This window comes from Sorex araneus, chromosome 6 (assembly GCF_027595985.1).
Source record: "Sorex araneus isolate mSorAra2 chromosome 6, mSorAra2.pri, whole genome shotgun sequence".
Taxonomy (NCBI): Eukaryota; Metazoa; Chordata; class Mammalia; order Eulipotyphla; family Soricidae; genus Sorex; species Sorex araneus.
In genome coordinates, this window is record NC_073307.1 from 19,408,590 (window position 1) to 19,478,556 (window position 69,967).

The 69,967-nt window shown below is 52.4% G+C and overlaps 2 protein-coding genes, 1 long non-coding RNA gene and 1 pseudogene across 3 annotated transcripts in view; 1 reads left to right on the forward strand and 3 right to left on the reverse strand.

The window, feature by feature from the left end:
- The first annotated feature begins 1,495 nt into the window (after nt 1-1,495).
- On the forward strand, nt 1,496-15,668 carry PCDH12 (protocadherin 12). Its single transcript, XM_004611231.2, has 4 exons — nt 1,496-4,375; nt 8,846-8,940; nt 11,200-11,351; nt 14,908-15,668. The coding sequence occupies exons 1-4, from the start codon at nt 1,496-1,498 to the stop codon at nt 15,390-15,392; spliced, it is 3,612 nt and encodes a 1,203-aa protein (XP_004611288.2). The 3' UTR covers nt 15,393-15,668.
- A 5,728-nt stretch (nt 15,669-21,396) lies between these two features.
- On the reverse strand, nt 21,397-37,174 carry DELE1 (DAP3 binding cell death enhancer 1). The gene is made up of 13 exons (XM_055143478.1): nt 37,005-37,174; nt 35,736-35,850; nt 35,317-35,428; nt 32,796-32,943; nt 31,607-31,768; nt 31,109-31,212; nt 30,927-31,023; nt 27,787-27,929; nt 26,223-26,378; nt 26,039-26,131; nt 23,624-23,783; nt 22,823-23,062; nt 21,397-21,841 (listed from the first exon to the last, which is right to left on the reverse strand). The coding sequence occupies exons 1-12, from the start codon at nt 37,033-37,035 to the stop codon at nt 22,824-22,826; spliced, it is 1,560 nt and encodes a 519-aa protein (XP_054999453.1). The 5' UTR covers nt 37,036-37,174; the 3' UTR covers nt 21,397-21,841; nt 22,823.
- Nucleotides 37,175-53,496: 16,322 nt separating this feature from the next.
- On the reverse strand, nt 53,497-56,974 carry LOC101545856 (60S ribosomal protein L5-like; annotated as a pseudogene).
- A 12,099-nt stretch (nt 56,975-69,073) lies between these two features.
- The window catches only part of LOC129405495 (uncharacterized), a 16,382-nt gene continuing 15,488 nt past the window's right edge, over nt 69,074-69,967 (reverse strand). The window contains exon 3 of the long non-coding RNA XR_008630613.1: nt 69,074-69,235. This is a non-coding gene — a long non-coding RNA (uncharacterized LOC129405495). The remainder of the gene's footprint in view (nt 69,236-69,967) is intronic.

Below are 69,967 nucleotides of genomic sequence, written 5' to 3' on the forward strand. Positions count from 1 at the left end.
AGAACTTCAGCCCCAAAGGTGTGTGTGTGTGTGTGTGTGTGTGTGTGTGTGTGTGTGTGTGTGTGTGTGTGTGTGTGTGTGTGTTCTGGCACATGTGTGTGACTGTGTATGCATGTGTGTGTGCATGTGTATACGTATATGTGAGTATGTGTGTGTGTACGTGTGTGCACATGTGAGTGTATATGTGTGTGAGCATTGGCGTGTGTGAATGTGTGTGTGCATGTGTGAGTAAGTGGGTCTGTGTGTGTGTGAGTAAGTGGGTGGGTGTGTGCGTGTTATTGTGTGCAACTCTTTGTGTGTGTATGAGTGTGTGAGCATCTGTCTGTCTGTCTGTCTGTGTGTGAGGGCAGCGAGGACGTTATTGTTCCCGGGACTCCATCATGCAGGGCCGTGGGGAGAGAAGAATTGGAGGAAGGGAAGCAGAGGGGAGGAGAGTATAAGGGGAGGAAAGGGTAAAAGCCTCAGGGATGGAGTGGGAGGCCTGGGGATTCCCCCAGCCGCTGAGACTGGCCCAGATGTGGAGAACAATGGGCCTGGGGGGCTGGGGGCATGGGGGCGCAGGAAGGGGGGAGGGGAGGCCCTGGTGGCTGACAGGGAGGTTCCTGGCCCTCTGGGGCTGAGGCTGAGGCATGGGCTGGCGGGAGCCGGCACTGACCCAGGCCCCGGTCCCGCTCTCACCCCTCCAGCCGCTCACGGCTGTCTGGCCCATCTGCATCATCTCAGCGCATCCTCACAGTTTCCTGCCGCTATCCTCATCCCTGCGGTGATGGAGTCGCTGAGAGGCCGAGACCCGGCCCACTCGGCCAGCTCCGGGATGGGCCACTCGGCTCGGGGGCCACTCTCTGAGTCACCGCTGCTCCCTGTGGGGCACAGCCAGGGGACAGGGCAGCAGCAAGACCACCCGCACAGGGAGAAGGAAGATGGGCAGGGCAAAGGGGAGCACAGCCGGGCGGGGAGCAGGGCTGGCCCCAGGATCCCTGCGCGCCGGCTCCGGCTCCCCTCGCTGGCGGTGGACAGCACCTCCGCATCCGGCCGCATCCTCTTCAGCCAGGGACCCCTTCACGGGAAACGCTCTTTCTCTAATTGGCATTGAAACTCCCAGCCCTCCCTTTTCCTGTAGGTGGGGTTTCCATAGGAAAAAGCTGCTTCTCTGTTTCCCCAGCCCAGCGGCTGTGTGGAAGCCAGACCCTCACATCCTGCTCCTCCGGGCTCGCGGCCTCCACTGGCTCCCTCCATCCTTCGCTCCAGTGGACCTCCAGGCTCCCGGCTGGGCTCTCCTGTGCCTCCCCCGGGACTTGGCCCTCGGAGACCTCTCAGATGAGGATGGCCAGGAAGCCCGGTCCCTCCATCACCCGCTAGCTCCGGGACGGGGCTGCACCAGCAGGTCTGGGGCCAGGCCGATGGGGCAAATGCGGCATCCTCGGAAGACCCGGGAGGCCTTGCCTGGCCTCTGAGGACCCGGCGGCTGGTGCCTTGCGCCCGTCTGCGGGTAAGCATGGTGCGGCTTCTGTCACTTTTGCTGGGGCTCTGGGCACCCTCCAGCTACCTGTTCCTGCCCGGAGACGGCCAGGAGGTGGCCGCTGTCACGGTGACGTACCAGGTATCCGAGGAGGTGCCGTCCGGGACGGTGATTGGGACACTCTCTCGGGAGCGGGGCCGGGCCGGGAGCAGCGGGCCCGCGGGGGGCCCCTTCCAGCTCCTCCGGCTGCCCCGGGAGCTCCCCGTCCAGGTGGACCCCACGGCCGGGCTGCTGAGCACCGCCAGGCGGCTGGACCGGGAGCAGCTGTGCCGGCAGCGTGAGCCCTGCCTGCTGGCTTTCGACGTGCTGGCCACGGGCGACCAGGCTCTACTCCACGTGGAGATCCAGGTGCTGGACATCAATGACCACGAGCCTCGGTTTCCCAAAGGCGAGCAGGAGCTGGAGATCTCCGAGAGCGCCTCAGTGCACACCCGGATCCCCCTGGACAGGGCCCTGGACCCCGACACGGGCGCCAACACCCTCCACTCCTACACGCTGTCTCCCAGCGAGCACTTTGCCCTGGACGTCATTGTGGGCCCCGACGAGACCAAACACGCGGAGCTGGTGGTGGTGAAGGAGCTGGACCGGGAAATCCACTCCTCCTTTCATCTGGTCTTGACCGCCTACGACAACGGGGACCCCCCCAAGTCCGGCACCAGCCTGGTCAAGGTCAACGTCTTGGACTCCAACGACAACAGCCCCGTGTTTGCGGAGAGCTCCCTGGCGCTGGAGATCCAGGAAGACGCTGCCCCCGGGACTCTGCTCCTGAACCTGACCGCCACGGACCCTGACCAGGGCCCCAACGGGGAGGTGGAGTTCTTCCTGAGCAGACACGTGCCCCCCGAGGTCACCGACACCTTCAGCATCGATGCCAAGACGGGGCAGGTGATCCTGCGGCGGCCCCTGGACTATGAGAGGACGCCCGCCTACGAGGTGGACGTCCAGGCCAGGGACCTGGGTCCCAACCCCATCCCGGCCCACTGCAAGATTCTCATCAAGGTGCTGGATGTCAACGACAATGCCCCGAGCATCCACGTCACGTGGGCATCCCAGCCGGCGCTGGTGTCCGAAGCGCTGCCCAAGGACAGCTTCGTGGCTCTCGTGACGGCGAATGACCCCGACTCAGGAAATAACAGGCTGGTGCACTGCTGGCTGAGCCAGACGCGGGGCCACTTCCGGCTGAGGAGGACCAATGGCAACACGTACATGCTGCTCACCAACGCCACGCTGGACAGGGAGCGCTGGCCCTCATACACCCTCGCCGTGCTGGCCCAGGACCAGGGAGCCCAGCCCTTGGGGGCCGAGACGCAGCTGCGCATCCAGATCGCAGACGCCAACGACAACGCGCCTGTGTTCGAGCAGAGCCGCTACGAGGTCTCCACGCGGGAGAACAACCCCCCGTCGCTGCACCTGCTCACCGTCAGGGCGCACGACGCAGACCTGGGGGCCAACGGCCAAGTCTCCTACCGCCTCGAGGAGTCCCCGGTCTCTCGCTGGGTGGCTATCGACTCGGTCACAGGCGAGGTGACGGCTCAGAAGTCCTTGGACTATGAGCAGGTGACGGGCTTTGAGTTCCAGGTGACGGCGGAGGACAGGGGACAGCCGCCGCTGGCGTCCAGCGTCTCCGTGTGGGTCAGCCTGCTGGATGCCAACGATAATGCCCCGGAGGTGATCCAGCCCCCGCTCAGCAACGGGAGAGCCAGCCTGTCCGTGCTGGTCAACGCCTCCACCGGCCACCTCCTGGTGCCCATCGAGACCCCCAGTGGCCGGGGCCCTGGGGGTGCAGAGACACCAGCCCTGGCCACCGCCAGCTCCCGGCCTTTCCTGCTGGTGACAATCATAGCCCGGGATGCGGACTCGGGGCCAAACGCTGAGCTGGTCTACAGTATCCGCGGCGGGAACGAAGGTCAGCTCTTTGCCCTCAGCCCCCACCTGGGCCAGCTGTCCGTCAACATCACCAACGCCAGCGGCCTCCTGGGGAGCGAGTGGGAGCTGGACATCGTGGTGGAAGACCGGGGCACCCCCTCCCTGCAGAGCCGAGCCCTGCTGGGGGTCTCGTTCGTTAGCAGCGTGGACCACCTGAGGGACTCAGCCCAGGACGCGGGGGCCCTGAGTCCCTCGGTGCTGACGGCCATCTGCCTGCTGGTGCTGCTGGCCATCTTCGGGCTGACCTTGGCGCTCATCGTGTCCAGGCGCCGGAGTGAGAAGAAGGACAATCGGGCCTACAACTGCCGGGAAGCCGAGTCCACCTACCGCCAGCAGCCCAAGAGGCCCCAGAAACACATCCAGAAGACGGACATCCACCTGGTGCCCGTGCTTCGGGGTCAGGCGGAGGAGCCCGGGGACAGTGGGCTGCCCCCTAAGGATGCGGGCAAGGACACGATGGTGGAAGCAGGCTGGGACTCCACCTTGCCGGCCCCCTACCACCTCACCCCCACCCTGTACCGCACCCTGCGTAACCAAGGCAACCAGGGAGCACTGGCTGAGAGCCAGCAGCAGCTGCCAGACACCGTCAACCTCTTCTTCAACCACCCCCGGCAGAGAAACGCCTCCCGGGAGAACCTGACGCTGCCTGAGCCCCCGCCGGCCACCGGTCAGCAGGGCTCCAAGTCCCCGAGGGTGGCAGGTAGCGCCCTCCGGAGGCCGCCCGGAGCCCCGAGCAGCCCCGAGGCTCTGCCAAACTCGTCTCCCTCCTCGGCTACCCTGAGGCGGCAGAGGAATCTCCACGGCAGAGCGGCCCCCGAGAAGGAGTCGGGGCCTCGGCAGATCCTGCGGAGCCTCGTCCGGCTGTCCGTGGCCGCTTTTGCGGAGAAGAACCCCATGGATGAGCTGACCGTGGAGTCCCCTCCTGTCCAGGTACCTTGGGCCCAGGGGGAGAGGGGGAGCTGTCTCTCTGGTCACCCTGGGCCATTGCCAGTAGCCTCAGACGCCCCCATTATGCTCATGGCGTGAGTTCACTGTCGTGGTGTTGGGACACAGCTCGGGCTCCGCACAGTTCACTGTGTGATCCTGGGGAGATCACTTGCGCTCTCTGAGTCCCAGCAGCGCCCTCTGTGAAACAGGGCTGCTGCTGGCCAGAGCATCTACTTGGCAGCAATGTTCTGGGGATCTGACCGGTTCAATCCTATTTTGCACTTACTGGGGCAGCCTGGCTCAAGGAGACATATTAAAGTAATTAAGAGCAAGCTTTGGATCCAGGCTGGCTGGGTTCAAATCCCAGCCCCACCCCTTCCTCGCTGGGAGCCACAGGGTGGTTATTCAGTGCTCTGCTGAAGAGGTCTGTGGGAACCAGACCCATTTCCTACGCTTGCTGGAAGAGACAGTAAGTACACTTAGAGCTTCTAGAATAGTCTGGCACTTAGCACTCACCAGCCGATTACTGGCACTTCTGCCAAGCACTTCTCCAGCCCCACCCCCTCCCCCCATCCCGGGCACCACCGAGAAGCAAAGTAACATGAGCATCATTGTCCCAGACCAGGGGGTGCGTGTGACTTGACTGATACCCAGGGCTTGACAGTTGGGGCCTTCCCAGGCTGGAGAAATAAAAACAGCATATCTTATTGGGAGTCTGGTAGATCTGGGTTCAAATTCCAGTACAGCCACCTAGAAGCAGGGCAAATCCTTTGAACCTCTGTGCCTTCTTCTTCCTCATCTAGAAAAGATGGCTCTGAGGGGCTGGAGCGAGACTACAGTGCGTAGGGCATTTGCCTTGCACGTGGCTGACCCATGTGAGGGGTTCCAGTCCCCGGCATCCCATATAGTTCCCTGAGCACTGCCAAAAGTAATTTCCGAGTGCAGAGCCAGGAGTAACCTCTGAGCATCACCCCGTATGACCCAAAAAGAAAAAAAAAGACAGATTTGATGCCAAACGTACCCCATGTCCGTCTGCCTCCCAGGGGACTTGGGGTCAAATGGGGTCAAACAGGATGAAGAATGACAAAGTGACAGTGACACAGGATTTTCTAAACACCAATAGGAATCCTTTTTAGGGACGAGGGCCAGTCCCACACCCATCTGTGTCTCTGAAACCCTGACCATTTTCTCTGGGCCCGACTGCCTGCCCCAGGCCCACCTCTGTTTGGTCAGGCTGTCAGCTGAGGTTTCCTGTAGAGCCAGGACACACTTCCTTCCCCAGCCCTCCAGGAAGCCACCTGGAGAGGGTTCAGCTGTTCTCTTAGAAATTTTACCCTAAGCTCGATGTATTCTGGGCCCCAGAAGTTACCCGGCTCCATCCATCCACCCACCCACCCTTCCATCTGTCATCCTTTCATCCATTCATTCACCTACTCATCAAGTCCTTGTTGAATGAGTTCTCTGTACCAAGCGCTATGCTAGTTACTGATGAACAGCGATTGTGCGAGCAGGCAGTGTGGCACCCACGGGAGTGCTGGAAAGAGGGTGTCCCTTTGGGATCAACTTGCTCACAGCAGTGAGACTCAGGCTGAGCAGTTCCAGCTCTGCTTCTTTCTTTCTTTCTTTCTTTCTTTCTTTCTTTCTTTCTTTCTTTCTTTCTTTCTTTCTTTCTTTCTTTCTTTCTTTCTTTCTTTCTTTCTTTCTTTCTTCCTTTCTTTCTTTCTTTCTTTCTTTCCTTCTTTCTTTCTTTCTCTCTTTTTCTTTCTTTCTTTTCTTTCTATTTTTTCTTTTCCTCTTTCTATTTTTTCTTTCCTCTTTCTTTCTATTTTATCTTTCCCCTTTCTCTTTCTTTCTTTCTATTTTTTCTTTTACTTTCTTTCTTTCTTTCTCTCTTTCTTTCTAGTTTATCTTTCCCCTTCTTTCTCTTTCTTACTCTTTCCTTCTCTTTCTCTCTTTCTCTTTCTTTCTTTCCTTCTTTCTTTCTTTCTCTCTCTCTTTCTTTCTTTCTTTCTTTCTCTTTCTCTCTTTCTTTCTTTCCTTCTTTCTCTCTTTCTTTCTTTCTTTCTTTCTTTCTTTCTCTCTCTCTCTTTCTTTCTTTCTTTCTTTCTTTCTTTCTTTCTTTCTTTCTTTCTCTCTCTCTCTCTCTTTCTTTCTTTCTTTCTTTCTTTCTTTCTTTCTTTCTTTCTTTCTTTCTTTCTTTCTTTTTCTTTCTTTCTCTCCTTCCTTGCAGGAGTCAGAGGCATATGTGGCATTGTTTAGGGCTTACTCCTGGCTCTGTGTTCAGGGATCACCCCTGGCGAGGCAAGGGGGACTATATGGGTGCTGGCATCAGTCATGTGCAAGGTGTACTATGACTCCCTTCTTTTAAATTTTGTTTTGAGCACCATGATTTACAACATGGATCATGACAGGGTTTCATGCACAGAACATTCCAGCACCACACTGTACAGCAGAGGGTCAGCTTCCCTCCTCCCCTACCCCCTGCGCCAGGGTCCCACCCCCACCCATCAGTTCCCTACTGTGATCTACTTCTTACTAAAGACCAGGTCTCAATCTCTACTTGAGCATTCGTTGTTCCCTTGCTATGTTTCTCTGTAGACTGTGTAGGAGAGATCACTGTAACTTCTGACTAACTTCACGCAGCATGATACTCTCCAGATCCATCCATGTCGCTGCTAATTGCATGATTTCATCTTTTCTTGTGGCTGAGTGGTCTTCCGGTGTGTATATGTACCACAGTTTCTTCATTCACTCCTCTGTTCTTGGGCACTTGCGTTGTTTCCCGATTTTGCCTACTATGACTAGTGCTGCAATGAACATAGGAGTGCAAATAAATGTCTTTTCTGGAGAGAGTTTGGGGCCCTGGAGCTGACGCCAAGAAGTAGAATCGCTGGACCATATGGGAGATTGACTCCTAATTTTTTGAGAATTGCCTAGAGCAGTTAGCATTTTCCCCCCACCCCCGCCCCCAGTGGAGAGTACCAGAAAAGCTCCTAATGCCAGGCTGGCCGTGATCCTTGAGCCAGAGGGGGCACATGAGCGTCAACAGCACGTGACAGCAGGTGCTTATCACTAGGTCTATAAGCCCGTGATTTATATGCTTTTGCATTATCACTCTTTTTCTTTTGTCATACCCAGCTATGCACAGGGGTTACTCCTGGCTCATGCACTCAGGAATTGCTCCTGGTGTTGCTCAGGGGACCATATGGGATATTGGGAATTCGAACCTGGGTCAGCTGCGTGCAAGGCAAACACTCTACCCACTGTGCTATCGCTCCAGCCCCACATTATGTCTTCTTGACTACTGAAAAACTGAAGCTAGGATACCAGAAGTAATCCTCCAGGGGGCTGGAGTGAGAGTATAGTGGGGAGGGAGCTGGTCTTGCATGTGACTGACCCAGGTTTGATTCCTGGCATCCCATGTGGTCCCCCAAGCCCTGCCTGGAGTGGTCCTTCAGCACAGAGCCTGGAGTAAGCCCAGAGCACACCAGAGGTGACCCCCAAACAACAAAAACAAACAAACAAAAATCCTGCTCACTTGTCTATGAGATAAAAGAGAAAAGATCTTGAACTACAACTTGATCCCCACACTTGGTCTTGTCCAGCACAAGGCCCTGACCTCCCCCCCCACCCCTGCCCCATTCTTCTGCATTCCGGAAGCCCCACCGTCTCTTCTCTAGCCTATGGTGTCTGAAGTCCTTCACCCCTTGCCCAAACCCTCACCTTCTCTCTACTTACTAAACTTCTGCGGAAATTTTAGGTGTCAGCAGAGGGTCCCTGACATGTTATAGGAACTCAAGAACCGGGGCTTTTGTTTTGCTTTCTTACAGCTCCCAGCTGTGTGAAATGTATCCCCAGCTCCATGCTCGGGTCACTCTTAGCAGGGCTCGGGACTCATGCCTGCAGACTCAGACCAGGAGGCTCTCCCCCCAAGCCCCAGAAGCAGGCTCTGAGATTGTGCCACCTCCACTTCCTCCTGCGGTGTTCTCCTTCCTGTTGAATGAATGAACGGATGGTTAGAGACACCATTTTTGCCCTCTCCTACAACTTCGTTTACATCTGACCCACTGAAAAATTGGCTCAGTAAATACTGTGGCCGGGGAGGAAATAACCCTTAAAACAATCCTTATCCAAGTAAGAATTAAATTATGGCCAGGAAATGCCCTTTCACCTCCAGCCACAGACGCTCCCCAAAGCGGGTCACCTGGAAGAAACGAGAAGGAGGACATGGCTTCAGAGGGTCGTGGGGGTTGCAAGTCATGGTGGGTGTGTGGAAGGGAGTGTGAGGCGGGGGGAACCTGCCCGCATAGGTCCGGACCTCTGTCCCCATCCCCTCCCCCGCTGGTCACACAAACATCTGAAGGCGGAGGAAAGGCTATAAAAAGCAAGCGATGGCGCTGAGGGAAACATCCGGGCGAGGAAGTGTGCGGGGTCGGAATTGTGTGGAGTCAACAGATTTTTCCTGTCTTGTAGCAAATCTCCCAGCTGCTGTCCTTGCTGCACCAGGGACAATTCCAGCCCAAGCCCAACCACCGGGGAAATAAGTACTCAGCCAAGCCGGGCTGCAGGTAAGCACGCGGAGCTCCGGCCAGCCTCTGCTCACGTGAGGACCGGGCTGCACGCGTTCCCCCCTGGGGAGCAGGCCCCCGGCCAGCACCCGTATTCTCCCTCCGGGAAGCTTGATCCTGGAGCGAGAACTATAAATACTGCGTTTATAGTATTTACAGGGCCTGGAGTCACCGAGGAAATGACTTCATCCCCGGGGCCCCTTCTGTCCGCCGATGACAGAGGTGCTGAGCTACGGACTTTAAATCTGGAATCTTGGGCTTCTTTCCCGGCTCTTGGCCCCTAGCACGGGATGGAGGCTGGGGGACGAGGGGGTGTGGGCGAGCAGGTGGCGTGTTCCTGTGGTCTGTCTCGAATCTAAGCGTTGTCAAGAGGACAGCTGCTCTAACTCCTGCCCCAACTTAGGCTCTAAAGTTGATTTTTGGCTTTTTTTTTTTTTTTTTGCCCCGGGATGGGGGAAGTGGCCCATGGTCGTCAGGGTCCTGTGGTACTCAGGAAACCAGGCGGATCAAACCCAAGCCCGCTGACTGCGGAGAACACACACAGACCTTTCGGCCTTCTCACTGGCCCGCCCCGGCTCTGTCCAAGAGAAGGCGTCAGATCACCCCTCCTGGTTAGGGTTCCTAACTGAGGAAACAAAGGTTTTACTCTCCAGTGGCGACAGGATGAGGATTCAAGCCCATAACCCAAAGCCTGGCGCTTCCTTCCCCACCAACGCTAAGTTCCTTCCCATCAGTGACTTTGATCAGGGTGGCACAGCCAGTAGATGGCAAAGTAGGGACCACGTTCTCAGGGCCCCTGATTCCCGATTCAGTGCTCTTATAAGACCAGCTTATAGCTTCTTTTTTTTTTTTTTTTTTTTTGCAAAGCTGATGGGAAGGAATCTAGAGCTGCCACGGGGACACGGTCTCCTGAGTCCAGTGAGCCTGGCTTTGAATTCACTTAATCCACAGGGACCCAGAAGAGCTGGGTATTCCTACAAGTCTTGGTTTTTCTCACCTATGCTGGAGAGGTGGAATGACCCTGGACAGATGTGACAGATTTGGCGGGAGGAGGTGTATGCTCCTATAGAGCGTGAGGCCTGGTTCAGAGCAATTGTTCAATAACATCCGTTGCTGCCATTTGCAAACTTGCCCCTTCCCAGCAGGTCCCATCAGTGGAAAAGATAGAAAACAGCAGAAAGGAGCCCCGGCCTCAAAGTGACCCAGGCAGTGTTTTCAGCTTCTGAGATGAGGGGGCTGAACCCCAGAAACGCACTCATCAGGGGCCAGGGAGGCTAGAGCCAGTGAGAGACGAGTAGGAGGTTCTGAGTAGCTGGATCCTCTGTAGACTGTAGACACCCTTCTGGAGGGGTTTGACCTCAACCAGGGGAGAAGGGAATATTCCTCCTTCCACTAAGCTTTTACTAAGTACTTCTGCTGTGACAAGCCCTGTTTCTGAGCTCTGATGGAGAGCATAAAGGTCTCTGCCTTTTCAAGAGCTCAAATTTGGATGGGTGGTTGGCGGATAAATGGAATGTGTGGTTGGGGAGTGAATGAGTGGATGTGATAGATGGGTGGGTGGGTCTATGGGTGAGTGGGTGGATGGGTGAGTGAGTGGATAGATGGGTGATGGTTGATGGATGAATGAATGAATGGAGGGAGGTGGATGGATGGGTGGATGGATGGGTGTGTGGGTCTATGAGTGGGTGGATGGGTGAGTGAGTAGATGGATGGATGGATGGATGGATGGTGAATGAATGAATGAATGAATGGGGAGCGGATGGGTGGTGGTGGATGTGCAAATGGATGAGTGGATGGGTGGGGAATAGGTGGGTGTACAAATGGAGAGAAGGGGCAAAGAGGAAGAGAGAGAGGGATAGGTGGGTGAGCGGGTGGACAGGAGAGATGGAAGGATGGATCACTATGTTCGTTTTAGCAAAGTTTTCTAAATTCCTCGTCTGTGTCAGGCAAAGGGAAAGACAAAGTGGAAAATCCTATGGAAGCACTACAGTTGCGCCCATATGCCGAGGGCTTACCAAGTGCCAGGCACTGTTCTAAGCCCTTTGCCTCATTTTATACTGTAATATCTCACAGAGAGGGTGCTGTTTACTACCCGCATGTCACAGAGGGGGAAACGGGCTCAGAGTAGGGGGAAGGACTGGAGTCCCAGAAGCCGGGCCAGGCTCTGGATCCAGGTGCCTGTCTGAGTGAAGCAGCTGGGGAGCAGGGAAGAACACATCTGTCCGCTGTCCACTCACGGACCAGGGGCTTCCCTTTCAGGAGCACAGGCCCAGACACCGACAGCCCAGGCAGCAGGGCTGGGGGCCAGGCAGAGGCTGACCACGAGGATGGGCCCTCGGACCCTGAAGAGGACCTCTCTGTGAAGCAGCTGCTGGAAGAAGAGCTCTCGAGCCTGCTGGACCCCCACACAGGTAGGGACTGGATGTCCCTGGATGTCCCTGGATATCCCTGCACCAGCACCCACCCTCCCCCGCCCCCCGCCACTGTGTCCCCTTTCAAGGCCAGGCTTCAGAGTTCAGCCACTCTGCTTCTGAGGAGGATTTTTGGCAACATTTTCCTTCCTCTGGAACCAGCCCCACCCAGAGTCTCTTAATCATCTTTTTTTTCTTTCTTTTTTTGGGTCACACCCAGCAATGCACAGTGTGCACTCAGGAATCACCGCACTCAGGAATTATTCCTGGAGGTGCTCGGGGGACCATATGGGATGCTGGGAATCAAACCCAGGTCGGCCTCGTGCAAGGCAAATGCCCTACCTGCTGTGCTATTGCTCCAGCCCCTCTTAATCATCTTAATCATCTACTAGTGCTTACTCATCTACTTGGTTGATTTTTAAGACCATCCTAAGAATAACGAAGCACAACTGAGCCCCTGTGCACCCCAGATACTGAGGAAGCCTTTTGGACACAGTCAGTCGTGTAAGTCTCCAAGCTGGCCGTGTAGGTAAATATTAGGGCTCAGGTTAGTGATAAACAAACTATGAGGCCCAGGGAGATCAGTAAGCACCCCAAGCCGTGAGTTTGGCAGTGATGAAGGGACGCCCCGGGGTTGGAGGGGGGAAGACCTCTGGGCCCCCTAAAACATTCACTCGCATTTAAAAAAATTTTGTTTAAATATCCTTCCATCCTGGGAACTGCAGCAACTTTTAATGGGATACCATTTTTTTTTCTTTTTGGGTCACACCCAGCAATACACAGGGGTCAGTCCTGGCTCATGCACTCAGAAATCACCACTGGCGGTGCTCAGGGGACCATATGGGATGCTGGGAATCGAACCCGAGTCGGCCGCATGCAAGGCAAACGCCCTAGCCGCTGTGCTATTGCTCCAGCCCCTGGGATACCATTTCTAATCCAAAAATCCAGCATTATTTTTTCCTAAAGAAATAATTAATGTTGACAGTAAATGAATCATATGAACTTTAATTCAGGAACCGGCTAGCTGCACCCCCAACCCAGACCTGGCTGTGAAGGCCAGCCGATTTCCTTAAGTAACACACACACCAAGCATCAGTGGATCCTCTGATCTTTTCTGTTTCTGTAGACAAAGGCTCTTTCTCGTCTGAACATACCCTGTGTGCCCTTAATATGCTAAGGGCATGGCCGGGACGTTCCTTTGCTCGATTAAAAAAAATAGCTCACATTTATTGAGCCCTTTCTGCAGCTCCCACCATATTCTAAGTGCCTCGTGAGAAAATCCTATGAGATGCGGCTATTCATTATCCCCTTTCATAAAGGGAAAATCCGAGGGGCAGGGATGTTTAATAATTTTTCCAGGTTGTCTAGCCAGTGGTAATTATCACCACCACCGTTGGCCCTAGGTTAAAATTAAGTAAAGTTAAATTGAATTAAAATGAAGTAAAATATTTTTTTTTTTATCCCTCAACCATGCTGGAGCCATTTCAAAGGCTCAGGATAAGCCCAGCAAACCGTGGCTAAGACTTTGGTTGCAATATAGAGAAAGGTTGTGGGACACCACCGCCCTGAGTGTCAGAGGGTGAGTGAGGCCAGTCTAGCCACCGGGCTCATATGGAAGCAGCCATCTTCATCCAGAAGTGCCTTGAGGGGCCCAAACAGATAGTACAATGGATAGAGCACTTTCCTTGCATGCGGCCAACTCTGGTACGCCACATGCATCCCATATGGTCCCCTGAGCACTGCCAGGAGTAATTCTTGAGTGTAGAGTCAGGAGGAACCCCTGAGCATGGCCAGGTGTGGCCCAAAGACTAAAACAACAACAACAAAAGAGATGTGCCTTGAGGATAAAATGCACTCTCGAGTTTGAAGAGAGTATGGCAAAGGGATGCAAGACCCCTCAACTGGGGCTGAAGAGATAGTACAGCGGGGAGAGCCTTGCATGTGCCAACCCAGGTTGATCCCCGGCATCCCATGTGGTCCCCTAAGCACCACCAAGAGTGACCCCTGAGCGCAGAGCCAGGTGTAGCCCAAATCAATCCCCCCACACAAAATATAAGACATCTCAACAATTCTTTTTTTTTTTTCTTTTTGGGTCACACCCGGCGATGCTCAGGGCTGGCTGACTCCTGGCTCTGCACTCAGGAATCACTCCTGGCGGTGCTCAGGGGACCATATGGGATGCTGGGAATCGAACCCGGGTAGGCCGCGTGCAAGGCAAAAGCCCTACCCGCTGTGCTATCACTCCAGCCACTCAACAATTCTTAAGATATCAATCACATAATAAGATGAGGATATTAAATATAAAACAATTTCGGGACAGGGGTCTAATACAGGAGAAGGCCACTTGCCTTGCATGTGCCCAGCACTGCGGATGGCTCTCGGGCACCGCCATAGTTACCCCAGAGCACAAAGTCCCAAGAAGCCTCTGAGCACTGTGAATGTGGCCCAATAACCCCCAGATATCAGGATTCATGTTTATGTTCAGTGGACCATGTCCAGCGGCCAGGAGCCCCACTCATGCTCGCCAATCCACAGATGAGGCAAGGCGGAGACTCAATTATCAGATACACCATGATTTGCTCTATTTTGGAATAAATGTTTCAAGTCACAAAAGTACTCTTTGGATAAAGTACGCTAGTAGATAAGAATGACTAGCTTTGGGGCTGGAGCAATAGCACAGCAGGTAGGGTGTTTTTCCTTGCACACAGCTGACCTGGGTTTGATTCCCAGCATCCCAAATGGTCCCTCTGAGCACCATCAGGAGCGATTCCTGAGTGCAGAGCCAGGAGTAACACTTGTGCATCGCCGGGTGTAGACCCAAAAAGAAAAAAAATAATAAAGAATAACTAGCCTCGGCCTGGGGATGGTCTCAGCCATCCACATCCACATCGTCCACAGCCCCTCCTGGACTCTGACACGGAAGTAGCATCTCTTACACAAACGGCCAATAGACGTCAGAGTAGATGCTGGACCCCACCCCCGCCCGGTCTTTCAAAACAGAAAGACGGTTCCTGAGCCACGAGGTTTATAGTCTGTCCCCCAGCCCCTCCTCTGTCCATAGGCCCGGGGCCAGTGCTCGAAGGGAACAGCGGGGTGCTACGGCATTAGGTATCTCACAACCCTTTTCTGCCACAGCCTTTGAGCCGGCTGCCCTCCCTAGCCTGCTGACCGGCCAGGCTTCCTGAAGCACAAGGCCTCTGGGTGACGATGTAGACCTTTAGCAGGGCCCGGACGCCCACAGGCCACTGCGGCCTCCAGACGGGAAGTCCCCCCTTTCTACCCCGGGAGCACACACACAAACACTTCACGGCCCGGACATTCCCCAGGAGCGAGCCAGTGTCTGGAGCGGGGCCTTCCTCCTCCTCCGGCCTCCTGGCCTCTCAGCTCCCGTGCGAGCTCCCGCTGGGCCTTCCTGCCCAGCCACTTCCCCATCAGGGCCTCTTCCTTCCCGTCCCCCCGTGGTGTCCCCCCCGCAGCTGCCCCGTCCGTCGTCCCCCCGCCATGTCCCTTCCTTCCTTTGTCCTGTGCCTGGACTGTCGCTGACTGCCCCCCACAGGCCTTTCCCTGGACCGGCTCAGCACCCCTGACCCGGCCTGGATGGCGAGACTCTCCTTACCCCTGGCCACCAACTACCGGGACAACGTGTGCTCGGCCGACGCGGCGGCCTCCGAGGAGCCCAGAACCTTCCAGACGTTCGGCAAGGCGGCGGGGCCGGAGCTGAGCGCCACCGGCACGCGGCTGGCCAGCACCTTCCTGTCGGAGATGAGCTCGCTCTTGGAGCTGCTGCTGGAGCGGCCCAGCGTGCCCGTGGAGGCCGCGTCCGAGGTGCTGCGGAGGCTCTCGGTCTGCGGCAGGACCCTCAGCCTAGACCTGGCCACCAGCGGGGCCTCGGGCACAGAAGCCCAGGGCAACCCCGCGGGGAGGGCGGAGGCCGAGGGCAGGACCAGCGGCAGCAGAGGCCTGTGGGTGGCGGAACCGGGCGCCTGGGGAGGAGGCACACCACCGGGCCCTGCGCATCCTGGCCCCCGAGCTGGTTGCTAGAACCTCGAACTCATGGACCACAAGGGAGCCGAGCACGTGGCAGGGGCCGGCGGTGGAAATGGGGGCTCAGCCCTCATGCCTCCCCGACCGAAGTAGCAGCCCCTCGATCGGGGCTGGCTCTGCCTGTGAATTTTCCCCAAGACGGAGACCGCCGGGGGCTGAGAGACTGTTTGCTGGCAGCACACACGAAAGCGTGAGTGTGTCCATGGCGGTGCGGGTGCCCAGGAGAGCGGCGGGCAGGGGAGGACGGCCTGGCTCGCTGGGCAACGCTCTCCAACCTGCTAATAAAGGGAAAGTGGTTGAAGGAAAACTGAGAAGAGGGGGAAATTCTGTTTGCACGCGCCAAAGAGGAGGAGGGGAGAGTTATGGGGTCTTTGCTGGCTCACCCCGCAGGAGAAGGGCGCGCAGCTCTGCCGTGTGATGGACACAATGCCAGACATGCACCCCGGGCCTGGGTTGCTGCTTATCAGACCATCTGCTTCTTAGCTGGAAAACGGGCTAAGAAAAGTGTGACTATTTATAGAGCGCGCATGCGAGCCAGGCACCAAGCTTTACAATGGGTGTTTTGTTTGTTTGGGTTTCTGGGCCAGACCCAGCCAAGCCGAGGGGTTATACCTGGCTCAGTGCTCGGACACCACGTAGGGTTGGGACTCGAACCTGGGCCTGCAGCATGCCGAGCTGACATGTTGAATCATGCAACGTGCATTTCAGCCCTTTGAGCCATCTCCTTGGCTCCTACGATAATGTTTGATTTAGTTTCCCAACGCCCTGGTGCCGTTCTCCCCATTTCACAGATGAGGACCAGAGGGTGCGACCCCAGATCCAGGGGAGGGCAGAAGCAGGGTCAGCATCTGGAGCCAGCCATGTCTAACACTAACATCTGTTTGTTTGCTTTTGGGGCCACACCTGGAGATGCACTCAGGGGTCACTCCTGGCAGTGCTCAGGGGGTCATATGGGGTGCCCCAGGGATCAAACCTGGGTCAGCCACTACCCACTGTCATATCGCTCTGGTCCCCAGCAATGACTTTAACCTTGACCCCAGATGGCCAGTCATGAGAAGAAATCAGGGCAGTAGTGGCTTTGCCTAAACTTCCCCCGAGAAGCTCTATCGAGGGCTGGAGCCGTCACACAGCAGGCGAGGCACCTGCCTTGCACGCAGAAACCCTGGTTCAATCCCCAGCACCCCATACGGGCCCCTGAATCCTGCCAGGAGTGATCCCAGAGCACAGAACCAGGAGTAACCCCTGAGCAGAGGGGTAAAGCGTCAGTTTGCCTTGCCTGAAGCTGACTCCGATTTAATCCCTGGCATCATGTCTGGTCTTCAACAATCCTCCAAGCACTACTAGGAATAAACCCTGGGCACAGAACCAGCGGTATCCCCTCAACTTCCCCCCCCAAAAAAAAAAACCCTCTAAATTCAATGCTGTTGTAAAGAACATTTCCAAAGCTACTCAGGCTCTCCGTGTGTGCAGATCAAAGCAGAAAGGCCTTGAACTTGACTGATCCTGGCCTTGCTGCTGAGTATCTGTTCTAGAGAGTAGCTCCCTGAGGACACAAGTCACCTCCCAGGCCTGTTTGTGCCTTACCTTCCTTCACTGCAGCAGGCTGGGGCCTGGGGATGCAGGCCCTGGAGGACAGTGTGTGAAGAGGGTCTAGGAAATCCACACAGACCCCTCAGCCTGGGGGAGGAGGCAGGGGAGAGACAGCCAAGGTTTCCCGTGCCTTCTCTGACTTTCCTGGAAATTTCCAAGCGGTGACGACACATTCTCTTCTCCATGTGAGGGCTCTCTTGAACACTGAAGTAAAATTCCTCTCCCTGTTTCCTTTCCTCAATACTATTGCTCAACGTCCACAGAAAAAGGCCAGCCACGGGGAACAGAGAGGTGGCACAGGGGTTAGGGTGGTGGCCTTGCATCCGGCTAACCCCAGTTCAAATCCCCATTACCCTGTTTGGTTCCCCGAGCACCACCAGAGTGTCCCTGAGCACAGAGCCAGGAGAAAGTGTTGAGACCACTGGGTGTGCAACCCCCCCCCCAAAAAAAAAGAAACAGAAACAAAAAAATCCACCAAACCTCAAGCCCTGCATCTGTGGTCCTTGCCACAGGACCAGGCAGATTCTGCCACAGGGGCATTTTCTAGGGCCGGGAATAAAAAGTTCTCCGGGGAGTCTCAGAGGAGCACGTGACCTGTGCAAGGCTCTGCAGCCCGGCTCTGAGTCACCGTCTCACGCGCCCCGGAAGTTCGGGACAGAAGGAGTCAGAACATCTTAGAGGGAAGCAAATGGCAAGCCAGAAAAAGCTGACGGCTTGCCCAGAGCCAGGTGGCAGATCGCGGATCTGGAGGACGCGGGGCTGACGACAACGACGATGACGAGGCTCCTTGTGGTGGTTCCAGCGTCCCTGAAGGGGCTCTGGGAACTGTGGACTCCCCGAGCCACAAGCCCGAGGGGGTGGTGGGGGAGGCACCTGGGAGAGCCTCGGCACTCTCAGACGCTCGATGGGTCTTGGACTTTAAGGAAAGAAAGGGCCTCGTGGGTTCTTCGGTGGGGCTAGGGTGCAGAGACCCGCACCCTCTGGTACGTGAAGCCAGCCCTGTCCCCGGGAACAGCCTGAGACTGTGGAAATGGTGACAGAACTGCATGTGCCGAACAGGAACATGACAGAAACTTCATGACACTCGCCAAGATGTCAAAGCTGAGACTTTGGACATACTCAAAACAGCATCCCACCGAGATGGGCTCCGTGCCCTGGAGACAGAGCGAGCAGGCGAGCCGGCGAGCACTCAGTGGAAGATCATCTTCCTTTAGGAAACCACGGGGGGTGGGACGGGGGGGCTTCTCTTTTGTTCATCGTGTTTATCAGAGCAATAGTACAGCGGGGAGGGCCTTTGCCTCATGTGGCCCACCTGGCTTGGATGCCCGGCTTCCCGTAGGGTCCCCTTCACACCCAGGAGTGACTCCTGAGGGCAGAGCCAGGAGTAAGGCCCGAGCACTGCTGGACATGGCCTAAAATAATGATAATAACAACAAAGTAGTAATAAGGATAATCAACTGCTGCCCAGCTCTAGGCGGGCATGGCTGTGCCCACTCCAGCCCAGGGCCACTCAGCATGGACAGGCCGCCGCCCTGTCTCACCCCAGCCTCAGCCTGGCTGCTTGCTGAGCCTCCCTTTCCCGAGTCTGCAGCCACTACCCTGGGGACTAGGACAAGCACCCCGTGCCAAAGAGGAGGGGACAGAGAGAGCCAGGAGGAGGTGGAGCAGCTCAGCTCTGTCACACACCAGGTACAGGGAAAATAGGGCAGCGTTTCCCAGCCCCTGGGAGGTCCCGGGAAGAGGGCAGCGGGATGGCATGACTGAAACACACTCAGGAGATGTCGAGTCAGTCTTCAACCCTGCCCACCTCTCCGGAGCAGACTGGGAGCAGGAGTAAGGGGTTGGGAGTGGGGGGGAGGCAGGCAGCATCAGTCATTCATTCAGACAGCAAATTATTTTGCAGGGCAGTGCTCAAGGGTTATTTCTGGCTCTGTACTCAGGAGTGACCCTTGGCAGTGCTCAGGGAACCATATGCCATCGGGACTTAAACCAGGGCCCATCGCATGTGCCTTCCTCACTGGACTATCTCTCTGGGCCCAAATCAGCACAGCTTCAGAGCACCCACTATATGCTGGGTGCGCTGGGTGAGCTAGGTGCCAGGCTCTGAGTCGAGAGGAGTGATGCAGAGAAGAACTCCCTGACGGAAGGGATATTGACTGAGCAGCTATCAAGTCTCCTGCATTCTATGGGCACTGAACATGCATCGGGAGCCTTGCTTCTCCCACCTGCAGCATCCAGACCTCCTGAATAGTGTCTCCAAATAAGGAAACCGAGGCAGCAGAGCACCAACGCCGACGCTGAACCTACCACGACCCCAATCTTGAATGACCAGCCATCCTGACCCAGGCGGCCTGACTGATCACCTCCTTACTCCCCACCACCCCCACCTCCTTTCAGAGAAGATGAGTCACTCCAGAGCTTTCAGAACCAATGCACAGCAGTTCGGGGAATCCTCTTAACCCGAAACTTACCCTGTGGGATCCTCGGTCATGATGACCAATAGCCGAGGAGACTATGTCCCCAGATAACACCTTTCTTAGGACTCTTCCACATTTCCTTCTCCACAGGAGAGCTTGAAGATACTCACCTCCAGGGCTGGAGCAAAGTACAGTGGGTAGCTGTGTGCTTTGCACATCGCTGACCCGTGTTCAGTCTCCAGCATCCCATATAGTCCCAAGCCTGCCAGGAGTGATCCCCTGCCAGAGTGCAGAGCCAAAGTAAGCCTTGAGCAAGCTGGGTGTGACGCCCCACCCCCACCCCGCCAATAAATAACTGCACTGCACTGTAGCACTGTCGTCCAGACATCGATTTGCTTGAGCGGGCACCAGTAATGTCTCCATTGTGAGACTTGTTGTTACTGTTTTTGGCATATGGAATACACCACGGGTAGCTTGCCAGGCTCTCCCATGTGGGCAGGATACTCTTGGTAGCTTGCCGGGCTCTCCAAGAGGGACGGAGGAATAGACCCGGATTGGCCGGTGTGCAAGGCAAACGCCCTACACACTGTGCTATCCTCCAGTCCAAATAAATAAACAAATACACAAATACCCACCTCCAGTGCTGGATCGTATAGTGGTTAGGGCACTTGCCTTGCACGTGGCCAACCCAAGTTCAATTCCCAGCAACTCATATAAAGTCTCCCAAGCCCCTCCAGGAGTGATCCCAGAGCACAGAGCCAGGAGTAAACCTGGGTGTGGCCCAAACAAACACCCCAAGCCCGAAGTCCCCACCTCCAGGGGTAAGGAGGTAGCTCAAAATGCTGGGCACGAGCTTTGCTCTGCATGCTCTGGGACCCCCATGCACGGCAGCCCGAGTGCCACGGTGGCCTCGTCCCAGAGCACAGCCAGATGGGGACCAAAAAAACCCAAACTGATCACCTGCACCTTCAGTACCCCAAACCGAATCAGTCCTTTGTGTGTGGGTGGTGCTGCAGATTGAAGCCAGGTTATGTGTGCTGAGTCATACCCCGGCCCCCAGTACACAAGTAACTTGAAGCGACTGGGGCTGAGGAACGCTGTGATGCTGGACTGTCTGCACTGACCCTCTGCCCCAGGCAGAGTCAGGAGCCACTGTCCCAGATGCCCACTCGGGGAGCCAAAGAGGCAGGTGGACGGGAAAGGTGGGTAGGAAGCGGCCCAGGCTGGGCGAAGCGTGCGAGTGGGACCCCGTAGCCTCAGCAAGGACAGCCGGCGTTGAGTTCACCAGGCACTTCAGTCGACTTCTTGGAAGCCTGAATACGCTGATGTGAATCTATAAAAGGGATGTCTAGTGCAGCGTTTCCCAAACTTATTTGACCACAGAAATTTTTCTCTTCTTTTTTTGGAGAGAGATTAGTGCACGGCACAGCTTAAAAACCTGCGCACCCATCCACTGCGTGGATGGAGACAGGTAGCTGACAGGGGCCTGTCCTCACACACAAATAAGACAAGGGCCGTGCTGCTGAGGAGGTGTCTGCGGGAGGGGCGTCACAGGAGGGGCACCCTGGAGCGCAGGACACGAGGGGGTAGGGAAAAGATGAAACCGAGGGGCTTCCCAGCCTCTGCTGAAGAGGATGCGGACGGAGGGGGAGGGGAGTGGAGAGAGAAAGGGGACCGGCTCCCGCACCCCACCCACACAGCCCGGTGACCCCTCCCATCCCAGCCAGCCTCCCCTCCCCCCACCCGGCACGTCTATGCTACTGAACTTGGGCGAACCTCCAGACGCCAGGGAACAGCTAGTCACAAATTCAGTAATTGAAGTCATTAGCGTTGACTCGGAAATGTTTTTTTTTCTTCTCTCTAAGTCTCTCTCTCTTGGAGAAGCTTTTAAGACCCTTTAAATTGGTTAATGGAGAGTTTGGAGATGAGGACGGAGCCTGGCTCTCCCTGCCCACCTCCCTGGCTCTCTCCGATACACTCAAGGGCAAGAGCGATGAGCTAATCCAATAGAGCTTTATTCGACTCGCATGCGTCCCTGGCACACCCGCACGGCAAGGATCACAGCACCTCCTCTCTCCTGCTCCCCTCCGCTCGACCGTAATCGCCCTCTCCGGGGGTGGGTGACAGCATGAACCAGAGCATGAGAGCCCCCGAGTCTGGAAACCCCTCCCGGCCTGGTCACTCAGAAGGCCCCGGAACTCCGGGGGGGCCAGAGAAGCGCCGAGATTCTTTCAGGTGCCCCCTCAGCTGCCTTGAAGGATGTGGGTCCGAGGCGGGGGATCAAGTCACGTCACTGTTTCCAGGACCCAGGGCCTGGTGCACTGGCCTCTTCCCGACTGTGCTGGGCAGGTGTGTCAGGTGTTTGGGGACGGTGGGTGGGTCACTGGCCTCTTCTACGCTGACCCACAGACTCACTCTTCAGGGCTGAAGTGAGAAGGTCTGAAAAGGGGAAGCAGATTCTTCAGGCCTGGATGTAAGAAACTTGCCCCAGACCAGAAGGGAAATGGAGGGGCTTCGGTGATAAGACATCGAGGTGGGTAAGGAGGTGGGCGTCTGCCTTGCACAACGTGGCCAACCCGGGTTTGATCCCTGGCACACCCTGTGAGGTCCCCGAGCACCACCAGGTGTGATCTCTGAGCGCAGAGTCAGAAATAAGCCCTGAGCACTGTAGGGTGGAGAAAATCAAGCAACAACCAAGAAGTAAAATGGGGAGGTGCAGGAAAACAGTACAGTGGTACAACGGGGAGAGGGACACTTCCTTGCCATGGCGGACTCGGCTCTGTCCCCAGCACTGCACACGGAAGCCCTGAGCACTGCTGGTGGAGGCCCCCAAATAACTAGCAAAGTGGAACCGATGCTGATGGGCATGGAACTTGGGGGAGCGGTTCCGTTTCCGGGTACCCCCGGCACAGGCCAGGGGCCCAGAAGCCCCTCCCTAACCTCAGAAGCACCCTCCTCATTTGTAGTACTTCTCGGGGTCTGACCACCCCTGGATACAATGTCACAACGTCTTCCTCTCCTTTTGGCTTTTGGGCCACGGCTTACTCCTGACTCATTCCTAGTGGTGCTTGGGGGCCCAGAGGGGGCACTGGGGATTGAACCTGGGTCCACGGCATGCAAAGCAAGCACCCTACCCGCTGTACTATTTCTTCGGCCCTTCTGTAGCGTATTTCCCAGGCCACTAAATGAATCCTTTGTGTGGGGGTAGAAACGCCTGAGTGTCCACCACGCATCTGAATGACGCCGCCGACGGATGCCAGAGCCGTTTATGAGCCACTCAGGGGAAATCACTTGGGAAGTAGGCCCCCACTGCAAACTCCACCCCGATCCCCTCCTTCTGATGCCCTCCCACCCCCACCCCCACCCGCCCAGCCGCCCGCTGCCCCCGGGGGAGAAACCAGGACAGGCCTCTAAGCTCACCTTAGCCGAATCCCAGCCTGACGAGGCCACTTTCCAGGGAGCAGGGGTGGGTGGGCAGCGCCCGGCGAGGCCCACAGGGGCTGGTGCCCAGAGGCCCACTTCTGCACGGGCGGCCCAGGTTCCCGGTGCTGGCGGCGTGCGAGAGGCGGGCGGCCCCGGCCAGCAGGCTGCTCAGGCTGCACAGTGACGGGCTGGAGAATGACTTGGGTCCCGTGACCACCAGCCCACTGGCCCCGGGGGCTGTGTGGACAAGAGACACCCTCTTACTCGGGTCCGGCATCAGAGGCAGGGCTTCAGGACCTGGGTCCCGTGGGCACAGCCAACCTCTGCGAGAGTGGACCGTCCAGGTCCCAGAGGGAGCGTCGGACATGGAGGCCACGTTGGCGGAAAAGTCACTGGAGCGGCTCACACTTAATGCAAAGCCTCCTTCGTGCAGGCAGATGGAGCCCTTCAGCCCTTCCAGCCCACTGTCTCCTTCTCAGACGGGAAGAAACTGAGGTTCAAATTCATGAATCCATGTTGCATGACAGAACGGGGATTAAAGCTCAGGCTGAGGGGCTGGAGAGATACTACAGTACGTAGGACACTTGCCTTGCACACATCCAACCCACGTTCAATCCTGGGCACCAAAAATTATCCCCTGAGCCCCACCAGGAGTGATCTCTGAGCCAGGTGTGGTCCCCAAACGAAACAGAACCAAAAAGTTCATTTGTGGGACTTGAGGCCACTGCGGCTTGCCTCTGGTTGGCGGGAAGTGAGTGAGCTCTGGGGAGAAGGTGCGGCTCTGACTCGTGTCTGTACCTGCTGGCTCCGTGGAAAAGAGGGTCCGAAGCCTGTCCCGGGCGGGTCCGTGTCCCAGGGCCGCTGCCTGCTGGTAGGTGCGAATGGCTTCTCCCAGGCTCCGCGGCACGCCAAGGCCCTTCTCATAGCAAATTCCCAAGTGGTACCTGCTCTGGGCGTCCTACAGGGAAGAGGGTAGACACGGGTCCAGATGCAGGGCGGAGACAAGGGGCATGGAGGGGGCAGGCGGGCAGCACCCTCTCGGGGGTAAGGCCAGCCCGAGCCTCCCTGTTGCAGAGGACTTGAACTCTGACGAGCCGGAGGGTTATCAGAGTTCACAGGACACCAGAGTGACGGGAGCCTGCCCGGGAGAATCCAGCCAAAGCCCCGCGGGAGCATCTCCAGTTGAGTCTTGTGTATGCAGAGGGGCCAGTTTGGAAAACTGGGGGTCCCCCCAAAGGGTGGAGCCAGGCGGAGCTAAGGCTTCCGCAGTGTCCCCAGCCACCCCAGGCCCCAGGAAGAGGGCTGCAAGGCAGAGAGCAGAGTTGGTTCTCTCGTTTGAATGACTCAAGCAAGGGCTAATCCTCTGCAAGTGGCTCTGACGCGCCCCCCCTGGGCACAGCAGCGGGCAGGGGTGAGAGGTGCCATCTCTGCCACCTGGGCATCCAGGTCCAGGCTTGGCTCTGTCCCTGAGCTGCCACGTAACCCCAGGCATGTCATTCAACGCCTCTGCCTCTGCTCTGTGCCCTCTGAAGTGAGCGTAATGAACCCACCTCGTTATACAACCGTAAGTACTAAAGAGCTGAGAGGGGCCGGAGCGATAGCACAGCAGGTAGGGCGTTTGCTTTGCACTTGGCCGACCTGGGTTCAATCCCCGGCATCCCATAGGGTCCCCGAGCACCGCCAGAAGTCATTCCTGAGTATAGAGCCGGGAGTAAGCCCTGACCACTGCCCAGTGTGGCCCCAAAAGCCAAAATTAAAAAAAAAAAGCTGAGATTGGTTGAGATTGATATTATTACTTTCATTCCTCTCCCCACTACCACCCTTTTTTTCTATAGTTTTTGGGTTACAACTGGCTGCACTCAGAGCTTACTCCTGACTCAGTGCTCAGGGCTCACACCTGGCAGTGCTTGGAAAACCATACATAAGAGCAGGATGGAGAAAAGCGTTTACCCTCTGTACTAGCTTTCTGCGTGCCCCTCCCGCCCTTTATTAATTATTCCATGTATATTTTGGGCTGGAGCGATAGCACAGCGGTTGGGTGTTCGCCTTTCACGCGGCCGGCCCGAGTTCGATTCCTCTGCCCCTCTCAGAGAGCCCAGCAAGCTACCGAGTATCAAGCCCGCGCGGCAGAGCCTGGCAAGCTACCCGTGCGTAATGGATATGCCAAAAACAGTAACAATAAGTCTCTCAATGAGAGACGTTACTGGTGCCCGCTCTAACAAATCGATGAGCAACAGGATGACAGTGACAGTGATATTTTGGTGGGGGCTCTCCCCAGGAGTGTTTCAGGGAGGCCCGGGGCCACTCCCACACCTGACTTCAAGCTTATCTGAGTCAAGTGAGTCTGGGGCCACCAAGGTCACCCCCGATGGTACTTAGGGGGCCGCACAGTGCCAGGACCCGGGGGTCGAGCACACACGAGGATACACAGCAGTCCTTTGAGCTATTTCTCGGGCCCCTCCTCCCCCTTTATTTACCTGAATCATTAATCTTTCCCTCTCTAATGGAATATTTGCATCATTTCAACTAAAAATAACAAAACACTGTTCATTCCAATCACGGTTCCATTTCTCTCCTACGGTCTAGAAATTCTGTAGAGTTTCCAGTAACAGGCAGGTCAGCATTGATATAGCGGAGATGACAGATTCAGGGCTACAGGCTGCTCGGAAGCAGGACCCTGTGCTCCCCAGGTGCTTCAAACGAGCTCCCCAGCAGCTAAAAAGCATTTTGAGGGGCCGGAAAGATAGGACCAGGGTAAGGCACTTGTCATGCATGCAGCCGACCCTGGGCCACGGTGGTCTGCCACTGGCTGGGGTCCCCCCCCCCCAATCAACAAAACAAAAACACAGCTATTCCCTCAATCAGATCATGGTCCTCACCACCGCCCTGAGGCTGACACAGGGTGCGACAAGCATCTTTGTCACGGGGTTAGTGACAAGGGAAACCTAAGGATTGGCCCGGGAGTGGGCTGCTTGCTAGGAATCCAACAACTGTCTCGCCCTGCTTGGTAGCCTTCGGTGACTTCTGTAGCCCAAGCCCTCCTCCCAAAGTGGATGTGAGGCTGCCAACCACTCTCAGTGGAGATGGGGAAGATGGCCAGGCCCTCGGGCCGTGCCCAGGGTCCCACGGGAAGTGGCGGACACCGCCCCACTCTCTAGGTTGGTGGCTCTTATCAAACACCCCCAGACACGCCTGGGCACTGGTGCCTCGTACCCCATTGCTGGCTGCAAGCCACAGGTAGTCCACGGCTCTCCGCGCATCCAGGTGTGGCTCCTTGGTGAACAGCACCCCGAGGAAAGCTTGGGCCTGTGGGCAGGGAGAAGGGAAAGGAAGGCACGAGGGGTCACTGCCCGGCTCCAGGGCGCCCGCCACCCGGGATACCCACTGCGGCACACACCTCTGTCAAGCCTGAGTCGGCCGCCTGCTGGAGCAGGGACAGGGCGCCCTGGCACTCGGGGTCCTGCAGCGAGGGCTCCAGCAGCAGGCACCGGGCACAGCGGTACTGCGCCAGCCTGTGGCCCTGGTCGGCTGCCAGCCGGTAAAACAGGACTGCCTGTGGCAGAGCGAGAAACCCCGTCAGCTGGGAATGCTGAACACCAGTTTTTCATTTGAGCGAACTTCTTAAAAATTACCTTGATATAATGCCTAATCGGTATTGATTAGTTGGGAAACAGAAATAGGCTAATAAAATTAAAATACAGATAACCCCAAAATAGCAACCCCAGATCCCCAGCTACGCTACCTCTTAAACACGATTCTGTTAAGAATGTAGTGTGCAGGGGCTGGAGCGATAGCACAGCAGGTAGGGCAGGGCGTTTGCCTTGCACGTGTCTGACCTGGGTTCAATTCCCAGCATTCCAAAAAGTCCCCTGAGCACTGCCAGGAGTAATTCCTGAGTACAGAGCCAGGAGTAACCCCTGTGCATCACTGGGTGTGACCCAAAAAGGAAAAAAAAAATGTGGTATGCAGGGCCAGGGAGATAGTACAGCAGGGAGGGAGTTTGCCTTGCACGCAGCAGACCCACATTCGATCCCTGGCATCCTATATAATCCCCCAAATCCTTCAGGAGTGATCCCTGAATACAGAGTCAAAAACAGGCCCTGAGCACCACTGAGATGGCCAAAATCAAAACAAAATAAAACAAAAACAGGGGTCGGAGCGATAGCACAGCAGGTAGGGCGTTTGCCTTGCACGCAGCCGACCCGGGTTCGATCCCTGGCATCTCATATGGTCCCCCGAGCACGCCAGGAGTAATTCCTGAGTGCAAAGCCAGGAGTAACCCCTGAGCATCGCTGGGTGTGACCCAAAAAGCAAAAAAAAAAAAATAAAATAAAAAATAAAACAAAAACTGGGCTGGAGCAATAGCACAGCGGGTAGGGCGTTTGCCTTGCACGCGGCTGACCCGGGTTCGATTCCCAGCATCCCATATGGTCCCCTGAGCACCACCAGGAGTAATTCCTGAGTGCAGAGCCAGGAGTAACCCCTTTGCATCACCGGGTGTGACCCAAAAAGAAAATAAATAAATAAATAAATAAATAAAAAGATTGTCGTATACATGGGCCAGGGAGAGAGTACCAAGGGCTGGAGCACTTGCTTTGCTGGGGGGAGCAGCAGTGCAATCCCTGGCACCCACTGGTGGAAGTATGCCAGGGAGAAACCCCAAAGTACCGAGATGGGAGTAACCCCTGAGCATCTCTAGGTGCAAATTGCGCCCTCCACCTCCCCAATTAAAAATTTTAAAAACTGTCTATCTGTGGACTTTTTGTGAACAAGCTCATCTGTCTACCCCACTAGAACCCAGCGCCTCCTACATGCCAGGAGTTACAAGATTCCTCCTAATTTCCCCCGCATGACAGGGAGAGAGAAGCCAGACGTTCCCCAAGCCCTTCTCTCTGTCCCCTTCTGGAGGTGACTCTGGGCCGCCGCCCAGGTTGGGCCCAGGGCAGGGAGAGGTACAGAACCTTGCCGAGGTCCCGGGGGGTCCCTCTGCCGTGCTCGTGACACAGGCCCACGTTGTACTGGGCTTTGCTGTAGCCCCGGTCTGCTGCTTTCTGGAAGTAAGAGAAGGCCGCTGCTGTGTCCCCTCGCTTCATGCTCTCTGTCCCTGTAAGAAAGAAGGGAGTGTCCCCCACTCAGCCCCTCTGCTGACCCGCCCCACATCCTCAGCCAAGTACCACGGGCTGCTCCTTCTTTTGCTGCTAGACCCTTTGCAGATCTGGTTTGCCCGGACATTAGCGCGTTTGGTCCTCTGGCTAATCACATCCCTGACTTCCTCTGGGGAGCTAGCCCCACCCCCGCTGTCAATCAATGCGCTGCCCTGACTCTCTCAGGCAGCTCCTATGGGTGACAGTTACTGCCCCTCCACCCATCCCGGATCTCTGGCGCTTTCCTGATCCGGGTCCTTGGCAGGTGGATAGATCCCAGATGATGCCTTTGGTGTTTGAGACCAACAAAACTTCACGGATATAGCGGAAGCCATTTAATCTGGCTTTCTGAGGAAACTGTGAGAGAATACACAAGAGCCAAGCCCCGAAATCAGCCCCGTCCAATTCTAAAGCCTGTGTTCTTTTTATATCACCCAAACACAATGAGAAACGGGAAGGCGCTGGCGCAGCCGATTCTCAGCCCCGCGTCTGCTCTGGGGCTTTCTCCTGCCCCAGGAAAAAAAAAAAAAAAAACACCTCTTTTTCAGCCTATTTTACCATTAGACCTCCGCATCCTGTTTCTGCTCTTGAACCTTCAGACCACACTGGGGCTTTCAGCACCTTTTTGGCACGTGTTTTTAAAAAACAGCCTTTTTTTTTTTGGTCCTAACTAAAGCGCTTCAAGAGCACAAGCTCTGTCGCCTGGACGAGACTACAAAAATCCTGGTGGCAGCAGCAGAAAAAGAATGTGGAAGAAATAACTTTGCAGAGGGTGAAGGCTCTATACAAATGCAAAATATGATGATGGCTTATGCTCCCTTTGTGTTCCGCCACGGCTCAGCACTTGCTGAATAAATGAATATATGAATGAAGGAAGGGCCCAGGAAACTCTCAGAAGAGACGGGCTGCCCATTAAAATCACAAAATGCAAATGAGGTCAGAGCCAGGTGCCATTGAGGCAGCAGTGAATGAGAGTTGCGTCCCTCGCTGTCCAGGGTAGACAGGGCTTCTGTCCTTGAGGACTCTTGAAAGGACAGTGCCCGCTTCCTCTCTGTCTGTCCCCGCTCTGTCCCATCAACAGGCCCTTCTCGTCTCCTTCACCACTAACCCAGGCCAGGCCCCCAAGACCTGGGCTCCTCAGTGGTGCTCCTTCTGCTCTCCCTCCAACCCACATCTGTCTACACAACAGCCTGAGAGTTCTCTGGAAAAGTAGGTCCAATCAAGGAAGTGACTGTCCCCCTTCCTGCTGCAGTTGTTGGTCGGGGGTTCCTCCTGGCTCTGCACTCAGGAATGACTCCTAGCGGGGCTCGGGGGACCCTATGGGATGCCGGGGATCGAACCCAGGTTGGCCATGTGCAAGGCAAATGCCCTCCCCGCTGTCCTATGGCTCCGGCCCCTCCAAAGGGTTTCTTGACTCCGAATCCACTTGTCTGGCTCAGAGCCCTCCCACACCTCACAAGGCCTGTTTCTCTGGCTTCCTCTTCTCTCTGCTGCTAATCACCAAGTTCGAGCTACACTCACTTTTCTTTCACTTCTTCTTTTTCTTTTCTTTTCCTCATAGAAGTCACTCCTGGTAGTACTGGGAAGGCAGATGGGGGGGGTGGGTTGGGTGGGGTGTAGGAAAGAGGTCACTCCCAGGGACACCGGTGGGCTGGGGGTCGAACTCGGAGCCTCACGCATGCTCCGCCTGTTCTCCACGTGAGCCATCTTCCCGGCCGCCCTCCATCAAGTCTACAGCAAAACTCGATCCTGCCTCAGGACCTCAGCCCTTGCTTGGAACGCTTTCTCCAGATGGAAACAAAAACTGGCTTATTTTTGGTAAATGTGAGCTTATTTTGTCTTAGCTCAAATCTCTTCCCATCGGTGAGGGAGGCAAATTTTGCTCCTTGGCCACGTCATGTCACGCTTGAACTCATTTAACTGCTTCCTCAACATTTAGCACTGTTACGAATCCTCACTTTCATTCGTTTGTCAAATTAGTGTTTTTCTCTCCAACTCACATGTGAACTTCTAGAGGAAAGGGAGTTGTGGGTTTTTTTTAATGAATCTCTGTATCCCCAACCCGTAAAATAAGGCCCTGCTCAAGGTGATTCTCAACAAGTCTGTTCTTAGGGCCCGAGAGATCGTACAGCAGTGAGGGTGCTTGCTTTGCATGCAGCTGGCCCGGGTTCCATCTCCGGCACCCCACAGGATCCCTCAAGCACCACCCTGATCATAGAGCTAAGAGTAAGCCCTGAGCATTGCTGTGTGTGGCCCCAAAATAAAACAAAATAAAATAAAAATTGTCCTGGATCAATTCCAGCCACTCACCGACCTTTTACTAGATTCCAGGAGATGTGCCTGGAGTCTGGGCCTCATATTAGAAGGCCTAAAATTTAAACCGAATCACTGCAGACTGGGACAAAATGCAGGACATGCATCTGGAGTGAGAGGTGCCTCTCTGTACCTATTAAGTCTCCCTTCAACCTCAAGAGTGTCGCGCTTTCCTAAAGGTGTGGCAGAGGATGTTAAGTGTCCTCTGATTGCTAGAATTCATATTCTCAGAACTTACGGGTCAAGCCGCTGGGTTTAACCAAAGACTACATTTCCCAGCCTCCCCTGCACTCAAGTATGGCCGCTTGCTTCCTTCCAATCCCAAGAGCAATTAGCAAAGCCTGTAGGTCAGGTCCTGAGGGAAGTCCTGATCCCTGGGCCTTCCTCCTTCCCCTGGCAGCTGGCCAGGGGAGGGATGGGAGGGTGGAGCCGGAACAGTCTAACCAGACCTTGAGATGGAGCCGGTTCTAAGAATGGCGGGACAGATGGGCAGATCTGGATACACATGGGTCCCTGGCACCTAGGGGCCACCCTACCAGATTCAGCCTCCCCCCTGGGAGAAAGCAGACGGCTGTGGAAATGCTCCCCGGACTCAGCTGACCTGCCCCGGACACTCCCCACTTCCCCGCCCGCCTGCCAGTTACCCAGGAAGTTGAACATGATGGAAACGCTGAGCTGGAAGAGGCGCTGAAGGGAGCTCACAGCCTCCTCCAGGGACAGGGAGCCGGGTCCATCTTGCTCCTGGGAATATCAAGGCTCACCATGAGATGGTTGTGCCAGCCCAGAGGGGTGTTCCGGGACGGGGCTGCTCAAATGTGGACAGTACCTGCTTTTCGCCAGTAGGCAGAAGCTGGTCTGGTTCTGCCTGGCACTCAGAGTTACTGCTGGTATGCAGGAAGTGGGTGTCACCGGGGCCTGCAAGGAAAATGGCTGATACCCAGCCAGGCAAAGGAGAAGGGGTTATTGTCCCATTTCTCCTACTCTACCCTGCCCCACCAGCCAGCACCACAGCCAGAAACCCAAATCATTCTTTGTTTTGTTTTGTTTGGGGGCCACACTCAGCTGTGCTCAGGGCTTACTCCTGGCTCTGTGCTCAGGAGTTACTCCTGGCAGTATTCAGGGGGATGCAGGGGATCAGCCACGTGGAAGGCAACATTGGGTACGCTGTACTTTCATCCTGGCCCAGGAATTCAAGTAATTCTGAATCACCCCCCAAAGCAAGGGGCCTCCAGGAATGACCGTGCAACTTGGCTTATGCGGCAACAAATGTCCATCTGCCCCCCTGCCCCCACCACCCCAGCTTCACTGGCCTGAGGGGTCGTACCTTCCTCGGAGGGCTCCTGGCATGCTGCTGCATGCAAGGAGCTGCGTGAAGAGGGGCTTTGGGAGCGGGTGGGCGGCTCACCCCCACTCAGTCCAGCATCCCTCCGGGCAGGGTGCTGGGGTGCAGGTCCATCGGGGCCAGGAAGAATGTGACTCCGTAGGGCTGCAAAAAGCCAGAGTGAGTGATGGCTCCCCGACGTTTGGGGAAGAATGTGCAAATTCCTAGGACACCCCCATTCACTTCCTCTGCTGGCTTCCCCCCACAGGACCACGAGGGGACCACATCTATACCGATCTCCCTTCCCGATCTCCCTTCCCGGGGCACCAATCACTCCTCTGCCTGCATTCTTCCAGTGCCAAGGCATCCATCTGAGCTGACCACTGTGGCCTCAGCACACAGCCCTTGGTGGCAATACTGATAATGATGTCAACCCTATTAGTGACAAGAACTGAGATTTTTTGCTTTGGTTTTGTTTGGGGGCCACACTTGGTGATGCTCAGGGGTTACTCCTGGCACTGCACTCAGGAATTACTCCTGGAGGGGCTCAAGGGACCATGTAGGATTCCAGGGATTGAACCCGGGTCAGCAGCATGCGAAGCCAGTGCCCTCCCTGCTGTGCTAACACTCCAGTCCCAGAACTGAGATTCCTACTGAGCACTTGGGAGGTGCTGGGTACTGTCCTTGACTTCTGTGGACTTAGCCCTCGTGAGAAGTCCATGGGATGGGTTTTATTATTACTCCACATTACAGATGAAAAACAGAGGTACTGGAAAGCGAAGAGGGACTTTCCTAGGGGCCGTAAGACCAGCAAACAGCATGGCTCTGGGGACTAGAACCCTGACAAGCCTAATCAGAGCCTTCACTACTAGACTACCTGGCCCCTGGGACATAGTAGCTCCTCAATAAAGAGTGATTGGCTGGCCGGAGACTGACCTGACGGCTGAGGGGTGAGGAAGCCACACCCAGACTGAAAGTAGCCTTCTGCCCTGGGTGATGGGAGGACACTGGGGGGCAGGTGTGGCCACGCCTGGGGTGGACAGGGCTTCCTCATCCTCCCTTTCCTCTGCCTCCGATAGGAAAGGCAAGGAGCGAGCTGCTGACGGCTCGTTTCCTGAGGTGTGTCCGCAGAGGCTTCCTGGCCCCCAGAAACTCCCACCCCACCCGCCTGTCCGCGGGGCGAAGCACTCACCGGAGTTCGAGGGCCACAAGGGAGACGAGAGGAGGCGGTCAAGGGGGCTGCGCCAAGAGCAGAGCTCGGCTCGCTGACGCCCCTCCGACAGCGACGCCCGGAAGTGGAGCTGCCGAGCCAGCTGCAGGGCCAGCACGGCCAGGGTGCCCTGGGGAGGACAGGACCCGGGATCTACCGCTGCGCCCGCCGCCACAGCTCCAGGCCGCTTCCGGGAGCAGCTCCGCCACCACATACTCAGAGAACCCCAACTTTGCCCTGGAGCCCCGATCCGACCCTCTCCACATTGACGCCTCTCGGGCTAGGCTGTATCAGCACCAGGAGGGCAGAAACCCTTCTATTTTGCTCCCCAATTCCCTTCTCATCCCCAAGAACTTAATAGAGCACTAAGCTAAGCACTAATACACACACAGACACAGACACAGACACAGACACAGACACAGACACAGACACACACACACACACACACACACACATGCTGGATAAATGCATGAGCAGGTGACTGAAAACAGTTAAAGCAAGCGAGTGTGTCTTGGTTAGGTAGGACTTGGTCACACTGTAGCACCTGGCTCACTCTCTTTCTCCAGCCTGGCACATCCCTATCCCCTCCAAGCCACCTGTCCGCCGTCATGGGTATTCGAAGGGGCCTCCCTTATAGGAGACCTCAGCCAGCTCCTAGCCTATGGCGCCTGCTTTTCCCTGTGCCTTCTTAGCAAAGCCACTCAAAGATGGACTCACAGCCACATGCACCATGCACAATGGCCAACGAGACAGAAACAGTCTTGCAAGCCCTGAGCACCGCCGAGTATGGCTGAAACCAGAAGAAAAAGCAAACAAAAACCAGACTGCTAGTGTGCGAACTGCCAAAAAGGAAATAAATCAGTTTACCCGAAGCATAAAAGGGATAATAAAAGGTCTGACAAAAGAGGAGCCAGGAAAGCCCCTGGATGGATGGTGAGCTGAGAGAAGGCAGAGAAGGTGCCAGCATGGCAGCCCAGGGCAGTGGTAACAGGGTTGAGGGACAGTGTCAGGGTTCTAGGGTCCAGGTTGCTTCCCAAGGGGCTCCTCTGACATCATGCTAGGGCTCAGATCTTTGCCAAATGAACAGACGCTTCCCCTTCCGGGATGTGTCCAGCCCTTCCCACAGAGATGTGGAGACAATGAGATGGTGAGGCTCAGCAAAGCCATTTGCACCCAATTTTTTAATTTTATTTCATTTTTGGTTTACACTCAGGGGTCGCTCCCATTTCTGCACTCAGGAATTACTCCTGGCAGTGCTCAGGGGACCAGCCAGGATGCCAAGGATTGAACCAGCCTCACCTCACCTATTTTAAAATGAGAAAGCTGAGGGTCGGAGAGGACAAGTTATGAGCCCAAAGTACACAGCATGAAAGTGACAGAGAAGGGGACCAGAGAGATAGTACAGCAGGTATGCACTTGCCCTGTGTGTAGTTGACACGGGTTCAATCCCTGGCACTGTACACAGTCCCTGGGTACTGCCAGGAGTAAGCTCTGAGCACAACTGGTTGTGGCCCAATTTCCATCTTGCCTCCAAATTGAAAAACTAGTGACAAAGAGGCCCAAGAGAGGGTTCAAAGGGCTGAGAGTACTCTCTGCGTGCAAGAGGCCCGGGTTTGACTCCTGGCACTGAATGGTGCCCCAGAGTCACCTAAGAGCAACCGCCAAGCACAGAGTGGTGAGTACTCCCTGAACATAGCAGTGGGGGGTGCCTCCCCCCAAAAAACTAAAGCAATAGTAGGCAATAGTGGGCCAGAGCAATAGTTTTTTATTTTTTATTTATTTATTTATTTTTGCTTTTTGGGTCACACCCGGCGACACACAGGGGTCACTCCTGGCTCATGCACTCAGGAAATCACCCCTGGCGGTGCTCAGGGGACCATATGGGATGCTGGGATTCGAACCCGGGTTGGCTGCGTGCAAGGCAAACACCTTACCCGCTGTGCTATCACTCCAGCCCCTGGGCCAGAGCAATAGTACAGCAGGTAGGGTGCTTGCTTTGCACACAGCCAACCTGGGTTCGATCCCTTGCACCCCATATGGTTCCCCAAACCACACTAGGAGTGATACTTGTGCACAGAGTCTGAATTAAGGCCTGAGCACTGCCAGGTGTGGTCCCAAAAAAAAAAAAAATTTAAAACAACAAAATTTAACAAACAAACAAACAAAAACCATGACAGGCAAGAGATGTGACAGATTTCAGAATAAGCTCCATGAAGACAAGAAGTATATCCACTGTGTCTTCAGCTATGATCCCAGCACCTGACAAAATTTCCAGTTTGGCGAAACTTAAATGTTTTCTAAATTAAAAAAAAAATACTTGGGGGGGTGAGGTGGCAATGGGGGAGAGGAGGAGAGGAACAAAACTATCTCCCCGAATATGCTCCAGTGTCATAGGTTAGTCAAGTTTGAAGTAAGGGCACAATGATACCCAAGCACTCATAACGTCATGCAGGGTCATTCTCACCCACACCGAAGGTCAAGGGAAGGACTGGAAAAGGCTTACCCAAGAGACGGCATCCCACAGGGTGTCGGAGGAGACGCCGGTAGACTTCCTTTGGAAAGCATCCTTCCATCCATGGAACCTTGGGCCTCTACTACCTGAGCCTGGTCCAGACCTAGGGTATGCAACAGACGCTATCAAGTTCTGTCCCAAGTGAGCAGTGCAGGCCAGAGACAGAAAAGGGGTAAGGCACTTGTCTTGTATGAAGCTCACCCCAGTTCAATCCCCAGTAATTCGTCACACAAGTAGAAGCACGAGTAACCTGAGCATAGAGAGACAGGAGTAGCCCCAGAGTACTGCTGGGTATGGCCCAAAATACCAACACCATCACCACTCCCCCCTCCAATCCAGCCAAAAAAGAAGCCAAGTAGAAGATGATGGAGGCCAAGGAAAGCGAGAAGTGGCAGAACATAATTTCTTACCCGTTACAGCTGGGCACAGGGACCAGAAGGGTGGAAGATGCAGCCGGAGGCCCATCTGGACCAGTGTACTTGGGGGTCACACACCGGAAGCCAGGTCTCAGCAGGCAGGGAAAAGCTACACAGAACAAAAAGATCATTTATTTTGATGGGAACCATTGATACAATGGGGGCTCACCAACCAGTGTTCCTGCTGATCCTTGATTGAGCCTCAACCCAAGAACCCAGGAATTATTGAGATCTGCCTCTATGTCACTGTCACTGTCATCTCGTTGCTCATCGATTTGCTCGAGCAGGCACCAGTAACATCTCCATTGTGAGACTTGCTGTTACTGTTTTTGGCATATTGAATATGACACGGGTAGCTTGCCAGGCTCAGCCATGCGGGCGGGTTACTCTCAGTAGCTTGCCGGGCTCTCCAAGGTGAACAGAGGAATCGAACCCAGGTCAGCTGTGTGCAAGGCAAACTCCCTACCCTCTGTGCTATTTCTCCAGTCCATAAAGTTCTTATATTCATTTGTTTATGTTTGGGGGCTACATACAATGATGCTCAGAGATTATTACTGGCAGTGCTGGGGAGAGTGTATGTGGTGCCAAGTCTCCTGTCTGTGTTCTTATAAGTGGGAATCTTTTATCTAGTGATTGAGGGGGGAGGGGTTTGGTTTTGAGGGCCATCCCCGGTGGTGCTCACGGCTTACTCCTGGCTCTGTTCAGGGATCACTCCTAGTAGGGCTCGGGGGACTGTGTGGGATACTGAGGATCCAGCAAGGGTCAGCTGCGTACAAGGCAAGCGCCCTACGCGCTGTACTATCTCTGGCACCTAGTACAGATTCTAGCTCAGGTGGAACAACGACAGTTGGAAAAAGCTCCCGGTCACGTGATTCGGGTGCCGCCCTAGGGAAGAAGCCTCGCTGCAGTGGCTTCCCAGATCCACTGGCCTAGAAGGATCTTTCAGATCTCCCGCCTCTTTGCTCCAGATAGAGCCACCCAATTCCTAGGCTCTAAGCTCCACCCTCTCTCCGGCCCCGCCCACTCTCAAAGCCCCGCCCCATTGGGTGGCCCACCCCGTAGGGCCCGCCTCCCCTCGCCTAGCCGCGCTTCGCCGGCCCCGCCCACTCTTAAAGCCCCGCCTCATTGGGTGGCCCGCCCCGTAGGACCCGCCTCCCCTCTCTAGCCCCGCCCGCTGTCTCTTGGCGGGCTCCCCCAGCTCTCCCCCCGCTTCCAAAGGCGAATCTCATCCTCCCTCGGACGCACGGCTCCGACGCCCCTTACCTCGGCCCAGCAGTCGCTTTAGGCGCCACATTTCGTCGCCAACAGCGCTGGAAGGTGGCGGGTGAAGCAGCGAGCCGAGAGCGCGCCACGGCGGCTAGAGCGGCCGCTGCGGCGCCCTTGGAGCGGCCGCGTCCCCGGCGCTGGGCCGGCCAATTAGGAGGGAGCCCGGGCGGAAGGACGGGCCCGGCTGGAGGAAGTGGGGGGGTGGGCGCCTCGGCCCGCGCCGGGACGGCTGCCACAAGGGCACGGCCAGCGGGCCCCGCACGCCCTGCAGGAGCTTGCCCGGGCCCCCCGCGCCGGGGTGGGAGGCGGGGGCGGAGCTGAGCCCCCGGGAAGCTGCACCGTGGCAGAGCGGGCTTGCAGTGGCCGCGGCGGGGCAAAGGGGATTTGCAGATCGCGTGGACTCGGCACCCCGAGAACTGTCTTCCTTCCCCACTCCCCGGGGTTGGCGCGGGTGGGCGGAAGAGGATGCTGCGGGTCGAAATAAGACTGAGCGACCCCCTGGGCTCGGGGCTGCGGGTTGCGGAGACTGGGGGTAGAAGACTGAAAAAATTGCGCCAGACTTCGGCGAGGCTGGGCTCTTGCCCCACAGCTCGGTTCTGGAGTCTCGTCGCGCGCTCTGATGGGATCTGCCCGCGTGATCTTGGCCCGGGCCCTCCTCTCGTTGGACTGGATCAACTTGAACTGCTGCTTTCAAATGAATAAAAAAAGAGACTCCCGCCCCCCAAAGCACACCCATCATCAGAGCCCTCATCTTCAAATCCAGCCATCCTGTTGAAAAGGAATCTTTAACTTCCTTCACAGTTGGACCCACAAAAATAAAAGGGCTCACGTGCAGTGGGAAGGTGCTTAGATTACTCTTCTTTCCCCCAGAATGGGAGTTCTAGGTGACTGGAAATCCCAGGCATGAGATATGACACTTGTATTCATTTGTTCAACAATTTTGGAGCCGTGTGTCAGTTACCGTCTAGGACATGAGGAGACAAGAGGCTTGTGGCCTCCAGGGACAGGGGTCCAGAGACTTGTGGACTCAGGCTCCACAAGTCCAGGCTTGAATCCAGCTTTTTTTTTTTTTTGTAGCTGTGTTTGTGGGGCAGCTTACTTAACCCACCGAAGCGTAATTAAGCTGGGTCCTTCATCTATAAAACAAACAAAAAATACCGCTCCTTCCTCTGTGGAGAGGCTTAAATAAAAATACTATGTTCAGGGTCCAGAGGGATGGTACAGCAGGCAGGGTACTTGCCTTGCACGGGGCTACCCTAGGCTTGACCTTCAGCACCCCATAGGTTGCTGAGCCCCACCAAGAAGGAGCTCTGAGCTCAGAGCCAAGAGTAAACCCTGAGCGCCACTCCCCAAAGATATTACATTTGACATTTAACATATTTCATATAGGTCTGGCTCATGGTAATAAATGTGAGTCGTTCTTCACTGCAGTCTTGAGTTGGATAAGCTTCCAACAGAAGGATCCAGAAAAAAAGTAGGTGCTTTTGTACTGGGTCTTTAAATAGGAGTTTGCCAGGTGGGAAGGAGAGGAAGACAACCCAAGGAATAAAATATAGACCCCAAAGTTTGAGTGCTGAGAAATTACTCAGAAATGTCCTCACTTTGGGGGGCCGGAGCAATAGTAACAGCGGGGAGGGCATTTGCCTTGCACACAGTCAACCTGGGTTTGATCCCCGGCATCCCAGAGGGTCCCCCGAACACCACCAGGAGTAATTCCTGTGTGCAGAGCCAGGTCTATCCCTTGAGCATCATCGGGTGTGGCCCAAAAACCAAAACAAAAATTTAAAAAAGGAATATCCTCATGTTGGGATTTGGAGCAGCCACCTTTCACGTTCCTGATGTTGCCACCTCAAAATAAAATCACAAGCCTGCTGGTTCTACTCCCTCTCCTCCTAGATTTCTCCCCTTCTGTTCCGCCTCTGCAATTTCCATTGCCCCAAGGCCAGGCCACAGTCAGCGAAAGTCCCTTCCCTGCGCTCTGCTTTTTCCAAGTCCTATGGCACTTCATTTCTTAGCACACAATTTAGCAGTAATTATATGTTGTCCTGTCATTTAATTATCTTATTTGTGTAAGTCTAGTCTCCCCCGTGCGCTCCCCCAGGGCAGAGATGGCATTTTCCCGTTTGGTGTCCCAAATAGGCCTTGACATAAGCTGTCAGCCCACAGAAGATGTTCAGACAGTGGCTGTTGACTTAACTGGACACCTCGTGCTGGTGTAATTGCAGACAAGCTCTCCAGACCCCCAGCCATGAGCTTTATTGACTTGCGTGGCATTGCATTCATTCCATATGCAAACACTGAGGGCTTTCTGAAACCAATCGAAAATTTTGGAAGAAAAGGTGCTTGTTTCCATACATAAACTCTCATCCCTGGAAACCTGAGAATATTTATTCTAGGGGGGGCAGCAAGACCGTGGACACATCAGAGATGCCAGTTTTGTTGCCTTGGCTTTAACTTTCCCTAAACTTCCAGATCCAAACCATTGACCATTCTCTGTATCCAACGTTCTCCTTATTGGTGTGGGACCCCAAAGTCAAATGGACTCAACACGGTTACAGTTACAACCCGCTCTGCAGATATCCAAGCAATCACCTTGGGTTGATGTCACTGTGTCAACAGTGAATGTTCTAGATATTCGTCACTGCCATCATTTTTTGTTAATGCGTGGTACTTTGTTGTGTTTTGGGGGCCATACCCATCAGTGCTCAGAGGTTACTTCTGGCTCTGTGCTCAGGGATCACTCCTGGTGGGCACCAGAGACCATAAGGGGAGCAAACCTGGATCAGCCACATGCCAGGCAAGCACCCTACCATCTGTACTATCTATCTGGTCCCTGCCATCATTCTTTTTTTTGGGGGGGGTCACACCCAGCAATGTACAGGGGTTACTCCTGGCTTTGCACTCAGGAATTACTCCTGGCGGTGCTCAGGGGACCATATGGGGTACTGGGGATCGAACCCATGTTGGCCGCGTGCAAGGCAAACGCCCTACCTGCTGTGCTATCGCTCCAGCCCCTGCCATCATTCTTGACATGCGTTAATCAAATCTAGAAGCCTTTATTTTGTGCCAGATAATGTCCTGAGTATCTTTTGTGTGTGTGTTTGTTTGGGACCCATACCCGGCAGTGCTCAGGGGCTACTCCTGGCTCTGCACTCAGGAATTACTCTTGGCAGTGCTCAGGGGACTATATGGGATGCTGGGGATTGAACCTGGGTCAGCCATATGCAAGGCAAATGCCCTACCCACTGTACATTGCTCCAGTGCCATATCCTTAGTATTTTAAACAGTTGTGGTTGGGGGGGGGGGGTTGTTTGGTTTTTTGTTTGGTTTTGGTTTTGAACCATATCTGGCAGTGCTCAGGGCTCACTCCTGGTGGGACTCAGAATGATATGAGGTCCTAGGGATTGAACCCAGGTTGGTCGTATGCTACGCAGGTATCTTATCCACTGACTATTGCTCTGGCCCATCTAAAATTATTGTTCATTTATTTCAGTTACCTCTGTCAGTGTTCAGGGCTTGCTCCTGCTTCTGCACTCAAGTATGACTCCTGTGTGGTGCCAATGATTGCACCCAGGTGTGACCCCTGAAAAGCAAATGGCTTCTCCAGCCTCCCTCTAAAACCATTTTTAAATGGATGTGGTCCCCAGCCTCACGGGGAAAATAGTCTGGCCAGAAAACAAACTCACCTGAGAAGGACAGTACAGAATGTTGTTTATCTTTCTTTCTTTGTCTTTTATTTTTGCATCACAAGTGCTGAAAACTACCTTCTGGTCATCCCTCACAATTCCAGGACTAACTGGGCTCCGCTGGACATTTCCACTGCTGCCACTTGGGGTGTCATAAAGCTGCCGGCAGGTGGCCCCTGGGGCTCAGGTCACCTGAGAACTGGCCTAGTACCCCAGGAAGCCTGCGCCTCCTCCTTTCTCCAGGTGGGCTCAGGGCCTCTCTGCCCTTGTGACTGCTGGGAAGCTGAACTTAATTTTTTTGGCGGGGGGGCGAATATACCCGACCCGGTGGGGCTGCCAGGGATCAGAATTGTGATCAGCCACACACGAGGAGAACACCCTATACTCTCACAGCCCCTGAACTGCTTTATTTATTTATTTATTTGTTTATTTATTTATTTATTTATTTATTTATTTTGCTTTTTGGGTCACACCTGGCAATACACAGAGGTTACTCCTGGCTCTGCACTCAGGAACTACTTCTGGCTCTGCACTCAGGAATTACTCCTGGTGGTGCTCAGGGGACCGTATTGGGATGCTGGGAATTGAACCTGGGTCGGCTGCGTGCAAGGCAAACACCCTACCTGCTGTGCTATCACTCCAGCCCCACCTGAACTTCTTTTACTGTGACTGTGAGCTACTACAAATACAAGAGCGGGGCTGGAGCGATAGCACAGTGGGTAGGGCGTTTGCCTTGCATGCAGGCAACCTGGGTTCGATTCCCAGCATCCCAATACGGTCCCCTGAGCACCACCAGGAGTAATTCCTGAGTGCAAAGACAGGAGTAACCCCTGTTCATTGCTGAGTATGACCTAAAAGGCAAAAAAAAAAATTAAATTAAAATTAAAATATTAAAAAATAAAAATACAGAAGCAGGGAACCAGAAAAAGCTCGATGGGGTCTTGGCATGCAGAAGGCCCTGGTTAGGTTCCTGGCATTGGGCAGTCACCATAGCACCTCCAGGCCACCTGGACCAGCCCTCAGCACTCTAGGGTGTGACCCCAAAACAAAAAGTAAAAAAGAGGAATCTGTCACTTCTAAAAGCTTGAGTCTGCAACCCACTGGGCATCACCACTCCTGAGCTCTGCTGGCTAAAGCAATTCACAGGACTGACCCAGCCTCCGTGTGCAAGGGGAGGGCATGGAACACGGGAATGTGTTCTTTGAAGACTAGTCAGTACAGGGGACACCCAGGGAATGCTTATTTTCTTATTTTTGTTTTGGGGCCACATCCAGCTATGTTCAGGGCTTACTCCTTGCCCTGTGCTCAGGCATCACTTCCCGGCAGGTCTAGGGGAACCGTATGTGGTACAGGGATCAAACCCCATTGTCTGTGTGCAAGGGGAGTGCTTTAGCTACTCTACTATGTCTCTCAGGGCCCACGGATGCTTCTAACCTAGGCATGGAAGTCAGAAAGACTTCCTGGAAGCAGTGACTTCTGAATTCAATGATGATGAGTAGGAAACCAGCTAGATGAATAAAGGGAAAAGCTCCTTTAAGCAAAAGAAACAGCTGGCGCAGAGTTGCAGGGAGACAAAGAGCAAAATTTAAGGCCAGGATGGCTGTAGCTGATTGGTGAAGAGAAGTACAATGCAATGGCAGTCCTTTAGCTTGAAGCAGGAAAGTCATCTAGGAGGATGGAGAGATAGTTCAACAGGGAGAGCGCTGTACCTTGCACATGACCCATCTAGGTTCCATCCCCAGCACCGTATAGTGTCCCCTAATCCCTGCCAGGAGGGATCCCTGACCACAGAATCAGGAATAAGCCCCATGCCACTAGTGTAACAACAAAAAAAAAGTCTTCTAGGGACAAAAAAGGCAGTACAAGAGTTGAGGTGCTTGCCTTATCCCAGCCGACCCAGGTTTGATCCCAGGCCTGCATATCATCCTCCCCGTCCCCCCTCCCCTTACCCCAGTGGACCACCACATGTGGTTTTGTTTTTGTTTTTTTTCTTTTTGGGTCCCACCCGGCGATGCACAGGGGTTTCTCCTGGCTCTGCACTCAGGAATTACCCCTGGCGGTGCTCAGGGGACCATATGGGATGCTGGGAATCGAACCCAGGTTGGCCGCGTGCAAGGCAAACGCCCTACCCACTGTGCTATCACTCCAGTCCCGGACCACCACATGTGAACCCTGAGTGCAGAGCAAGGCCTGAGCACTTCGGATGTGGCCCAAAAATAAACAAACAAAAAACAAATAAAAGAAAGCCTACCCTAGTTAGCAAAAAAAAAAACAAAAAAAAACCAGTCCAATAGTACAAAGGTTAACCCCAAACACAGTGGACCCCTGCCTTGTGTGTTCTACTTTCCAGTTCTCCTCCCCAGAATAACCGTCTGCAATTCTTTGAAGTTTCAGGAAGCAGCCTAGAGGTCAGGGGTCTGGAGTCTCACTGTCCTGCACCCAACACAGCTTTCCCTTTACTGCAGTAACCTCGGTCCAGTGAGTTGTGAGACATTTTACCTCCGTGTCCTCCTCTGTAAGTTGGGAAGGCTCATCGTGCTCCTGACACAGAAACTGCCTGGGTCGTCAGCAGCAACGAGAAAGAAGGGCTTGTGCTATGGGCGTGAGTTGTTGCGCATGCTCGATACCAATTTGAAAAAAGAGAAGCACTGGGGCTGGAGCGATAGCACAGCGGGTAGGGCATTTGCCTTGCACGCGGCCAACCCGGGTTCGATTCCCAGCATCCCATATGGTCCCCTGAGCACCACCAGGAGTAATTCCTGAATGCAGAGCCAGGAAAACCCCTGTGCATTGCCAGGTGTGACCCAAAAAGCGGAAAAAAAAAAAAGAGAGAGAGAGAGAGAGAGAAGCACCAAGGAAGGGAAATGACAAGAACACAGACTCACGTGGAGATGTCGTCTCTCCCCTCTGTTCTCAGGCCAACTCAGTGTTTGCTCAGCCCTGTACCCTTCCTGGATCTTCTAGAACTTTGTCTCTATAACCATCCTCAGGCCAAAGCACACAGCTCTACTTGTTGTTTTTCCTACTTGTGACATACACCAGGCCTTTCCTATCTTGGGGGAACTTCCTTTATTGGATTCTTCTGCCCCTTCAGCTACCGTTCTGTTTCATTCTCTCGCTGCCAGCTCCCTTAATTAACACACCGCTACCTCCCTCCCGCTCCTTCCTGCAGGCCTCCTCTGCTTTGCAACTTGCTCTCCCGGCTGTCTTGTGGCTGTTCTTCTGACACAGCTGTCACTGGAGCCATCCAAGTCTGCCTATCAACCAACCACCGCTAGGCCTGTGCTCCATCTCCCTGACCCAGAGCACTGGACTCAGAGGACCACCGCCTCCTTGAACCGCACCCAGAAAAACACCTCATCATCTCATTTCCTTATTTCTGTTTCGTTTCCCCAGTCAAGAAAGAACCCTCGCGGGCTGGAAGGGCTCTCTCTTCTGCCCTCCCCAAACTCATTTTAATTCCAATTGCAAAGGTTAGACACTCGAGGAAGCTAGCTTTTAGTCTTACTTTATTTCTTTATTTTGGGGGTTGGGGCCATACCCAGCAGGCAGCAGAGCAGTTAGGAGCCACTCCTAGTTCTGTGTGTATTCAGAGGCTGAGGTGCCAGGATCAAACCAGAATAAACCACATGCAAGACTAGTTCCTAAACCCTGCTCCCCTGCTCTCGCTCTCTCTCTCCCTCTCTCTCTCTCTCTCTCCTCTCTCTCTCTCTCCCCCTTCTCTCTCTCTCTCTCACACACACACACACACACACACACACGCACCCCCCCTTGAGGCAAACTTTTAATTTGTTTATTTATTTGGGGTATTGGGTTTGTTTTTTTGTTTTGGGGGGATTTGTTTGTTTGCATCACACCCGGGGGTACTCAGGAGTTACTCCTGGCTCTGTGCTCAGGAATCACTCCTGGTGTGCTCAGGGGAACATATGGATACTGGGCATCGAACCCAGGTTGGCCACATGCAAGGCAAGTGCCCTACTCACTGTACTATCTCTCTAGCCCCTCTAACCGAACTTTTTAGAAAAGTTTTATCAAGACATGAAGAAGCAGATGGATCCCAAGATGGGACAGAGCAGGAATTCAAAGACCAAGACAGTAGAGCTAGGAGTCTCTCTCGCTCTCGCTCTCTCGCTCTCTTTCTCTCTCTCTTTCTCTGTATTTCTCCTGATCTCCACAGACACCCCAAAGGTGTCAGACACACCCACGCCCAGCTAGTCACGGGGTCTGTGAGAAGTGCGATCTTTTACATCCGTCGCGTCCCTCTGCTGCTTCTCCCGTGTCTGTCTCCAGACCCTTCCGTTCCTGTCACCCGCTGCTTCCTCCTGTGGTCCTGCCCTTTGGGGCTGTTGCCACAGAGACTAAGACCTTGGCTTGGGACTCTCTCACCCTTTCCTAGTTGTGGGAACCTGGGCAAGGGACTGAAGAACATGAGTCTGCTCTCCTGTGCCCCGGTATCCCCTGAGCTGTGGTGAATTCCAGCACCGTCCTGACAGGTACGTGTGGTCACCAGGCCATCACGAAGTGTGAGATGAGCCAGATGTCGGCACTCAGACAGGCTCCGTCACTGGCCGCGAGCACCACTCCTGGCTCCCTTTCCCGAGGTCCGGTCTTACATTCCCCACTCCCCTTCTCCAGGAGTTCAAACCCACCTGTCAGAATTCTCCCGACCAGGGAGCCAGAGAGCTGGTACAGCGGGTAGGGCATTTGCTTTGCAGGCAGCCAACCCGGGTCGATCCCTGGCATCCCATATGGTCCCCCGCGCACCACCAGGAGAAATTCCTGAGTGCAGAGCCAGGAGTAGCCCCTGAGCAGGGCAGCTGGGGGTGGCCCCAAACCAAAACCCAAACAAGGAAAATCCGCATTCTCCAGACTGGGGTCAAAGATACAGCTCTCTGAGAGCTGGAGGGAGGGATGGGGGGTGGCAGTGAGGAAGAGGATGGTCTCCTCAGACCCTGAGGCCTCAGCAGAGAGAGGGTTCGAGGACAAGTCCTTGGCTGGACCAGAGGGAAGCTGGCTGAGGCTGCTAACAAGAGAGCAAGTGAAGGGTGTGAATCCAGCCTTTAAAAAAAGCCCGGGGTGCTGAGAGGAGATGCTGCGGCAGCTCAGAGGCGCTGGGAGGTGGGTGTGAAAGGAGGGAGCGGCACCCTCGGGGCGCTGGGCATGTGGGGGCTCCCTCTGGTGCCGGGATGCGGAGGCTCAAAAGCCAGAGGCGCGCCTGTTTTTAGCCCGGCTGCTGTGGGGCCCCCTTCGCAGCCTCTGGAACTTTCCTCAGCAAGTGTGGAAGGAAGAGGCTAACAGCCACCCCCTCCAGCTCCCTCCCGGCATTCCCACAGGCAGGAATGGGGCGGGAGCGGGGCGCATCTCACGCACACCCAGAGCAGGACTGCTGTTCCCAGACTGTCAGGGGAACTGAGGCAAGCTGAGATCTGGAAAATAAGATCATGGAAAAGAATTTTTTTGGGGGGAAGGGGGGAGATTAGGGTCATAGCTGGCAGTGCTCCTGTCTCTGTGCTCAGGAATCACTCTTGGCCATTCCAGGGATCAAAATGGGGTTGGCCACGTGCAAAGCAAGTGCCTTAAGCCCTGTACTATCTCTCCCCCCTGTCCTCTCTGGCCCCTCCATTCAATAACTTTGTATGCGACCTTGGATATAGAGGAATATAGGGTAGCTCTACAGAGCTGGAGAGGTAGCGCAGGCAATAGGCGCTTGCCTTACACTCGGCCAAGCCAAGGTTGGTCCCTAACAACCCAAGAGTCATTCTTTGGTGGAAGCTTGGGGGAACAGGAGTAAGCCCCAAAGACCTGATCATCTCTAAGTATGGCCCCCAAACCAAAAAAACTAAAAGAACAAAACAAAACAAAAACACAAATCAAATACTGCTGATAGATTATCATCATCATCATTATCATCATCATCATCATCATCATCATCATCATTATCATCATCATCCTGTTGATTGTCGAATTTCTTGAGCGGTCTCAGTAACGTCTCCATTTGCCCTAGCCCTGAGATTTTAGAAGCCTCTCTCTATTCGTCCTTGCCAATGAGGGAGGCTCTTTCAGGGTCAGGGGAATGAAACCCAGCATTGTTACTGGTTTTGGCATATGAATACACCATGGGGAGTTTGTGAGGCTCTCCCATGTGGGCAGGAAACTCTCGGTAGCTTGCCAGGTTCTCCCAGAGGGAGAAGTAGGCTATGAGATATCTCATGGCCGCTTTGTGGCTGCGCACTTCCAGGAGCTTGGTTTTAAGTCTCTGGATGCTGGCTGTCGGTGGGATTACACGGCACCGGGGGCAGTCTCTGGGTGTGACCGCTTAGCTACTGGGAAATGAGAAATTTGGGCAGAGGAGGCCCAGTTCCGATCTGAGCAGCCTTGGAGGTCTTAGCCCCGGGTTTCACACACCTGGGATCCTCTGGTGATACCTTCATGCGTGAGGCTCATCCGAACATGTGGAGAGGGTCATTGAGCATGGCTGTGGCTAAGGCTCCAGAGGTCTTCGGCTACGGGAGCTCTGCTCAGGGTGGGGAGGGAAGCTGGAGCCCATTCCCTGATAGATTATAAAGAAACTTAATCTTATTTTTAAATTTTGTTTTGTTTTTATTGGGGGGGCACACACAGCAATGCAGAAGGGTTACTCTTGGCTCTGCACTCAGAAATTACTCCAGGTCATGCTCAGAGGATCATATGGGATGCTGAGAGTCGAACCAGGGTCGGCCTCATGCAAGGCAAATGTCCTACCCACGGTACTATCGCTCCATCCCAAGAAAGTCAATTTTAAATGACCCTTACTTTTAGTTATGTGACCCCACACAGGGTCACAAGACACTGCCACAGTTGAAGAAACTGGGACTTAGTCCACCTGTCCCACCTGCAGCCAATGCCCCTGTCATTGCATGAAGATCTACCCCCATCCCCCACAGCCCCGAGAGCCTGTTGAAACATTGATCTCTGCCACTGAGCCACAGAGGCCTTTGGATCAGACAAGCAATGCAGCTCTGCATCTGTGTTGCTTGGCCAGGACTCTGCTTGCAGACTGCTTGGGAAGCCCTGCTTACTGTCAGGGAACCAGGAAACAACGTTCAAGACTCCAGACTCCTTCTGGCCCAAGTCCTCTAGCCCAGGGATACCCTGGGCAGGGAGGGCTCCTAGCCTGTGAGCCAGTGGCCGAACTCTGAGGCCACTCCCTAGCTCTGCTAGTAAGAAGCCCAGACTGCTGGAGAGATAGACAGTGGGTGGGGTGCTGGCCTAGCATATGGATCGACCCCATTTCGATCCCAACTGGTTCCCCGAGCACTGCCAGGATGATTCCTGAGTGCAGAGTCAGGAGTAACCCCTGAGCATTGCTGGGTGTGACCCAAAATCATTTAAAAAATCCCAAAACACAAAGCCAGGCTGTTGAGAGAGCAAGAAGCAGAGAGAGAGAGAGAGAGAGAGAGAGAGAGAGAGCAAGAACAGAGGGCATTTGAGGAGGGGCTCAGGGGAAAAGTAAACTGGGTCAGGACTGGGAAGATGGTTTAAAGAACAGAACACAGATGCTGACACCACATAACCCCCTGAATACTAGAGGGTGACCCTGAGCACAGAGAAAGACCAAACATCAACCGCCACCACAAAAGTAAAACAAACAAAAACCTTGAGCTTCAAAGATTGTGTTGATGGTGGAGAGTGGGAAAGGGCCTTCTAAGAAAAGGGTATAGCACATGTAAAGGTACTGAGGCAGAACAGATTTCTGCTGCTGGAACCTACCCAGATGCAGGGGTCAGTGGCTTCTTCAAGGCTTCAGAGATGTTGAGAATGGGTTTAGGAACTGGTAGATAATAGTTCAAACCTTTATCCTAATGAAGTCACTGCTAATTTCTATCCGTTTCATGCTGTGTGCTCGGAACTTAGCATACACTCTCTTCTTTCTCTCATTTTTTTTTAATTGACTCACTGAGATACAGAGTTGCAAAGCTATTCATGGTGTGGTTTCAATCATACAGTGTTCCAGCTCCCATCCCTCCACCAGTGTAAATCTCCCACCACCAATGTCCCCAGTTTCCCTCCTACCACCCTCCCACCCTCAGCCCGTCTATGGCAGGCACTTCCTCTCTCTCCCCCTCTCTTTCTCTCTCTGTCTCTGTCTCTCAGTCTCTCAGTCTCTCTGTCTCTCTCTGTCTCTCTCTCTCTCTCTCTGTCCTTTTGGGCATTATGGTTTGCAATACAGATACTGAAAGGTTATCATTTGTTCCTTTCCCTACCTTCAGCATGCAGTTCTTATCCAAAGTGATCACTTCCCCCTATTTTTGTCATAGTGATCCTTTCTCTAGTCCAACTGCCTTCTTCCCTAGCACGTGAGGCCCATGACTGGTTAAAACAAACTATGGTACATCTACACAATGGAATACTATGCACCTGTTAGGAAAAACGAAGTCATGAATTTCACTTAAATGGATGGACATGGAGAGTTTCATGCTGTGTGAAATAAATCTCTGGCTCTTTCTCCTTCACCTTTCACCGCTGCCCTGGGTGGCTTATTATTCCCATTTTGCAGAAGATGAAATCCTGGCTCTGGAAGATTCCCTTGCCCAAGCTCACTCACACACATATGCATCAGCAGACGCGGAATTTGATCTTAGATCCCAGGCTCCAGCGCTGTCCTTTCAATGCCTGTGGGGTGTGGGGGCTGCCTAAACGGTAGACTTCTGGGGTTCCATCCGCACTTCAATTCCTTTGGGTAAGTTTTAGATTGTTCGTGCGCTTGTTTGTTTTTCCCTCTCGCCCCAGGTTTCCTTCTCCCGGGATTTGCGGGGACCCCCGCAGAGCTCCCCCTGGTCCAGCCTGGTCCAGCGGCAATCTAGAGGTGCCGGACGGCGAGGGGGGGGGACCTGGACGGCGAGGAGGGGGGGGACCTGGGGAGCGCCGGGGCGGGAGGAGGGGGCGGCCCTCCGCGGCCGGCAGGGGGCTCTGTCTCCCCGCTTTCCCCGGGTCGGGGCGGTGCGGGGGGGGGGGGGGGGGGGAGCTTTGGTCTCGGATGAAAGATGACCGTGATTGGAAAGGGGTCCTTCTGGGTTCCTGTCGGTCCCCCCAGGGCCGGAGGGAGGCGGGCAGCCACACGGAGCATTCATCCCAAACGAGCCGCCCCGAGGAGCCGCGGCGGCGCCCAGATGTGCATGTTTTCGGGTTTTGACAGAAGTCTTTGCGCTCATATGGGAGTTTTCATTGATTCATGCTCCCATCTGCTGGATTTCCTCTTATTTATTTAATATGGCCTTTCGGGGAAATCTCGCTGCGAAACGCTGGCGGAGCATAAACCGTGGCAACGGCTGTGCCCCGTGCCCGAACTGGGGGCGGGGAGCGGGAGTCAGGGGCGGGCACCCCCCTTCCCCCAGGGCCCTCCCCGCGCCTTCATTTGGCGAGCGCCCCCACTGCCAGCCTCCCGACAGAGCCACGGTGACTGTTACCCCACAAGGGCTGCAAATGCGACAACCCGCAGAAGGGGCTGCGACGGCCTGGGTCACCCTCCTGCTCCTTCCTACCCACAACGCTGCTTACCGCCAGCGAAGACGCCGCACTGACTCTCCGTTATTTATTGATTTCTTTATTGCGGGGTGGGGGGCACACCTGGCGATGCTCAGGGATTACTCCTGGTTCTGAAGCCAGGAATCACGGCACTTGGAGCACCATACAGGGTGCCGGGGATCAACCCCGGTCAGCGGCATGCAAGGCAAACACCAGACCCGCTGTACTATCACATCGGCCCCTGGGTTATTTTTTAAAAACAATTTTGATTATGATGATGATGATGGTAGTGGTGGTGGTGATGATGATGATGAGTGTGTATATGTAGTGTGTGTGTGTGTGTGTGTGTGTGTGTGTGTGTGTGTGTGTGTGTGTGGTTTTGGGGCCACATCAGGACATGCCCAGGACTCACTCCTGACTCTGCACTCAGGAACCACTCCCCGCAGGGGTTTTATTTTGGAGGATGGGGGGTTTGCAATATGGGGTGTTGGGGATCCAACCTGGAGACCATCCGCGGGCCGAGGCAAGCACCCTCTGTATTATCTCTCCACCCCGCACCTTTTTGTTGTTGTTGTTGTTTGTTTTGTTTTGTTTTTGGGTCACACCTGGCGATGCACAGGGGTTACTCCTGGCTCTGCACTCAGGAATTACTCCTGGCGGTGCTCAGGGGACCATATGGGATGCTGGGATTTGAACCCGGTCGGCCGCGTGCAAGGCAAACGCCCTACCCGCTATGCTATCACTCCAGCCCCCCTCACCTTTTTTTTTTTTTAACAAATCGAAAAATCAGAAACATGTACAGGGGGTTGAAGCGATAGTACAGCGGGTAGGGCATTTGCCTTGCACCCGGCTGACCCTAGTTCAATTCCCAGCATCCATAGGATCCCCCAGCACCGCCAGGAGTAATTCCTGAGTGCAGAGCCAGGAGTAAACCCTGTGCATCTCTGAGTGTGACCCAAAAAGCAGGAAAAAAAAAAAAAGAAACATGTACAGTGGGTGTCCACATTGAATGTTAAGAATCTCTCCCCTCCCTAACTCATCCAGCATGTTCTCACCCCATTACAGGTTTCCAGTAATTAAGAGCTTTAGCTCTACAGCACAGCGGGTAGGGCATTTGCCTTGCACACGGCTGACCCAGGTTTGATTCCTCTGCCCCTCTCAGAGAGACCAGCAAGCTACCGAGAGTATCTCGCCTGCATGGCAGAGCCTGGCAAGCTACCCATGGCGTATTCAATACACCAAAAACATTAACAACAAGTCTCACAATGGAGACGTTACTAGTGCCCGCTTTAGAAAATCGATGAGCAGTGACAGTGATAGTGACAGCTCTACAGCCAGATGGCCTGAGTTTGAATTCTGACTCTATTCTGGATAGTGAGTTCTTGAGAGGGGGCAGGGGTCACATCCTCTAGCGCTTGGTGGGTACTCCCAGTGCAGTGCTCCTTATGATCTGTGAAATGTGTGGATCAAGGATTGGATCTGAGGCTCCACCACGCAAATCCCATACCCCAGTCTGGAGCCATCATCTTGTCTTGACAGGATAAATTGCTTTTCCACAAAAAAATTGTTTTTAATTTAGTCACCATGAGGTTACAAAGTTATTTATTATTGGGTTTCAGACATACAATGTTTCAACACCCATCCTTCACCATGCCGGTTTCCCTCCACCAATGCTCCCACCCACCCATTTTCCTCCTATCCACCCATCCACAGGTCTGTTACTTGGATCCTTTTGTCTTTTTTAGAGTAAGTTTTGCACTGTGGTTACAGCACTGTTGCTCATAGGGTTTCATACGTGCACTTTACAGCCTTACAGAACCAGCCCCGCCTCCCTGTCACCATAGTCGTTGCCCCCCCTCCCTGTCCCACTCCCCTGCCCGCCTCGAGTAGCCTGTTTCCTACTGAACACCACTTCTTTCTTCCCATTATCTTTGGGTATTCGTTGTTCCACTATCGTGCCTCCTTATACCCCGCATTTGAGAGATCATTCTGTGTGGGTCTGTCCCTCTGCCTAACTTCACTCAGCATGACACTCTCCAGGTCCCTCCATGGATCAGCAAATTGTATCTTAACTTGTGACCAAGTAATATGCCATTGTGTATATACACCATAGTTTCTTTATCCAATCATCTATTTTTGGACACGGGTTGTTTCCAGATTATAGCTAATGTGTGCAGCAAGGAGCATGTAGCACTGTCGTCCTTTTGTTCATCGATTTGCTCAAGCGGGCACCAGTAACGTCTCCATTGTGAGACTTGTTGTGTTGTTACTGTTGTTGGCACATCGAATACACCATGGGTAGCTTGCCAGGCTCTGTCATGCGGGCGGGATACTCTCAGTAGTTTGCCAGGCTCTCCGCAAGAGATGGAGGAATTGAACCTGGGTCGGCTGCGTGTAAGGCAAATGCCCTACCCGCTGTGCTATCGTTTCAGTCCACAAGGAGCAGAGGGGTGCAAATATCTTTTCTCCATTTTTTTTTTCAGGCCCTTGGGTACATTTCAAGAAGTGGGGTTGTTGGGTCAAATGGAAGTTCAATTCCTAAATTTTTTTTTTTTTTTGCTTTTTGGGTCACACCTGGTGATGCACAGGGGTTATTCCTGGCTCATGCACTCAGGAATTACTCCTGACGGTGCTCGGGGGACCATATGGGATGCTGAGGATCGAACCCGGGTCGGCCACATGCAAGGCAAGCGCCCTACCCGCTGTGCTATTGCTCCAGCCCCCAATTCCTAAATTTTTAAGGAATGTTTATATGGTTTTCCAGAATGGCTGGACCAATGGCATTCTCAGCAACAATGGAAGAGTTTCTTTTTATCCGCATCCACGCCAGCACTGGTTGTTCTTGTTCTTTTTGATGTGTGCCAGTCTCTGTGGTATAAGATGATATCTCATTGTTGTTTTGATTTGCATCTCCCTGATGATTAATGATGCAGAACATTTTCTTATGTGCTTTTTGGCCGTTTGTATTTATTCTCTGGGGAAGTTTCTGTTCATCTCTTCTGCCCATTTTGATGTGGTTGGATATTTTTTTCTTGTGAAATTCTACTGGTACCTTGTATATATTTGATATTAACTCCTTATCAGATGAGTGTTGGGTAAATAATTTCTTCCATCCCATGGACTGTCTTTGTAGTCTGGTAATTTTTTCCTTTGAGGTGAAGAAGCTTCTTAACTTAATGTAGTCCCATTTGTTTATTGTTATAGTGAATTCTCTTTTTTTCCTTTTTCTTTTTTAACTGTTTGGTCAATAGGTTTATTTCTCTCTTTGAAAACTCCCCATAAAAGAACATGGTTCGATTTTAGCTCTCAGCAGCTCACTCCTAACCTCTGAGAAAAACTTGCTTTTTCCTGGGTTACCCAATCTTTCGGGCAAGAGGCATTCTGGGACAGTTCCATCTTTGCTTCTTAACTTCTCTCTTAGACAGGCTTTTCCCCTCCAGTCACATCTCCTCCATCACCTCTGGAGTTATGTTTTTCTTTCTTTTGTTGGGGGGGGAAGGCTTTTGGGTCACACTCGGATTACTCCTGGCTCTGCACTCAAGAATTACTCCTGGCAGTGCTCAGGAAACTATATGGGATGCCTTGGATTGAACCCAGGTCGACTGCATGCAAGACAAATGCCCTACTCCTTGTACTGTTGCTCTGGCCCCACTGTTGTGCTTTGTGTGTTGAGAAAACTTTTTTTTTGTCGCATCTTCTTTTATGATTTATTTTTGTGTCTTGGGTCACACCCAGAAATGCTCAGGGGTTACTCCTGGCTCTGCACTCAGGAATGACTCCAGGTGGTGCTCAGGGATGCTGGGGATCGAATCCAGGTTGGCTGTATGCAAGGCAAATGCCTTCTCCACTGTGCTATCGCTCCGGCCCATTTTGTCGCATCTTTATCTTCTTCCATTAGATAACATATAGTCTGCAACATTCTGCCCCATAAAGTGTTTCTGATGCACGTCAGCATTAAACTGCTTATTTTCCATGTCACAGCCAGGGACTCGATTGGTGCTATGCAGGATAGACAAGCCTCCATCCGCAGCTCCTTTCAGGGTCCCCAAAACTGTATTTTCAGTCGTAGTTCTGGCAAGTCCTGCATCCAAATAGCACGATTGTCCACAAATGCTTTCCACATTATGGTCATCTCCAGTGACTTCCACTTGGCCTTCATAGAATTCGTCCACGCCAAAGCTGTCGAGAAGCCCGAGGGCCAGCAGCAGGCCAGTGCAGTACGCTACAGCATAATTTGCCAGGCCAACCCTCACACCATACTCTGGAAGCTCATGAGCACTCGCTGCAGAGACTCTCAGACCTCCTTCTGTAAGAGCAGAAGCCAGGGGGCTGGAGTGATGGCACAGCAGGTAGGGCGTTTGCCTTGCACACGGCTGACTCGGGTTTGATCCTCGGCATCCCATATGATCCTCCAAGCACTGCCAAGACTAATTCCTGAGTGCAGAGCCAGGAGTAACCCCTGAGCATTGCTGGGTGTGACAAAAAATCAAAAAAAGAGCATAAGCTGTCTCTGTTGGTGACACGGACAATCATCCTATATTTAGGTGTGTCGTACTTATTTTTATCCTGGATCACTGTGTAAAATTCACCAGTCCGGAGCCTCTCGGGGCTGTGAAAATTCCCACGCGGTCGGGGATTACACGTGAAAGGATGTTCATGGGTTCTCTCTTGCCACCTACATTTGGTGCTCTCCAGCTGCTTCTCCACTTAGGACGGCTGTTGCCTTGGATGGACGAAGCTGTGTATTCGCTGGACAGGACAGCTGTTGATGATGGGCAGGCGAAAGAAGAATGAGGACCAAGCTGGTTCATGGTTAGTTGCCATTTATTCCATCTCTCGTCTCTCCCAGTTCTCTCCAACCCTCTCTCTGTGTGTGTCTCTGCCTAACCGCACAATTCTTTCTTCCCACTGTATCCGTCTCCTCTCTCTCTGGCTCTCTTTCTCTCCCTGTCTCTCTCTCTCTCTGCTGTCTCTGAAACTGTCTCTCCTTCTGTCTCTGACTCTCCTCTCCTTCTCACTCTTGATTCTCGCTCTCCTGGATCCCCTTCTGCTTCTCACTCTTGATTCTCGGGATTCTCTCGCTTTTGGCTCCCACTGCTTCTGGCTCCGACGACTCCCTGACTCTCTTTCTCTGCTTCCTCTGACAGGATCCGGATTTTCTTCCAATCTTACAGTCTTAGTTTATATAGCGATCACGTAGGGTGGTGATACAAAGGTGGGGTAAACATTGACAAATCAACAAAGAGAGGTAAGGCCATTCCTCCAGAAGATTAACTCAAGGACAAAATCTCATCTAAGGAGATTACTCCAGATTACTAGGAGATCTGCTCAAGGGTGGGGTTCCATCCAGGGTGTGTTGGTTTCTTCTTTCATCAGCTAGTAATCCACTTAGATTGTTGTAGTAAATTTACTTCTAATATTTCCTGTGGACTGGAGCGATAGCACAGCAGGAAAGGGTGTTTGCCTTGCACACAGCCCACAGGGGTTTGATTCCTTCGTCCCTCTTGGAGAGCCCAGCAAGCTACCGAGAGTATCCCGCCCGCACAGCAGAGCCTGGCAAGCTACCCATGGCATATTCAATATGCCAAAAACAGTAACAAGTCTCACAATGGAGACATTACTGGTGCCTGCTCGAGCAAATCGATGAATAATAGGACAATGGTGCTACAGTGCTAATATTTCCTACAATGTCATTCTGTATGAGCACAGTAAGAGATATATCAAGCTTAAAGTTGGTTCTTCCTGAGGGTATCTCACTATATATTCCAGACCACAGTCCTCAGGCCAAGTTAGTCTTCCTAACCCCATCAGGGTCCTTATCCAGTTACTTCTTTTTTTTTTTTTTGGTCACACCCGGCAATGCACAGGGGTTACTCCTGGTTCATACACTCAGGAATTACTCCTGGTGGTGCTCAGGGGACCCTATGGGATGCTGGGAATCGAACCTGGGTTGGCCACATGCAAGGCAAACGCCCTACCCGCTGTGCTATTATTCCAGCCCCATATCCAGTTACCTCTTTTGGGTCATGACAGTGTTTGTCCATGAATGTGCTGTTAACATAGTTAAGTATTATGGCTCTTGGCCTGGCCCATTTTGATGCCAGGGTAGCTCACTGCTTGCCCTGGGTCTATTCAGTCCCTCACTGGGACCCTGCTTTTGGGGTGCTAGGAACTAAGGGCAACTGAGTCAAGAAAGCAGATGTCCAGGATCGAATATTATTCGGAGTCAATTAACTCCCAAGTTACAAAAGCATAATATTAGCTGTCTTCCTGTGTCCATACAAAGAGGGCATTGCTTTAAGGTAAACTATTCAAAAGACATAACCTAAAATACAAGTTCAGTGTCCTTAGAAGGATCTGATCTTACAAGCTAACAGAATCTGATTAGGGAAAAGGTGATTAACTGGTTGGGGAGGAGAGCACAGAGAAGAGTTTACAGATAAACAAAGAAATGGGAGTGACTCAGGAGCACTGTGATGGGTGTAACCCGATAAACCTAAGTTCCCTGCAGCAAGGCTGAAAGGACAAACCAATGTTATCCTACAGATCACAAAATGTTTCCAAGCACAATAATCAGTTTTGCCCTCTCACTGTCTTCTGAATTTCACTTAGTATCTCTTAAAGCACGCCTTATTCTTGACAACTCTAACCAGCCCATCCTGCGTGCTCAGCAGAGCTTGCAGTCCACAGCTTGACACGGGCCTACTGTAGTATACTAAAACCTTCCTCTGTTTTCATTTGTTTCTTTGTTTGTTTTGGTTTGGGGGCCATACTCATCAGGGTTCCGGGGTGACTCCTGGCTCTGCACTCAGGGATAACTCCTGGCAGTGCTCAAGGGGACCACATGGGATGATGGGGATCGAACCTGGGTTGGCCTCGTGAAAGCAAGTGCCTTAACCTCTGTGCTATCATTCCATCTGACCCTGGTGTAGTAAATTCTGAAGTTAACTTCCCTAAGCCTCACTCATCACTTGTCAAATGGGAATAATTATTGGTATATTTTACAGATGAGGAAATTGAGGCATAGAGTAGTTGGGCTTGGTTTCTCCAGCTCGTCTAGGAGGAGCACCTATCCACTCACAGTCCCTGAGCACTGCTGTGTGTGGCCCAAAAAACAAAGAACAAACAAAAAATAGAAGTGTCATCTGATCCAGCAGTCCTACTTCTGGATATCTATCTGAATAATATGAAGTCACTAAGTCAAATAGTTATACGCACCACTGTTTCTGCGGCATTATTTACAATAACTAAGATATTGAAACGACCCGTGACCACTGACTGATGGCTAGATTAAAAAGGCCTAGTTTACACAATGCAAAACATTCACCTGTAAAAAGCAATCAAGTTTTGCTGGTTGCTGCTAAATGAAAGGAATCGAGGGGATTCTGCAAAGGAAAATAATTCAGAAGAAAGGTAAATGTTGGATAATTTTTCCTATATGTGCAATGTAAGGAAACAAACGAATGAACAAAACAAAATTAAAATAAACCAGTGGAGGGGCAGAAAACATAACTCAGAGGGCTGAGTGCATGCTTTGCATCTGAGTACCACTGGGTGTGCGCCCCGCCCCCCTGCAAAAACTAAAATAAAACAACAATAAAAAAACAAAACCATTGGATATTAGCAGCAAATCTGAGCAAAAAGGGTAGGAGGTGGTGGCAGAGTGGTGCAGGTCTAATGGATGGTGGTGGGTGTTTTGTTTTGTTAAAAAGAAAAAGATTAACAGCCCAGCTAACAGTTATTCTTCATAGAAAGAGGAAGGACGTGGCTTGAAGAGGCTGTGCCAACAGCAGATTGCTCTTTCTGATCTCTGATCTGTTGGGGGGTACAATCACCCTTGCACAAGGCCAACCTGAGTTTGATCCCCAGCACCACATAGGGTCCCTCAAGCTCTGACAGGAGTGATCCCTAAGTGCAGAGCCAGGAGTAAGCCCTGGGCCCCACCATGTGTAGCAAAACAGAAAGTCCAGAGCCACAGATATGTGATCTGGCCATGCAGTTACTTGTAGTTGATCCTCTCTATATATATACATATATATATATATATATATTTTCTTTTCGGGTCACACCCAGTGATGCACAGGGGTTACTGCTGGCTCAGAAATTACTCCTGGCGGTGCTCAGGTGACCATATGGGACGCTGGGAATCCAACATGGGTTGGCCACGTGCAAGGCAAACACCTTACCTGCTGTGCTATTGCTCAGCCCCTAGATATATATTTAAATGTATGTATTTATGGGCTGGAGAAGTAGGAGGTTGATTTAATTTGCCTTGCACAGAGTCCATCCAGATTTGATCCCTGGACTGCATATGGTCCCCCAAGCCCGATTAGAAGCAATTCTTGGGAGCAAAGCCAGGAGTAAGCCCTGAGCATTGCTGGGTGTGGCCTTCAAACCAATATCAATATCAATATCAATATGTGTGTTAAGAAATCTATTACTGCTCAGTCCCAAGGCTACTCCAGTCTGGAGGAGGATGGAGGCATTCTGGGTACTCTGACGCAGACACACCTCGAAGACACCTCCCTTCCCTACAGCCAACTCCTCTCGGTCAAGCTCCTCAGCACAGACCACAGTGTCTCCGGGGCAGGCAGGATGAGGCTGCAGAACCGAGCTGCCCCTGCAGGTCTACCCGCACTCCCCCTCCTCCAGGCCTGCTGTTCTCTGGAACTCCCCGTGTTCCAAAGGGATCCTCTGTCTCTTACAGGAAGTGAGCCCTCAAAATATGGCAACTGAAAAGAATCAGATGACCCCAAAAGGCACATCTGTTCACTTTGGCTGACCACCCCATAATAAAACTCTTAGCTTCCCGCTCCAATGCCTATTCATGGGTTTCATGATTTCTCCTTGAGATTGCCTTGATAGAGAAAAGACGTAAAAAACTATTAGTCAAGGCAAGCAGAGGAGGAAAAAAGGAGGGGGAAAAAACAACAACAGAAATAATGGGTGGGGGAGGTATTAAATGATCATCCATTGAAAGGCATGACTAACCATCCACCCAAACCCATCCTCCACTCCTGCCAGAGGGACAGAACTGATTGGGGATGAGGCTTGCTGCCAGGGTCTCCACTTTCCAGCAGGTACTCAAGCAACAAGGAAAGAAGGGACAGGGACTGCATCCAGGCCAGGTCACAGGACCTTGTACATGCATAAAAGTGCCACATGCTACTCACAGCTGGATTGGAAACACAGCAGCTGGCAATCAAGCTTCAACCATACATGGGCTACCAAAGGCCTAGAACAACCTTGAGTTTTTTGTTTTGTTTTTTTCCCCCTTTCTCCTTTTTATTGTTTTTTTTGGGGGCCATGCCTGGCTATTCTCAGGGCTTATTCCTGGATTTGGCTCAGGAAGCCTTCCTGGCTGTGCTTAGGGGACCATATGTGGAGCTGGGAATTAAACTAGTGTTAGCCGTTTGCAAAGTACTTTACCTTGGACTTTCTCTCTGACCCCTTGATTGATTGATTGATATTGGTATTGGGGTCACACCCAGCAGTGCCCAGGGCTTACTTCTGGCTCTGTGCTTAGAGATCATTCTTGGCTAGCTCGAGAGACCATATGGAACGCTGATTATCAAACCCAGGTCAGCTGTGTGCAAGGCAAACGCCCTTCCCTCTGTGCTATTGCTCCAGCCCCTCCAGTCCCCTGAGTTTTAAAGTGTAGACCCAGCTGTTTGCTCAATTGAAACACTTTTGCCACATTCCATGACAGAGAAATTAATATTTATATACATTTGAGGGGGGCTAGAGCGATAGCACAGCAAGTAGGGCGTTTGCCTTGCACACAGCCGACCAGGGTTTGATTCCTCCACCCCTCTCAAAGAGCCCGGCAAGATACCAAGAGTATACCACCCACATGGCAGAGCCTGGCAAGCTACGCATGGTGTATTTGATATGCCAAAAACAGTAACAAGTCTCACAATGGAGACATTATTGGTGCCCGCTCGAGCAAATAGATGAGCAACAGGATGACAGTGATGACAGTGATACAGTGGTATGTTTGAGGAAGGGGAGGCATACCTGTTAGTGCTTAGCGAACACACCTGCCTCTGTGCTCAGGGGCCACACCAGGTGATGCTCAGGGAACCACATTCCGTGCTGGGATTCAAACCATTGTTTCGGCTACAGTGATATGCAAGCCAAGTGTCTTCACCTCTGTACCCTTCAGAACGCTGGAGCAGTGGCAGCAGAGAGCCAGGGACGCTGTGCTGAGGGCACAGTGGGAACCTGCTGTGGCTTTGCACGGAGCACTTGTTCCATCATTTCCTTTCTCCTTTACAATTACTACCCACTAAGCACATTTGCCTTGCACGCGGCCAACCCGGGTTCGATTCCTCGGCCCCTCTCAGACAGCCTGGCAAGCTACCGAGAGTATCTCACCCGCACAGTAGAGCCTGGCTACCCGTGCCATATATTTGATATGCCAAAAACAGTAACAGCAAGTCTCACAACTGGTGCCCACTCAAGCAAATTGATGAGCAACGGGATGACAGTGACAGTGATTATCTCTCTGGCCCAACTTTTTTTTTTTTTTTTGCTTTTTGGGTCACACCTGGCTATGCACAGGGGTTACTCCTGGCTCTGCACTCAGGAATTACCCCTGGCCATGCTCAGGGGACCATATGGGATGCTGGGATTAGAACCCGGGTCGGCCGAGTGCAAGGCAAACGTCCTACCCGCTGTGCTATCTCTCCAGCCCCGGTCTGGCCCAACTTTTATGTTTCCAAATTACTGCTCATGGTCCTGTGACAGCTATTCAATATGACCGTAATTAAAGCTGGGGTTGTGAGTGTGGCCGTCATAGTCACATGGACTGGTATACACCGTGGTTTCCCTGTTCAAATCAGAGACTCCTGGTTACTGGCGGTTATTTCTGAGTCTCACTTTCTTCCTTAGTAAAATGAGTCTTTTATCTTCATTAAACTGGAGCTACTCTCTGACACAGCAACCCCATAAACATATACTCTGGGGAATTATGGACCCACATACTCAGAACCTAGCACAACAATGTTTGTGATGTTTCCGAAGGGAAAACGGCCCTAGTCTCCATTTAGAGTGAATGGAAATATAAACTGTGGTATTTCATACAATGGAATGTATAATAATGAGCATCAATTAACTTCAGATACATAAAGAAATGGAAATGAATTCTACAAGATAGGAGTAAGCTAAATTTTAAAACTATATATATAGCATAATTCCATTTATACACGCAGTAGCTAAAAACATGATTTAGAATTGCATGCATAGATAATAAAGTTATAAAGAAAACCAAGGGAATGTTTGTCACAGATATATGTAAAAATAAAATGTAATATATTAGAGGGGACAGGTATTGTTCAGTTGTTAATATACATGTTTTAGACATCCGCATATCTGTTATATGTCACAAGCTTATACAACTTCAATAAATTTATAGGCAACTTTATAAATAAAGATTAAAGGTGAGGAGGTAGTGGAAAAATCCCTCATTCACTAGTGGTGGGACGGTCGTCTGGTTCAATCTCTATGAAAAATAGTACGGAGACTTCTCCAAACATTAGAAACAGTACTTCCATATGACCCAGCAGTTTCGCTTCCTGGCATCAATCCCGAGAATACAAAAACACTAATTTGAAAAGATATATGCACTCCTCTGTTCATTGCAGCGGTATTTCCAATAGCCAAGACCTGGAAACAACCCAGATGCCCAACCAAAGAAGCGTGGATGAAGAAGTCGTGGCATATATTCACAACAGAATCCCACTCAGCTCTAAGGAAAAAATGGAATCTTGCATTTCACTATAACTTGGATGGAACAAATTGTGTCATGCTAAGTAACACAAATAAATAAATAGATAGATAGATGGATAGATAAATGGAAAAGAAAAGTCAGAAGGAAAACGATAAATAGTGAATGATCACGCTAACAGGTAGATTATTTAAAACAAAAACAAAATCTCAGCATCAACTGTGGCCTTGATCCAGAGACACAGGTGAATCCCAGCAGACAGCAGCTTGCTGGAGATCTCTCCAGCCCCCATACTGAGCCATCGGGGCACCTCAGATGGAGCGGGTGTGCCCTCTCTGCCTGCTCCAGATGAAACCCCAGTGGCCAACGAGCTTCCAGAAGCAAAATCCAGGTACATGGGTTCAAGGACTAAGACTCGGGGCTGGAGTGATAGCACAGCGGGTAGGGCGTTTGCCTTGCACGTGGCCGACCCAGGTTCAAATCCCAGCATCCCATATGGTCCCCTGAGCACCGCCAGGGGTGATTCCTGAGTGCATGATCCAGGAGTGACCCCTGTGCATTGCTGGGTGTGACCCAAAAAGCAAAAAAATAAAAAAATAAAAGGACTAAGACTCCAGGTCACATGGTGGCAGCTGAGATGGGTCATCCCTTCCCATCTCCCCGCCCACTTGGGATCCTGGCTGTCACGCCCATGACCTGCCTCTGGGTGCCATCTCAGTGCATCAACGGCCTTGATTCAGAGACTCCCAAGTAAATCTCAAAATGGATTAGCTCCCTAGAGAGATGTCTCTGGACCCCAACATTTACAATTTTAGAATTCCAGAAGTACGTGGACACTTTTGTGGCCACGAGACCTCTCATGATATTCATAATAAGCAACAAAAAAATAATTATCTAGCATCTTCCTCTGGCAGGCAGGCTTGAATGGTGGTGGGAAAATTCAAAACAACAGTGGTGGGAAGGTATAATGGTGGTGGGATTGGTGTTGAAATATTGAATGTCATCAATTAATGTGAACAACCTTATGAAACTAAAATTTTAAAGAATCGCAGCAATGACAATGGTCAATGACAATAAACCCTTAGATTCTGTCAACAGAACTGAATGTACCAAGGAAGAGGAGGGGCAACCGAAGGGGGAGAGATGCCACTTGCTTTTGTTTGGGGGGCCAAATCTGGGTGTGCTCTGGGCCTACTCCTGGTGAGGCATCGATCTCCTACTGGGGCACAAGAGACCATAGGAGGTGCCAGGGATTGAACCCAGGTCAGTCACATGCAAGACCAGTGCCCTACCCACTGTACTATCTCTCCAGTCCCATACTGACTCTGGACTTGGGTGTGGTACAGTAGCTCTGCATGCCTAAGGCATAAATATGAATACTATTAGACACCATGTGACCTCCGTTTTTAAAAAAAACGACATGTAAGAGGATAAAACATTAGGCAGTGGGTCAGACTGCTGAGATGGGCTGAGGGCAAACAGCACGCTAAGTGCCATTTTCTGACGCAGACTTTGCACTTCGTGGAAGGGACAGTTCATGCAGCAAGTTAAAGATCAGAACCCTGCGGGGGCTGGAGCAAGAGTACAGCAGGTAAGGCATTTGCCTTGCACGCGACCGAACTGAGTTCGATTCCCAGCATCCCATATGGTTCCCTGAGCACCGCCAGGGGTGATTCTGAGTGCAGAGCCAGGAGTAACCCTTGTACACTGCCAGGTGTGACCCAAAAAGAAAAAAAAAAAAAGATTAGAACCCTGGAGAAAGCTCCAAAGCTCCATAATGAATCAAGGATAAAAGTAAAAAAAAGGTGGGGCTGGAGCAATAACACAGCAGGTAGGGCATTTGCCTAGCACGCAGCCGACCCAGGTTCAATTCCCAGCATCCCATATGGTTCCCTGAGTGCATGAGCCAGGAGCCAGGAGTAATCCCTGTGCATTGCCTGGTGTGACCCAAAAAGCAAAAAAAAAAAAAAGAAAGAAAAGGCTTGTGTTTTTGCTTTGAAGTGCACTATTATTTAGGCAGTGGTATATTATTTCCTCTTTCTGTAGTCGTGTAAGTGCATGTGTGTGATGGAACGCGGGAGGATGGTTGATTGATTGGGGGTTAATCGACACTCACAAGTTTAATGCAGTGTTGAAAAGCTTCGCTTTCCCTCACAGAAAGACAGGGGGAGCAGAAAGGACTCATGGCAGGCACAGGGGGGCCTGGGTAAGAGAGCAGATAGCAGTCAGGGGGAAACAACATCTGTGCCCGGGGCCGGATGTGTCCACCACCCTCCTGGCCGCATCCTGCTGCCTGCAGAGTGGACGTGGCCTCAGGAGACAGCACCAGCGACAGCAGGATGGCCAAGGCCCAGCTCTGTGACAGGAGGGAAGACTTTCTGCTGACTGCACGCTCTCAGACACCGTGAAAGCAGCCAAGAGTCTGAGTGGCCGCCCGGCCAAAAGGCGCCGGCATCGACCAGGAGGCCAAGAAAACCTGGCAGGCCTCTGCCAGCCAGGAGGTGCCCAGAGAGGTGTGGGCTCTGCCTGCCCGTGCAGGTTTCTCACGACTATAGACGACTGGAGCCAGGCATGGCCACAAGCCTTCTAGAAGCCTCCTACAGGAAACCAGCTTGGGGGGCTGGGAAGGCCTCCTTCCCACCCCAACTGAATGGATCGCCACACAAGCAAGGGGCTGGACGTCTTGCAGGGAAAGGAGTTTTGACCTTAGCCGGAGGGTGACTCAACACTACAGCACACGCCTGGCATGTGTGAGACCTGGGTTCCAGGCCAGCAGGACAAAAAAACAATGAACCTTAGACCTACCATGTTGACTAGATTCTTGGGCTCAAGACTCCTTGAGATCTTCCCCTTTTGAAGGCAGCTAGAATAGAAAAGGGATCACTAAGTCAATGATGGTTGAAGGAATCGTTTGGTGTGGGAGATGTGTGCTGAAAGTAGATAAAGGACCAAACATGATAGCCTCTCAGTATCTATATTACAAACCATAATGCCCAAAGGTAGAGAGAGAGTATGGGGGAAACTGTCTGCCATAGAGGCAGGGGTAGAGCTGGAAAGAGGGGGTGGTATACTAGGGACATTGGTGGTAGAGAATGTGCACTAGTGGAGGGATGGGTGTTCGATCATTGTATGATTGAAACTCAAACATGAAAGCATGAAAGCGGGGCTGGAGCGATAGCACAGTAGGTAGGGTGTTTGCCTTGCATGTGGCCGACCCGGGTTTGATTCCCAGCATCCCATATGGTCCCCTGAGCACTGCCAGGGGTGATTCCTGAGTGTAGAGCCAGGAGTGACACCTGTGCATTGCCGGGTGTGACCCAAAAAGTAAAAAAAAAAAAAAAGCTTTGTAACTATATCTCATTTAGTTATTTTAATTATTCAATTAAAAAGAAAAGAAAAATCTTTCCCTTTTTACTTTGACTCCTTTGGTTATGAATCCAGTCCAGTCCAATGCCCCTTGTCAACCCAGCATCCTTAATATCCAGGTGCTTTTTCTACAGGTTGGGGATATTTCAATGAATGAAAGGGAGGCATAGGTCGCACCCTCAGGGAGATGGCAGTCTGGGTGCAAAAGTGTCGTACAGTAAGTACAATGATAACATATGTGACAACAGGAGAGATGCCGTGTTCTACAGGAGGAGAATGACAGGATGTTTAACACAGTTGAACGTTTCTCAAAATATGGTCCCACCACCTGCATCAGAGACATCTGAAGTACTTGGAGAAAATTCCAACTCCTGGGCCTCTCGCCAGCTCTTCTGAGTCAAAAGCTCGTGAGGTGGGGCCAGAGACCAGTTTCCTTTTAACCAAAGTAAACCCTATGTAAAATACAATTAGCCACTTCAAAGTGTATGCTCGAGGCCCCTGAGGATGGCTGGGTGACTAAAAGCACTGGCTTTTCGAGCTTGAGGCCACGGATCCTGTCCCTGGCACCACCCACATGCACTGAACACCGCCCTGGGCTCTTCTGTCTGGGATTCCTGGCGCCCCAACTGAGCGTGTGACCACAGCCAGGAATGTGTGAGCAATGTGCAATGGATGGACCAGTATCCGGTGAGCTCCACAGCCCAGTGAGCACCTTGGGTCTGGAGCAATAAATAGCACAGCGGATAGGGCATTTGCCTTGCACGCAGCTGACCCAGGTTCGATTCCCAGCCTCCCATAGGGTCCCCCAAGCACTACCAGGAGTAATTCCTGAGTGTATGAGCCAGGAGTAACCCCTGTGCATCTCTGAGTGTGACCCAAAAAGAAAAAAAAAAAAGAGTGAGCACCTTATTGCAGCAACAGCCTCAAAGGGAAAGAGGGGAATCGAGGGGGGATGCTCTGGGGCAGAGTCAGCCTTGCCACGTGTTAAGCCGCAGGGCCCATATGCACCGTGCAGAATTCCAGGGGCACCACGGCTTGGGACCCCAGGCACTGCAACCAAGAGTAAGATCTCTAACACCGGGGCTGGAGCGATAGCACAGCAGGTAGGACGTTTGCCTTGCACTTGGCCGACCCAGGTTCGATTCCCAGCATCCCATATAGTCCCCCAAGCACTGCCAGGAGTAATTTCTGAGTGCATGAGCCAGGAGTAACCCCTGTGCATCACGGCGTGTGACCCAAAAAGAAAAAAAAAAAAACTCTAACACCTGGAAGCTGTGTGTGAATTTTGTGCCAAACACTGTGTGAGCATCACAAGCACATGTGTGTGCGATCCCCAATTGCAACAACAACAACAACAGCAAAAAGGGAAGGAAAGGGGAATAAATGAATGCAGGTTTTGTTTGTTTGTTTGTGGGCCACACCCAGAGATGCTCAGGGTTTACTCTGCACTCAGGGGTAACTCCTGGTGGGCACAGGGGGACCATATGGGGTACCAGGAATCAAACGTGTGTCAGCCCATGGAAGGCAAACGCTCCAGGGCAACCATGTTGCAGCATATAGCAATTTGTTGTCCTTATTGCTGAATAATATTTCATTAATAAATACATTATATTTGTTTATGCATTCATCTGTTGATGAAGAAGATTTGGCTTGTGTCTCCCTTTGATTATTGTGAATATGAACTATGAACATTTATGTGCTTGTCAGAGTACCTGTTTTCCATTCTCTTGGGTATATATCCAGAAAAGAAATTGCTGATCCACATGGCAATTCTATGTTTAGCTTTTTCCTTTTTGGGTTTTAGGCTGCACGGCAGTGCTCAGGGACTTCTCCTGGCTCTGTGTTGAGGGGGTCACTCCTGTAGGTGTTCAGGGGACCATATGCTAAGCTGGGGAGCAACGCCAGGCAGCCACATGAAAGGCAAGCACCTTATCCTATACTATCTTCTCAGCCCCTGCTATTTGTACTTTGATTGCCAATAACCTACTGACAACTAAATGCGCAAAAGGAGAGAGAGAGATAGACAGAGAAAGAGAGAGAGAGAAAAAAGAGCCTGCTATACTGCCATGGTGGGGGGGAGGGAAACTGGGGACATTGATGGTGTCCAAGTCGTGTGCAAGGCAAGTGCCTTGCCTGCTGTAGTTGGCTAGAGAGATAGTATAGGGATTAAGTCGCTTGTTGGCATTGTGCACAGTGCCTCAGAAGGAAATGTACTGGTGAAGGGATGGGTGTTGGAACATGATATAACTGAAACCCAACCATGAACAACTTTGTAACTGTATATCTCAATGTGATTGAATTAAAAAAGCAAATAAATAATGTTTAAAAATTAAAAAAAAAGAAGCCAGGGGCTGAAGCGATAGCACAGATAGCACAGCAGGTAGGGTGTTTGCCTTGCACACAGCTGACCCGGGTTCGATTCCCAGCAACCCATGTGGTCCCCTGAGCACCACCAGGAGTTATTCCTGAGTGCAGAGCCAGGAATAACCCCTGTGTATCTCCAGATGTGACCCAAAATGCAAAAAAAAAAAAAAAAAAAAAAAAGTCATTTACAACTAAAATCAAGAAGACATTCTCTTATTAGTCTTCGAAGAGTTTTAAAGTTTTAGCTCTTAGATTTAGGCTTTTGATCCATATTGAGTTCTTGGGAGGTTTATTTTTTGGGGGGGGGAGGATATATAGTATAAAATAAAAATTTCTTTTTTTTCCTACATGTGTGGAAAAAACACCCTTCCCATTGAACAACCTCCATATTCTTATTGAAAATCAAGTTGACCACATATGTATGATTTTTACTTGTGGACTTTCAATTCTGTATCATTGGTCTAGATGTCTGTGCTTATACCAGTATCACACTACTGATTACTGTCATTTTGTAGTATGTTTTGGAACCAGGAAATGTGAGTCCTCTAACTTTGTTCCTCTTTTTCAAGACAATTGTTTCTCTTATCTTAATGGTACAATTCAATCTTGATAAGCACATTCATTGTTGAGCAAGCAATCATCAAAATTTTTACATCTTGCAAAATTAAAATGCTATCTTTTGGACTGGAGAGAGAGTTTTTGCTTCTTTTTCGAGGGGCCACACCCAGTGGTAGTCAGGGCTTACTCCTGGTTTTGTGCTTAAGGGTCACTTCTGGCAGGCTCAGGGGACCATATGGGCTCCTGTGGACAGGCCCTGGGTTAGTCGTGTGCAAGGCAAGTGCCTTGCCTGCTGTACTTGGCTAGAGAGATAGTATAGGGACTAAGTCACTTGTTGGCATTGTGCACAGTGCCTCAGCACCTTCAGAAATGACCCCAGACAGAACACAAAGTTTAGATAGCTGGGTGTGACCCAAAAAACAAAAAAGCAAATCAATTTTTTAAGTTTAAATTTAAAATAATGAGAAAGAAAACTCACTTTCTGAGCTTGGAGATTGCTCAAAGGGCTGGAATATGTGCTTTACATGTGGGAGCTGGGAACAGTACCCAAGCACCTTCAGGTGTGACCCTAAATAAACAAGTAAATAGTAAAATGAGAGGAAAAATAAATAACTACCCATGACTCCAATCTTTGGAAATCACCATTTTAATTTCTGTCCATATGAATGTGGTCACTATACATCTGAGACTTTGAGACTTGTTGCTACTGTTTTTGGCATATCGAATACGCCACTGGTAGCTTGCCAGGCTCTGCCGTGCGGGCGAGATACTCTCGGTAGCTTGCCGGGCTTACTGGTACCCGCTCGAGCAAATCCATGAGCAACTGAATGACAGTGACAGTGACACTATACATACCTCATAAAATGAAATCTTGGGATATTTGTTCTTTTCTGACAGATTTATGTAATTTAGCATAACGTCCTCAAGATTAAACCATGTGTCAGAATTTTCTTCTACTTGTATTCTCTGTTTTCACTTGAAGTCCTGTAGGTCATCACACTTAAAGAATGCAGATTGGGGGGCTGGAGCGATAGCACAGCAGGTAAGGCGTTTGCCTTTCATGAGGCCAACCCAGGTTCGATTCCCAGCATCTCATATGGTCCCCTGAGCACCACCAGGAGTTAATTCCTGAGTGCATGAGCCAAGAATAACCCCTGTACATAGCCGGGCATGACTCAAAAAGCCAAAAATCAAAAAATGCAGATTGGGCTGCAGAAGTGAGGACGTGGTACAGTGTGGAAACTAAGCTCACCGTGAGTGAGCTGCTTGCACTACATGTGGTCAAGTCTGGTTTGATCCCTGGTACTCTGTATGGTCGCCCAAACCCTCACAGGAGTAATCCCTGAACAAAGAGCCAGACCTAAGTCCTGAGCACTGCCCAGTGTGACCCTCCAAAACAAAAATCAAACAAACAAACAGAAAATGCAGCCCACGTCATAAAGATAAACAGGGGTAAGTAACCTTCCTTGCATGAGCTGACCCAGGATCTAGTCTCAGGCACAACATATGGTCCCCTGAGCACAGAGCCAGAAGTAGACCCTGAGTGCCACCGGAAGTGGCTCCCCAAGCCAAAAAGAGTGAATCAGATCTTCCTTATCCAGCTTGTTTTCTCTCATTGGATTGCAGTAATGTTTATTCATCTGCTTGCAACAGGAAGCAACACCTTCCCCACCTCCTGGCCTGGTCTTCCCGCTCTCTTCCCTAAGCCATTCATCCTTCAAGGCTCAAGGAAGCCTTTCTGCTCCAGAGCTGCT

Excerpts from the sequence above, each read along its gene's own strand:
- PCDH12 (XM_004611231.2), top strand. The coding sequence starts at position 1,496 with ATGGTGCGGCTTCTGTCACTTTTGCTGGGGCTCTGGGCACCCTCCAGC. Across the intron at positions 4,376-8,845 it reads TGGAGTCCCCTCCTGTCCAG|CAAATCTCCCAGCTGCTGTC; the intron begins GTACCTTGGGCC and ends CCTGTCTTGTAG. Across the intron at positions 8,941-11,199 it reads TCAGCCAAGCCGGGCTGCAG|GAGCACAGGCCCAGACACCG; the intron begins GTAAGCACGCGG and ends CTTCCCTTTCAG.
- DELE1 (XM_055143478.1), bottom strand. The coding sequence starts at position 37,035 with ATGTGGCGCCTAAAGCGACTGCTGGGCCGAG. Across the intron at positions 35,429-35,735 it reads CCTGTGCCCAGCTGTAACGG|GTCTGGACCAGGCTCAGGTA; the intron begins GTAAGAAATTAT and ends TGCATACCCTAG. Across the intron at positions 31,024-31,108 it reads TGCCTACTGGCGAAAAGCAG|GAGCAAGATGGACCCGGCTC; the intron begins GTACTGTCCACA and ends TGATATTCCCAG.